General features: G+C 43.9%; 1 protein-coding gene and 2 long non-coding RNA genes across 3 annotated transcripts; all 3 read right to left on the bottom strand.

The window, feature by feature from the left end:
• Positions 1–41080: 41080 nt before the first annotated feature.
• On the bottom strand, positions 41081–50409 carry LOC125961012 (uncharacterized). The gene is made up of 3 exons (XR_007471308.1): positions 50274–50409; positions 50102–50191; positions 41081–41602 (listed from the first exon to the last, which is right to left on the bottom strand). It is a non-coding gene; the product is annotated as an uncharacterized LOC125961012 (long non-coding RNA).
• A 958-nt stretch (positions 50410–51367) lies between these two features.
• Positions 51368–52186, bottom strand: LOC101272418 (acylpyruvase FAHD1, mitochondrial-like). Its single transcript, XM_049697074.1, has one exon. It carries the CDS (start codon positions 51911–51913, stop codon positions 51488–51490), a length of 426 nt encoding a protein of 141 aa, XP_049553031.1. The 5' UTR covers positions 51914–52186; the 3' UTR covers positions 51368–51487.
• A 3184-nt stretch (positions 52187–55370) lies between these two features.
• On the bottom strand, positions 55371–71292 carry LOC125961014 (uncharacterized). Its single transcript, XR_007471310.1, has 3 exons — positions 71156–71292; positions 56238–56352; positions 55371–55675 (listed from the first exon to the last, which is right to left on the bottom strand). It is a non-coding gene; the product is annotated as an uncharacterized LOC125961014 (long non-coding RNA).
• Positions 71293–72089: the final 797 nt, after the last annotated feature.

The raw sequence follows: 72089 nt of genomic DNA, 5'->3' as shown, positions 1-72089 counted from the left end.
ACAGAGAACCTCAGACCCCAGGGAATATCAGTCAGAGTGAGGCCTCCCAGAGGTCCTCATCTCAGCACCAAGACCCAGCTCTATCCAACTGCCTGCAAACTCCAATGCTGGACGTCTCAGGCCAAACAACCAGTAAGACAGGAATACAGCACCACCCATCAAAAAATATATATATATATATATGTTACAGACGAAGGAGCAAGGTAAAACCTACAAGACCAAATAAATGAAGACAAAATAGGCAACCTAACTGAAAAAGAATTAAGAGTAATGATAGGAAAGATGATCCAAAATCTCGGAAACGGAAAGGAGAAAACACAAGAAACATTTAACAAGGATCTGGAAGAACTAAAGAGCAAACAAACAGTGATGAACAATAAAGTTACTGAAATTAAAAATACTCTAGAAGGAATCAATACCAGGATAACTGAGGCAGAAGAACAGATAAGTGAGCTGGAAGATAAAATGGTGGAAATAACTTCCAGGGAGCAGAACAAAGAAAAAAGAATGAAAAGAATTAAGGACAGTCTCAGAGACCTCTAGGACAACATTAAATGCACCAACATTCAAATTATAGGGGTCCCAGAAGAAGAAGAGAAAAAGAAAGGGTCTGAGAAAATATCTGAAGACATTATAGTCAAAAACTTCCCTAACATGGTAAAGGAAATAGTCAATCAAGTCCAGGAAGCACAGAGAGTACCATAAAGGATAAACCCAAAAAGAAACACGCTGAGACACATATTAAACAAACTACCAAAAATAAAAGAAAAAATATTAAAAGCAGCAAGGGAAAAGCAACAGATAACATACAAGGGAATCCCCATAACGTTAAGAGCTGATTTTTTTAGCAGAAACTGCAAGCCAGAAGGGAGTGGCAGGACATATTTAAAGTGATGAAAGGGAAAAACCTACAACCAAGATTACTCTACCCAGGAAGGATCTCATTCAGATTCAATAGAAAAATGAAAACATTTATAGATAAGCAAGTTAAGAGAATTCAGCACCACCAAACCAGCTTTAAAACAAATGCTAAAGGAATGTCTCTAGACAAGAAACACAAGAGAAGGAAAAGACCTACAAAAACCAACCCAAAATAATTAAGAAAATGGTAATAGGAACATATATATCAATAATTACCTTAAATGTAAATGGATTAAATGCTCCAGCCAAAAGACATAGACTGGCTGAATGGACACAAAAACAAGACCCATAGATATACCGTCTACAAGAGACCCATGTCAGACCTAGGGACACATACAGACTGAAAGTGAGGGGATGGAAAAAGATATTCCATGCAAATGGAAATGAAGAGAAAGCTGGAGTAGCAATACTCATATCAGATAAAATAGACTTTAAGATAAGGACTATTACAAGAGACAAAGAAGGACACTACATAATGATCAAGGGATCAATCCAAGAAGATATAAGAAGTGTAAATATATTTATGCAGCCAACATAGGAGCACCTCAATACATAAGGCAAATGCTAACAGCCATAAAAGGGGAAATCGACAGTAACACAACCATGGTAGGGGACTTTAACACCCCACTTTCACCAATGGACAGATCATCCAAAATGAAAATAAATAAGGAAACACAAGCTTTAAATGACACATTAAACAAGATGGACTTAACTGATATTTATAGGACATTCCATCCAAAAACAACAGAATACACATTCTTCTCAAGTGCTCATGGAACATTCTCCAGGATAGATCATATCTTGGGTCACAAATCAAGCCTTGGTAAACTTAAGAAAATTGAAATCATATCAACTATCTTATCCGACCACAATGCTATGAAACTAGATATCAATTACAGGAAAAAAACTGTAAAAAATACAAACACGTAGAAGCTAAACAATACGCTACTAAATAACCGAGAGATCACTGAAGAAATCAAAGAGGAAATTAAAAAATACCTAGAAACAAATGACACTGAAAGCACAACGACCCAAAACCTATGGAATGCAGCAAAAGGAGGTCTAAGAGGGAAGTTTATAGCAATACAATCCTACCTCAAGAAACAAGAAACATCTCAAACAACCTAACCTTACTCCTAAAGCAATTAGAGAAAGAAGGACAACAAAAAAAACCCCAAAGTTAGCAGAAGGAAAAAAATCATAAAGATCAGATCAGAAATAAAAGAAAAAGAAATGAAGGAAATGATAACAAAGATCCATAAAACTAAAAGCTGGTTCCTTGAGAAGATAAACAAAATTGATAAACCATTAGCCAGACTCATCAAGAAAAAAAGGGAGAAGACTTAAATCAATAGAATTAGAAATGAAAAAGGAGAAGTAACAATGGACACTGCAGAAATACAAAGGATCATGAGAGATTACTAGAAGCAACTATATGCCAATAAAATGGACAACCTGGAAGAAATGGACAAATTCTTAGAAAAGCACAACCTTCTGAGACTGAACCAGGAAGAAATAGAAAATATAAACGGACCAATTACAAGCACTGAAATTGAAACTGTGATTAAAAATCTTCCAACAAAAAAAGCCCAGGACCAGATGGCTTCACAGGCGAATTCTATGAAACATATAGAGAAGAGCTAACACCTATCCTTCTCAAACTCTTCCAAAATATAGCAGAGGGAGGAACACTTCCAAACTCATTACACAAGGCCACCATCACCCTGATACCAAAACCAGACAAAGATGTCACAAAGAAAGAAAACTACAGGCCAATATCAATGATGAACATAGATGCAAAAATCCTCAACAAAATACTAGCAAACAGAATCCAACAGCACATTAAAAGGATCATATACCATGATCAAGTGGGGTTTATTCCAGGAATGCAAGGATTCTTCCATATACGCAAATCAATCAATGTGATACACCATATTAACAAACTGAAGGATAAAAACCATATGATCATCTCAATAGATGCAGAAAAGGCTTTGGACAAAATTCAACACCCATTTAGGATAAAAACTCTCCAGAAAGTAGGCATAGAGGGAACCTACCTCAACATAATACAGGCCATATATGACAAACCCACAGCCAACATCATTCTCAATGGTGAAAAACTGAAACCATTTCCTCTAAGATCAGGAACAAGACAAGGTTGTCCACTCTCACCACTATTATTCAACATAGTTTTGGAAGTTTTACCCACAGCAATCAGAGAAGAAAAAGAAATAGAAGCAATCCAAATCAGAAAAGAAGAAGTAAAACTGTCACTGTTTGCAGATGACATGATACTATACATAGAGAATCCTAAAGATGCTAGCAGAAAACTACTAGAGCTAATCAATGAATTTGGTAAAGTAACAGGATACAAAATGAATGCACAGAAATCTCTTGCATTCCTATACACTAATGATGAAAAATCTGACAGTGAGATTAAGGAAACACTCCCATTTACCACTGCAACAAAAAGAATAAAATACCTAGGTTAAACTTACCTAAGGAGACAAAAGATCTGTATGCAGAAAACTATAAGACACTGATGAAAGAAATTAAAGATGATACAAACAGATGGAGAGATATACCATGTTCTTGGATTGGAAAAATCAACATTGGGAAAATGACTCTACTACCCAAAGCAATCTACAGATTAAATGAAATCCCTATCAAACTACCAATGGCATTTTTCACAGAACTAGAACAAAAAATTGCACAATTTGTATGGAAACACAAAAGACCCCGAATAGCCAAAACAATCTAGAGAAAGAAAAACAGAGCTGCAGGAATCAGGCTCCTGGACTTCACACTGTACTACAAAGCTACAGTAATCAAGACAGTATGGTACTGGCACAAAAACAGAAATATAGATCAATGGAACACGATAGAAAGCCCGGAGATAAACCCATGCACATATGGTCACCTTATCTTTGACAAAGGAGGTAAGAATATACAATGCAGAAAAGACAGCCTCTTCAATAAATGGTGCTGGGAAAACTGGACAGCTAAATGTAAAAGAATGAAATTAGAACACTCCCTAACACCATCCACAAAAATAAACTCAAAATGGATTAGAGACCTAAATGTAAGGCCAGACACTATAAAACTCAGAGGGAAACATAGGCAGAACACTCGATGACATAAATCACAGCAAGATCCTTTTTGACCCAGCTCAGAGAAATGGAAATAAAACCCAAAGTAAACAAATGGGACCTAATGAAACTTCAAAGCTTTTGCACAGCAAAGGAAAACATAAACAAGATGAAAAGACAATCCTCAGAATGGGAGAAAATATTTGCAAATGAAGCAACTGACAAAGGATTAATCTCCAAAATTTAAAAGCAGCTCATGCAGCTCAATATCAAAAAAACAAAGAATCCAATCGAAAAATGGGCAAAAGACCTAACTAGACATTTCTCCAAAGAAGATATACATATTGCCAACAAACACATGAAAGGATGCTCAACATCACTAATCATTAGAGAAATGCAAATCAAAACTACAATGAGGTATCACCTCACACCAGTCAGAATGGCCATCATCAAAAAATCTACAAACAATAAATGCTGGAGAGGGTGTGGAGAAAAGGGAACCCTCTTACACTGTTGGTGGGAATCTGAATTGATACAGCCACTATGGAGAACATTATGGAGGTTCCTTAAAAAACTAAAAATAGAACTAGCATACGACCCAGCAATCCCACTACTGGGCATATACCCTAAGACAGCCATAATTCAAAAAGAGTCATGTACCAAAAGGTTCATTGCAGCTCTATTTACAACAGTCAGGACATGGAAGCAACCTAAGGGTCCATCGACAGATGAATGGATAAAGAAGATGTGGCACATATATACAATGGAATATTACTCAGCCATAAAAAGAAATGAAATTGAGTTATTTGTAGTGAGGTGGATGGACCTAGAGTCTGTCATACGAGTGAAGTAAGTCAGAAAGAGAAAAACAAATACTGTATGCCAACACATATATATGGAATCTAAAAAAAAAAAAAATGGTTCTAATGAACCCAGGGCCAGGACAGGAATAAAGACACAGGCGTAGAGAATGGACTTGAGGACACAGGCAGGGGGAAGGGTAAGCTGGGATGAAGTAAGAGAGTGGCATGGACATATATACTCTACCAAATGTAAAACAGATAGCTAGTGGGAAGCAGCTGCATAGCACAGGGAGATCAGCTCAGTGCTTTGTGACCACCTAGATGGGTGAGATAAGGAGGGTGGGAGGGAGATGTAAGAGGGAGGGGATATGGGGATATACTTATGCATATAGCTGATTCACTTTGTTATACAGCAGAAACTAACACAACAATGTAAAGCAATTATACTCCAATAAAGATGTTAAAAAAAATAGAAATATTTGTTAAACAGAAGAGGAATGAAAAGAAAGTAGCTGACAAGCAGTCTCCCTGTGCCAAATGCTAAAAGGTAGAGGCATTCAGAGCTTGTCCACATACTCAACATAAGTTTGACTCCCGCGTCTCAGCTTCTCCACCAGGTTTTACTAACGCTGATGAGGAAAATTAGAAGACCAGCTCCTTTTAAGCCGATTTTTGTTCGCACAGCCCACTTAAGTTGGGAGTATCTAGAAGTTAAACAGGCTTTCTAAAGACCTAATAGAAGAGCTCAGAGCAGAGAGGACAGGAGTTTCCCAAGGATCCCTGAGAAGAACTGCTTGGAGACCATCAACTGTCCTGGCTGCACCCACAAGAATCTGCAGGCAATGATGTTCAGAGGCACGGCACTCCTTACCCCACAATCAGAAAATAAAACATTACTAACATCCAGGGAGAACCTCAACGTAGGAAGCTGGCCTGAAAGAGCATGGAAAGGTAAACAGCCAACGGTCTGTGGTGGCAGATGTTCTGGGCATGACCATATGAAGCAGAGAATCACATTTAATGTGCATCCCTTTCCTTTCGCCACGTTGGGTTCTGGGGTGGATGGACAGCATGTTGCATGTTCCCCATTCCACTTTGCAGCCCAGCCTGCTAGTCAATCATTGCTTATGCAGGATCATGCTTATTGAGTCAACAAGAGCACCACACTGTCCTTGAAATCAGTGTGAATATGCTTGACTTAAAAATAACTGGAGTGTTGCCAGGTCCCCTGGGCATTCCCTCCAGAGCTCCTGCCAAGGAAAGGCTCTGCTCCTCGGGGGTAAAAATTTGTAAGAAAAGACTGTTTTATACAACATAAAAATTATTCCTGCAGAACTGAGCCTTTCTCTCTAGGACACACAAGACCATAACGAATAGCCCAGCTTTGAATAAAGTTCTTCATTGAGACGGTGTGCAGGTGCTGAGCCTCCGAATCTGCAAAACCTGCCTGTCATGGTGGGGCGGGGCTTTGTCAGCAAAAGCCAGTTTCAAGGTTTATCCGAACCCTTCGGTGCACGCCCATGAATCACTGATGCCAACTCTGCAGAGGCTGGCCACTCTAGAACCTGGTGCGTTTCTCATGGAGTCGTCCAGAGGATTCTGTCCCATCACTCACTCCCTCATCCTCCACCAAGGAAACTTTGCTTCCCTGGTCCCTCAGAAAGACAAGCCCCCCTCAGAACAGCAGACAGCTCTGGGGTTCAGGGAACACGGCGCATGTTCACAAGGACTGAACTCACCGCCAAGTACACAAAGGGCCAGGAAGCCTGCCTTGAAATCTGCTGAGGTCTTGTCCTGTCACTGTCCAGCCGCCACCCTGGGCAGATGGCATGACTGTGTAGTTAGGGTGTGCTGGTCGTTCTCTGTCTCCTCAGTTCCATTCTCCGCCCTTCTCTGCCCAGGAACTGCATCACCAGGGCCTGCGGCTGCCTTCCGATAGGCTCAGCCGATGGATGTGCTGCCAGAGCATCCTTCCCCTCCCCCCTCCCTGCCTTGGGCCGCATCGCGGGCAGGGGCTGCTCCCTCCACACCTCAGCCCCTGCCACGGCCACTTCTCCACTCACAGCTCTCAGGGGGTTCCAAGAAGACCATTCTCTCCCCTGGATACTTCAAACCCAGTGATGGTGGAAGCTTCCTGCTCCTGCTTGACTCTGGGTACCTCAACATCCCTTGTGGATTCTCATAACCCTGCTCTTTGCTCTATAAACTCCCCTCATCAAACCATCCAGGAGGAATTGTGTTTCCCGGCAGGGCTCTGGCAGGGAAAGACATGCAGTGGAAAGGGCGTTAATCTTGGATTAAGGGAACCTGGGTTCTAGACACTGCTCTGCTTCTGACTAGCCATGGGACCTCGACCAGACACTTCACCTCTCTGAGCCACAGCTCCCAAACGCATCATCAGAATGAGGGCTGGATCCGTGCAGGGAAGCCTACACACCCTCTGGGCCTCCCTCTTCTTCCCACAAGCACCTCCATCCCCTGGGGCATCCCGCCAGGCCCCTGGGGCTCTGAAGAGCAAGCCAGACATACTGGTCATTCTAGTTTTTGTAGTGACTTTGGTATTTGATACAGAGATTAGATGGTCTTCTCTGGAGAACTAACACAATGATTAGGAGACCAACTCACTTAAAAATGGGCTGTCTGGGGTTCCCAAGGGATTCAGGAGGGGAAGTCAAGGCACCAATTGCACCAGACGCTGGCCTCTCCTGAAGCGAGGCGGCCGGCCTTTCTTTTGTAGCTTTGTGTCGTCCACCAGGCCTGTGGGCTGCAGGAGCCCAGGAGGGTGGTCAGCTCTCTGCGAGGAGGCACCCATTCCTCCGAGGGCACAGGAAGGGCACAAGTGTGCCCCCTCACGGCCAACGCTCACAGTCATTGGTTCCGGGGGGTACCTGCATGGGGCACCAGCAGCATCCCTGCACTGACCCTCCTGTTTCTACCTTACGACATCCCAGGTGCTTTCCCCGGGAAAAATCATTCTCTCACTAGGTCCTCACAGCCTCCCTGTGAGGCCAGCAGGGCAAGAGCTTTTGATAATTACATTTTACAAGTAAGAGGCAAGTGTGTTTGAGGAAACCGAGTCCCAGACGCATTTCCCAAAATCTCACAGCCTAACAAGGGGAGAGCCGTGACCAAAACCCCAGGCCTCAAGTGTCTTTTACAGAACCCGATATTCGACTTATGTGGATGGTTAAACTAAATTACTGGCTTTAAGGACTTTGTATTGGGAACGAGGCCAGCTCTTGCATGTCTCTATTCATGATTAAAAGCACGTCTCCTGGCTGTTCTCCATAATGTCACAGGCTTACCAGGAAATAAAGACAACTTTCCGGGAACTCTGGCTTCTTATCTGTACTTTCCCACATGCTTTTGTAAATGTTGTCTCACACAGGTGAGGCCATCTGGGGCAAGGTCTCACAGCTATTTGGCCCCCTCAAGTCAGCTCTAGAGGCCCCCCACGTCCTTTGATTCTAAGTCTGGTGCTGTTTCCCCTCACAATCCTTCAGTCATTCAACAAACATGGGCTGAGTCAGCACGGGCCAGGCCTGTGCCGGAAGCCGGGTAAAAGAACAGTGGTGAACAAGGCCCAGCCCCTGCCCTTAGGATTGTTTAGAGTCTGGTGGGAAAATTGATGCACAAACCACAGTGGAGGCCCACAGGGATTGCCGTGAGGAAGGTGTGCACCCCGGTGTGCTAGGAGCCCCTCCGCCTTCCTTGGGGACACTGCACACAGGAGCAGGGGAAGAGCCGCGACTTGAAGGGCCTGAAGATGAGCTGGCATTCAGCAGGTGGGCACTGCAGGAGGAAGCAGCATTATCAGCCCAGAAGTGGCTATGTGGGCAAAGGCGTGAGCAGGCATGGCCCGGCCAGACAGCTCAGTGTGGTAGGAGCCTCAGAAGCAAGGATGTGACAGACTGGGGCAGCTCAACAGGAGGAAGGGAGCGCTCTCCCTAGGTCTAGATGGAGAAAGCCATTTCCACAAGAGGGAACCACAGTGACATTTAAGAGTCAAAGGAGGGCTTCCCTGGGGGCGCAGTGGTTGAGAATCCGCCTGCCGATGCAGGGGACACGGGTTCGTGCCCCAGTCCGGGGCGATCCCACATGCCGTGGAGCGGCTGGGCCCGTGAGCCATGGCCGCTGAGCCTGCGCATCCAGAGCCTGCGCTCCACAACAGGAGAGGCCACAACAGTGAGAGGCCCGCGTAGCGCAAAAATGAAAAATAAAAAAGAGTCAAAGGATTTCAAAGGGAGCCACAGCAGCTTATTCCTGGCAAAACCTGTGTGATGGTTACCCCACCTGGGAGCGTGGTGTCTGAGGACTTTCAAGAGCCTCTCACCAAAAAGGATAAAAAGCAGAAACAACAATAACAGTACTCACCATGGCAGCTGCCTAGCTCACCTGGCACCAGAAGGAGCCCTGCTGGTGCTAAGAGAACAGAGTCAGCATTTTATTGCACCATCTGTTGGACTCACCTCACTCTGAGATGAAGATGTGAACGTGCTTTAAAAAACAGAAGCAGGGGCATTCCCTGGTGGCGCAGTAGTTGGGAGTCCGCCTGCCAATGCAGGGGACACGGGTTCGAGCACTGGTCTGGGAAGATCCCACATGCCGCAGAGCAACTACGCCCGTGAGCCACAACTACTGAGCTTGTGCTCTAGAGCCCGTGAGCCACAACTACTGAGCCCACAAGCCACAACTACTGAAGCCCGTGCACCTAGAACCCGTGCTCCACAACAAGAGAAGCCACCGCAATGAGAAGCCCGCGCACAGCAACGAAGACCCAACACAGCCAAAAATAAAATAAAATAAAATAAAATAAATTTATTTTTAAAAAAACAAAAACAAAACAGAAGCAGCCCACCCTCACGGCCAGTCAGGCGCACATCCTGAAGGAAGCTGCTCTGAGCCTAGGGGGAGAACCCCTCCCTCTGGGTGTCCTGCACCCTGGCGGGACAGCCACCCCCATGCAAGTCTGGCGCTGCTGAGTGTTTCCTGAGTCCTGTGCCTGGCCTCCTCAGTAAGCCTGGGGCTTCTGGGGCCAGAGACCACAGCGGCACCCTCACAACACCTAGGGCCACACGGCACATGCTGAGGGTGTGAAAGAGACTAAGGGTTATAAAGGCAGCTCCCTCCTCTCCTGAACACAGCTGTGTGGTACAAGCAGTGCAGGCCCTTCCTGACAGCTTGTCTGTCTGGGTGTCTCCCCAGGAGAGACAGCAAGTGATTCCCTGGCATCTTACCTTCCCTATGATCAATTTCTCCTGGCATTTGTCAGACTCTAACACCTCCTCTGTGGCCCTCCAAGGGTGGGTTCTGTTCATGGAATCGGAACACAGCCCATCTAAAGGGAGGTACCTTATTTCTTTTTTTCCTCCACTTTCCAGTGCAGAAAAATCAAGACAGGGGAAACGAGAGAGAAGAGGAGCTAAACTACAGCAGAGACCCAAGAACACAGATGCAGGGTTCCGAGTGACAGGTGTTTTCAGAAGGTCGCAGAAGCTGGCCCAGGAAGGGGCCACACTTAGCAGCTTCCTATGTGGTGCCTCTCTTTTGATAAAAAAAAAAGCTGTGGCTTTCTCCCCTACCCGACAGAGCACAGAAGTCCATGTCAGGGAGCCAGACCCATGGATGCTGAATGTTTTTTCATCTCCAAGAGTCTCCTGTCCTCTGCCAATAGCCAAGGAAGGGGTTATTAAACCATCAACTCTTAGTAGCTAAGATCTCAGAAACAAATTCATTTAGGAGATACTCCTGATAATTTGGCCCTGGGAAAGTAGAACCAACGTAATAAACCCTCTGGGAAGGGTGAGACTCCAGTTGGGTAGAAAGATCAAAAGAAGGGCGAGATATTCAACTCACCCTGTCGAAGCACCTACCCTATGGCAAATGCATAACACACACACACAATCTGTTTCCATTGCAATCCTCGCCAGAGCAGGTGCTGTTACCCCCACTGACAGAGGAGGTGTCAGAGGCACAACAAGGCTGATGTACTTGGTCAAGGTCACATGGATAGGATAGGGCAGGTCTGGACTTGATCCCTGCTAGTGAGCAAAGAGTCCTACAAGGAGACCGTTTAAAGACAGATCTCCTAGCAGATCTCCACCTTAGAGATCCTGAGGCATCAGTGTGGGAAGAAGTCCAGGAATCTGCATTTTTAACCAGCACCTCAAAGTGACTCCAATGCTTGTGGATGTCAGGTGGTGGTTTATAAGCTGAGCTTTAGAAAGACACTTGAGTTAGAAGCCCAGGTCCATGACCTTGAACAAGTCACTTAAGCTATGTGAGCCCCAGCTTCTCCATCTGCAGATGGTGGAGTGCACACCACACGGACTGGTTTACAGGGAATAACTCAGGAAAGTGCCTGGCACAAGCTCACCCCCAACATTTTGTGCAAAGCACCAGCAGAGGCCCCCTGGCCTGCAGCTCACTGCCCTTCACTTCCCAGCCAGGTTCTATGCTACAGCCCTAGGACCTTGCACTAGGATCAAGTGCAGACAACTCAGCACATATTCGAAGCTTCATCCACACGCACTGAAAACACTGCCCCACACCCCCAGACCCTCTGGGCCTAGGGCTGTGCAAACTAGCAGCATGGTCTGACCTCGGGAATATGGATTCAGGGAAGATGGCCTGCCTAAGCGGGCAGGAAATTCTAGGGTTCCCAGAACTCGAGGAGATGAAGGCTTTCAATGGGCATGTTCTATTGGGTCTGTTCCACAGACACCTCCCCTCTTGGGGAAGGCATGGCGGAAAGACAGCCAGAGCAGGGCCCTCCAAAGTCAGGGCCCAGAGAAGGGGCCCTGGTGGCCAAGGTCCAAAGACAGGGGATCGAGTGCACAGAGTTAACAATACTATGTTATACCCTTGAAAGCTGCTGAGAGAGTAGATCTGGAATGTTCTCACCACAAAAAAGAAATGGTACTTATGTGACGTGATGGAGGTGTTAGCTAAGCTACGGTGTTAATCATATTATAGTATATCTGTATCAAATCAACACAGTGTGCACTTTAAACTTATACAATATTGTATGTCAATTATATCTCAATAAAGCTGGGGCAGGGGGGACAATCCTACTTGGCAAAGGGTTAGCACATTCCAAGTGCCCCAAAGACACATTGCTATTGCCAGCCCTGACAGTGGCTTTGGCCTTGGTGCCACCATTGTCAAGCTCATGCTTCCTTATGCCCCAAGTTGGACACCACAGGCAGAGGCCCATGACATCACTCACAGTCACAGTGTTGGTCATGCGGGTCCAGAGATGTTGAAGCCTTTTCTCCAAAGCAGCTGCAGAAAAAAAAACATATAGAAACCACCTGGCTCCAACGTGGCTCTTAGAATACTTCAAGGCCTTTTCTCATGCGCACTTTTAACATCTCAACAGCCCTGCGGGGAGCACGGCAGGGAGCCGATCCCCAGTTTATGGATGAGAAACTGAGAAATGAGAGCATTCTCACGATTGTGGCACTTATCACTTTTTACCTTTTAAGGTTTGGAGTTGGATGGATCTGAGTTCAAATCCTGACTCTGGCACTAGGACTGGGGCAGCTGTTCACTTCCTCTAGCCTCAGCTTCCTCATCTGTGAGACGGGGAAATGTATGCTCCAAGTGTTATAGAAATTGAAGGCAATAATAGATGAGAGTCAATGTACACAGAGTCTAGCAAATACTGAGAACTCAGTAAGTGTCACTTGTTATTATTTACCCTGTATTATTTACCTTAATGGGGAACATGGCTTATCCGTCTGACTGCAAAGCCCCGGATAGGGGCCAAGAACCATATTCCATTTCAGATCCCCCTTTCCTCTAGGGTTGAGCACAATGTTTGGGACAGAGCAAGCAACTGATAAATGCTGGAAGAATAAGTAAAATAATTTAAAATGAATAAGAAGGGGAGAAGGGAGAATGATCTACAAAAACCACAATATCCTGACCGAAGCAACATCCAAGAAGCCAGGTGAAAGGGCGGCACCAGCAAACCCTTAACCCAGAGCCCTAACTGCTTCCAAGACAGACCTGTTGTACGCCAGGCCCAACTCCGGCTCCAGCGAGGCTGGAGACGTGATGGGAGAAGATTTGAGAAGGATCTGGGAACACAGCTAACATTAAATGACTCATTTTCAAAAGTCACCAAGCTAAACTGGAACCATAGAGTGGACCACATAGATAATATAAAATTTTAACGTGCAAATGTCTATATTTACTTAGTTTCCTTGGACAGTTTGACAATCCCCTTGGGACCGACTTTATGACAGGAAAACTATTTTCAGAGGGACATGTTAAGAAACCGAGTCTCTGCTTAGGACCTTGGCGTGCAGCCCTGGGGCTCAGTGGATAGGGTAGGTCCTCCCCTTGGCTCCCCCAAAGTGATCTGGGTATGGCCTCCCTTTGCCTCCTGCAGGGCAAGGCTAGGATTCTAAGCCAGGAAAAAGTTCCCAGAAAAGAGATGGGTCATGAAGGACGAGGGCCAGAAAACCAGAGGAAAGATCGAGTGTTTGAAGGAATCTGGAGAATGAAGTGCTTTTGTTTTCACAATAAATTCATTTAGGCAGCACACACATTCATTCTCTTTCAAGCATACTTTAGAAGAATGTCCATATTAGCCCTGGAAAAGAATAGTCAGGATAACGCTCAAGTGACTCAAATGCTATCCTCATTTCTGGTGCATTTTCTGGATTTGAAGCAAGGTTGAGCAAAGGTGAGAAGTCAGTCAGAACCGAAGGCTTAGAAAACTAAAAGGAAAAGCCCCACCCAATCAGAAAGGGCCTTGTCCCATCCTAACTCCCCCAAGTGCCCCAGGCGATCACCTTAAATGTGAGCCCGCTGGGTCTCACTATGGACTCCACGCCTCCCCAACCCACCCCTAGAGTCCTCCCTACTCTGAGGTGACTGCAGTCACCAACAGTAAAAAGCATCCGAAGTACCTGACCGTGACTCATGTCAGGTATGTAATATCTTCCAGGAGGCTCCTGTTTCTCTGTTCACAAGAAGTGGGGTACACGGCCAGGCCTTCTGCCTTTGGTAGGCTGCAGGCCTCCAGATCCGGCACTAACTCCTCCTGTCCTGGACACCCCCGTCTGCCAGCCTTTCCCATGCACAGAGCACGCCCGCCCCTGGCCAGCCCCGCCCACGAGCTCTGTCTGTGCTCCTCCACCAATCGAGTTTTTGGATCCTTCCCAAAAAGCATACCCGAGTGCAGTGTGGGAAAGTAGTAGAACCTGAGGCAGGATGGAAGAAGAGAAAGGAGGAAGGAATTCAGAGAGCAAGGAGGGAAGAAGGAAGGAACAAAACGTTTCTTGAGCATCCTCCAAACTGCTCCATGAAGGGGTCCATTTTATGCCCCATTTTACAGACAAGGAAGCTAAAGCCCAGAGAGCTTAAGTAACTTTCAAGATCACAAGCTGATCAGTGCAAGAGCTAAGAGTTTAATTCATAACTTCCTGGCTCCAAAGTTCACATCCTATATATTCTCCTGAAGAGTGAAAATGAATTCATTTCTGGAACTGTTAAAAATTAGTAAATTTCCTGGGAATACAAAAATCATCAAACCAGGCAGAGTGATCCCAAACTCCCCATGCTTACTGTCACATGTGCACCCAGCTGGACCCAAACTGAGGACCAGTGCTGCAGCAACTATGCCTCCACACTCTGAGTGACAAAGAAGTCCCGAGCTGCTTGTCACACCACCCTGAACCTTCCAGTACATCTGGAAAAGACCAAACCTTCCCAGAAGGATTCATTTCCCCCTCCTTATTCAGTAATTCCAGGGAAAAGGAGGCCGCAAGTAGTCTTGGTACATACCCTAGGGTCTGGGTTTCATAAAAGTAGGCAAGGTCCCAACCTCCTCAGGGTCTAATTAAAACTCTGAGGCCCTACATATATCTAGACAAAACTCTAATTCTAAAATATACATGTACCGCTATGTTCATAGCAGCGCTATTCACAATAGACATGAAAACAACCTAAATGTCCATCGACAGATGAATGGATAGAGAAGATGTGGTGCATATATATATATATATATATATACACAATGGAATACTACGCAGTCATAAAAAAGAATAAAATAATGCCGTTTGATGCAACACTGCTGGACTTAGAGATTATCATACTAAGTGAAGTAAGTCAGAAAGAGAAAGACAAATACTATATGATATCACTTACATGTGGAATCTAAAACATGACACAAATGAACCTATCTACAAAACAGAAACAAACTCACAGACATAGAGAACAGACTTGTGGTTGCCAAGGAGAAGGAAGGTGAGGGAGGAGTGGGTTGGGAGTTTGGGGTTATTAGATGCAAACTATTATATACAGAATGGATAAATAACAAGGTTCTACTGTATAGCACAGGGAGCTATATTCAATATGGAATGAATGGAAAAAGAATATAAAAAAAGAATGTATACACATGTATAACCGAATCATTTTGTTGTACAGAAGAAACTAACACAACATGGTAGATCAACTACATGTCAATAAAAAACACCTCTGAAGCCTATATATTACCACCCCTGCATGTCACTCTTATGTAAATGTGTGTGGATGTAAATATTCATGTACATTGTTTTATTTTAAATCTATATCATACATGCACATTTTGTTTTGTTTTAAAATCTATCTGTATCATATATATGTTTGTGGATATGGCTATGAAGCAAAATACACATGCAGTCCTCATTCGGATGCCTCTGTCTGGCTGACACCTCAAGCGTGTATTTATCTGCCTATAGACTAAGTCAACACCACACTACCTAAAACCTTCTTCCCAGGAAAATAATATAACAAGAGGGTCTGGAAGATGGATGAAAGAAAGCTACTTCATTGCACAGAAGAATGCGCCTTCTGGAAAAGCCTCTTTATCCCTCCTTTTCCTTCTGGGTGCTCAGGAAGTTCTATCAATATTTAACTCAAGACAAGGTACTCCTGGGTTCTCTCTCAGAAACCCTTTTATCCTGGCTTGTTTTCTGAGCACAAATTGCCCAGAGCCTGGGAGGGAAAAGGCTGAGAGGTACCATCATGGACAAGAGACATGGGGTCTCGGCTGGTGTCACTGCCCCTCCCACAGGGGAGTCGGAACTCATAAACTAAGGCATAGTGCCTCTGACTGTGACTCCAACTTCTTTTCATAATTGAAAACAAATGCATTTGTGCTGTTCCAGGCCCCTTAGAGGCACACATACAAACGTGGTTTCCCTACAACAAGACTCCTACGTTATGACTTTGCACGAACTGAAGAGCGATCATTAAGACAGGTAGAGCAAGGTAACTTTATAAACCACGAATGAGCTTGGGATTTCTCTCCACAGGATGTTCATTTTTAATTCAGAGTGTATTACTTGAGTATATCACTTTCTCTGTAATAAGAACCTCCCTCCCCATCACTCACTTTTCTAGTGTGGATTCAAAGCCAATAAATTCACCTCCTTGGAGGCTCCCCTCCCCTCATCTCTACATCCCCTTTCACATCCACAACCACCCGGTACCTTAGAGAAATATACATGTGGAAGTAGGATTTTAAGGAGCCAATGTGAAAAAGCAGGTGTGTGACAGGTGTATCTAATACCGAAGGGATGGAACACTTTACATTATCCTGATAAAGAGGAATCTGAGAAGTGACAGAGGCAGGAAGCTGACCCTCACCCAAGACTGCTGATGGGCGGGGATAAAAGACTTGAAATATCAACAGGAGTTGAGGTGAAAAGAGGAGAACTGAAGAAAAGCTGGTTGATCTAAGGCTGGCTGGATTTAAGAGGATGCAGGTTGAAGCCTTTGCCCTAAGCCTCTGTGGCTCTCCAGGTGAGCCCACGGGGCAGCAGAGAGCTGACCTGGGAGACCGAATGAATGGACGTATTGATACATTAAATATTGTGGGACTGAACTCAGTGTCTTCAAATTTAAATATTGCCCACCTGAAACATTCTCAACTTAGAACCAAGTTGAGTTGTACAGCAAATGGACAGTCTCGGTACTGCCACTGTTAGATCAATGCCTGGAGTCCAAGATGCCCTCTGAGGGAGCATAAAGAAAGGCTCTAGGCTCAGAGTATAGCCTGGCTCACCATGACCTCCTGCCAAACATCCGACTTCTGTAAACTTGGCAACTTTCCTGTCCTACCTGGATATAGCTGCAGAATTCTCCCTCAAAACTGGACTTCTTGGCCTAATTTCAAACCACATGTTTTTGTGTGTATGTTTGTTTCCTCTAATCTAGACTCTAGTGAAAGAGTGAGACTGCTCAGAGAGTGAGTTCCTGAGAGGAGAAGGCAGGAAAAAGGAACAGACAGATCTTGCGGTGGGAGCAGCCATGGGCGCTGACACTATGGGAAAAGGAGGGCTCTTCTCCCTATTTTTTATCCTCAAGCAACAGCATCTGCACGAGAAATCAGGTCTCTTAGGCAGGGACACCAGGACCCGTTTCTCTCTCCAGCTTGAAAACTTCTAAGCAGCTCAGGAAGGACCCCTCCCAGAGAATGTACACTTCCAGCTGAGCCGAATAAGGAGAGAGCTGCAAAGGAGACATCCCACCATCAACAGCAGGCTGATTTTCTTCTTGAGAGCCTCCAAGCAGAGACAACCGACATGAAAATGAGCCTTGCAATTTTGCGGAACCACTGAAAGGATGACAGGTGTGAGTAATGAGCCATTAGGATGAGCGGGAAAGGCCAGGACGGTTCACTCAACAGAGGAAGAGACAAAATGAAGGTGCCTCTTTCAAAGGGACATGAGCGAGGAATATCTTCCGGTTCCCGTTAGAATCAGAGTAGGAGGGTGACATCTTTTTCCAGTCCCTACTGTGACTCCCAAAGGCATGCTTGGATATATAGCAAGAACCATGTCAAGGTTCATATCCTTTACCCAGAAATACCATTCCAAGGATTTTTCTAAAGGAAATCGGTAAACTAAAACAAAAAAGGATATTTTATGGAAAAAAGACATTAACTATTGTAGTATTATCTAGAATGGCCCCAAACTGGAAATAACCTGTCAAACCAAATGAAAGTGAGTTAGTCATAGTGGTTTGTATTTGCATCATAGACTATTATCCAGCCATAAGAATGACAGTTATAAAGATTGCATAAAATATGAAGTCATGTTTCTGATGTAATTGAAGGTTGAAAAACGGTTTCTATATATTGAGCACTTACTATGAGCTCCCTCTGTTACACAATTTGCATGCATTATCTCTTTTCATCCTCACGGAACCCTATGGGTAGGGAGGGGGCTATTACTGTCCTCATTTTAGAGATGAAAAACTTAAGACAAAGTTGCTCAGTAGTTCTCCCAAGCTCACAGCAAAGCTAGGATTCAAACATAAGCTAACTGATACCAAAGCTATTTCTCCTCATTCAACATGCCTTAAAAGCCCTAGACCTCAGAGGACAACAAACAAAGGTTATTATATATATGAAACAATTTAAGACTGAAATATATATTTATATAGCCTGTATTTATGAAAATATGAGAAATAACAGATGTAACAAATAGAAAACAAATAGCAAGACAGTAGTTTTAAATCCAATCATATGAATAATAACATTAAATGTAAACAGTAATGTACTATTATAAATTAAATGTAAATAATCTAAACAGTCCAATTATAAGACAGATTGTCAAATCAGATAAAAATAAGTAAGATCTAACTACACACTGAGAAACTCATTTTAAAAGCAAAGGCCTACATAAGCTAAAAGAGTAAGGATGGCCAAAAATATTTATTTCTATATATTAACAACAAACAGCTGTTAACTGAAATGTTTAAATGCCATTACAATAGCATTAAACAAAAAAGAATTTAGGAATAAATATAACAAAATATTTGTAATATCTGTACACTGAGAGCTACAAGCTTTACTAAGATAAAGAAGACTGAAATACATGGATTAGAAGATCGATATTGTTTAGATGTCATTTCTCAACAAATTAACCTGTAGATTAAATGTTATGCCAGCCAAAATCCCAATGGGATTTTGTTTAGGAATTGGCAAGCTGATTCCAAATTTATATGGAAATGCAAGGACTTAGAATAGCCAAAACAGTTTTGAAAAAGAGTAACAAAGGTGGAGCATACACATTAACATATTTCAAGACTCACTGTGAAGCCACAGAAATCAGAAGTGTGCTAATGGTATAAGAATAAACATATAGATGAATAAAGCAAAGAGAGTCCAATTGGTTCTCAACAAAGATTCCATGAGAAAGGAGAGTCTTTTCAACAAATGGTGCTTGAACAGTTGGCTATTAATAGGCAGACAGACAGAAAGAATAAAATATTCCTAACCCTATCTCACTCCATATACACAATTACAAGAGCTAAAACAAGTACATTTCTTGAAGAAAGCAAGACAAAATTTTATGACTTTGGATTACTCAAGACTTCCTCGATAGGACAAAAAAATATATGAACCATAAAAGAAAAATATAATAAACTAGATTTCACCAAAATTAAAAACTTCTGTTCTTCAAAAGACTTATGAAAATTAAAACAATAGCATCATATTGGGTGAAAATGTTTGAAAAACACATATCTGACCCCAAAAATGAATACAGAATATATATTTTTAAAACTCAATAAGAAATAAAGGAGTAAAAGGGGGCAAATAATTTAAACAGTTTACAAAAAAATGTTTACGAATAGTCAATCAGCACATGAAAAGATGCTCACATCACTCACTTGTAGCCAAAATTAGAAGGACTGACCATACCAAGTGTCAATGAGAGTGCGGAACAACTGGAATTCTCATACATTGCTAGTGGAAATGCAGAACGATACAGCCACTTTAGAAAAGAATATGGAAATTTCTTACAATGTTCAACATATACTTACCATACAACCCAGAAATCCCACTACTAGTTATTTACCCGAGAGAAATAAAAATCTATGTTCATTCAGAAACCTGTATGTGAATGCTCATAGCAGTTTATTTATAATAGCTGAAAACTGCAAACCACTGTCCTTCATCTAGAAAATGGATTAACAAGTTTTAGTATATCACTACGGTGGGCTACAACTCAGCAATTAAAAAGAGAACTACTGATGTGTGCAACAACAGGGATGAATCCCAAAAGCATTATGTTAAATGACAGAAGCCAGTCACGAGAATTTCCACACCATATGATCCCACATACATCACAGTCCACAAAAGATAAAACAATAGGGACAGAACCAAATCTGTGGTTACCGGGCTCGGAATGTGCAGAGGGGACTGACTGCAAAGGGCCACAGGAACTTTGTCAAAGTAATAAAAATGTTATGTATCTTTATTGTTTTGGGGGCTGCACGATAATATTCATTTGTCAAAACTCATCAAATTGTAAATTTTACGAGAGTGAATTTTGCTGTATGTAAACATTATGCCTTGATCAACCTACATATAAAAGAAGTGATGGAGTTTGTCAGGCATTTTAAATATAAATATCACTTTACTTAACAGCAAATAAAGATGAGAAGGCTTTTTTTGGGGGGGGGCCTAGCTTGGAACTCCCTTGAACCTCCTGAATTATTAGCCTCTGGGCCAACAGTCACCACTGGGCAAAGTAGTTTGCTGCCTGCAGAAACCTCTCTGCTCTACCTCCCTTAAAGAGGCTCAGAAGGTCCATGTTTTTTAAAATGCACTTCCTAGTTACTGAGCAATGTGTTCACAGCAAATAAATCACAAACATGTAGACTGAAATGGTTCTCGAAACAGAGACTCACATTCAAAAGGAAGAAAAGGAAATGAAAAGTTTAAAGCAGCATATGTGACAACCAACCATGAAATTATGATACCAGAGAACAATTATACTGTTCCACAGACGCCCCTTCACCCTGCCTCTCTCAGCTCACCCTGGATGAGAGGAGACCCATCATCAACAGCTTCTTCTTGGGGATGATGATGGGGGTGATAACAGCGGCAGTAGCACAGTGCCAGGTATACCCTAAGCACTCAGTACATTTTCACTGACTGTTACATATTCTCATTCAGACCACAAGACAAGCCTATGAGCAAACACTTTAATTATCCCACTTTACAGAGCAGGAAAATGAAGCAAAAAGATGCTAGGTAACTTGCTCAAGTTCACACAGCTCTTAAGTAAAAGAGCTGCTGTGGTTTTTAATTTTCTGTATCGACTTGACTGGACCACAGTCAAGCCCTGAGAGCTAGCCAAACATTATCTGGGTGTGTGTGTGCGTGTGTGAGGGAGTTTCTGGATGTGAGAGTAACATCCGAATCAGTAGACTGAGTAAAGCAGGTTGTCCTCCCTAATGTGGGTGGCCTCAGCCTATCAACTGAAGACCTGGATAGAAGAAAAAGCCTAAGAGAAAACTCCTCCTTCTTGACAGATTGACCTGGGACATTTGGTCTTTTCCAGCCTTTAGACTCAGACTGAAAACACTGGCTCTTCTTGGGTCTCAATCCTATTGGCTTTCAGACCAGAACATATCAATACATCATTGGCTCTCCTAGCTCTCTAGCTTGCTGACTACAGATCTTGAGACTTCTCAGCCTCCAAAATTATGGGAGTCAACTCCTTCTGATAAAACTCCATACATACATGAGATGAGATACATGAGATGTCCCAAGCCTGATAGAGATGTGAGAGAGATGTGAGAGAGAGAGCGAGAGCGAGCCTACTGGACTCTTGGATCTGTTTCTCTGGAGAACTCTGACTATTGAAGCTGGGCCTTCAATCCATGTATGTCAGACTCCAAAGCAAGAACTCTTGACAACGTTGCAATTCTTCAGATACAATATGTCAATGAAAAATCGACTTGTTTTCCTAAAAGGTGAATATCTTCTCCAAGTTCTAGGATGTCCAGAGTTGTGTTGTTATTTTACATCTATCCTTTACTTTCCACAGCTTCTAAAACTCAAAAACATAAAACACTTTGATCATACGTGGCTGTCCCGTGTTGGGACCCACAGTTTCTCATCCACTTGTAATAACTTCAAAGTTCTCCCTAAGTCCCAAGTCCTGATAAAATGAGGACCTCCCGTTTAATTTGAACTTTTTGTCCAAAGCGATCACATAACAGGGAATCAAACACTGAAACAGGAGGCAAGGTGGCTAAGGGGTAAGATTAAGATCTAGGACAACATAGAATTATGGGAGAACTAGAAAAACAACTCCCATTCAGTCACCTCTAAGCTCTGTGACGTATAATCATACCCACCAATCTCCATCTTTACCATCAAGATCTACGTGGAGGCATGAGAAGAACATGGATTAGAAAAATGCCCAGGAAATGAACCAGGAAGAAAGCCCATTTTACCACCTGGATCTCTGATACAATGAGAGAAAACAACATGAAACATTTTCATCTCAGCCAGATCCTCCCAGAGCGGCTCCTCCAGCCTTCAGTGGTGGGGATCTATTATCCGTGAATACATCTAATCTTCTAAGATGGCCTATTTCTGGACTCTCCCACTCCTTAGGTCAGATGCTTACGCTCTGCTAGATAAAGTGGTACCTTCCTTAAAATACCTCAAAAGAGTAACTGAACTTGTAGAGTGCCCAACAGTTCTCATTTCTGTATGATCTCATTGTCTCTGTTCTATGGCCCACGTGACCAGCTCTGGCCAAAGAGTTGTGAGCAGAGATGATGCGTCATTTGCAGGCCAGGGCATTTTTTGCTGAGTGGGATGTTCCCTCTGCTGGAAAACTGCAGTGTTGGGGAGAGGTTACTCCATCAGCCTGAGTCTCAAAAAGAAGAGACAAGTTCTAAGTTCCCCAAAGATGTGCAGCGGACATGTGCTGTGAGTTGTTACAGCCACTAAGATTTGGGGGTTATTATTGCAGTGAAACAGAGACTATCTTAAATGGTACAAGTTGTTAAAACTACCTCTTTTATGCCTCAAAAGGTATATTCGTGAATTAGATGAGCTAGTCCTTGCTGACCCTTCTGAACCATTCATGAGGTTTAGGTCTCGATCAAATCCCTCGTCGGGTTTGGTATTTCTAGTCTGAAATACCGTAGCACTTAAAGTCCACCCTGATTCATCTCCTCCACCATTATCATCGCCAAGCCCGCTCACGCATGCACTCTCACACACACACGTACACCGGAGCACTCACACGCACTCATACGTGCTCCCACATTTACACATCCTTCTCCATTCACTGGTGCCGGCTTGTCAAGGACCTGGCAACCTGGTACCTTCCTTGTTACACTGGTTGAAAGTGACTTCACAGAGCTACAGAAAGGATTTAACATAAAAGGAGTGTCCAGAGGGAGTGGCCTCTGGCCTCTTCCGTTTTACAGCTATGTGACTGAAGATGGGAAAACACAGAAGGGGCTTGTACTGCTGAGTCAGATAAAGCAAGACAAATTACAGGAAGAATGAGATGAGCCCTGGAGTCAGGGACAAAGAAGGGAATAAAACTGCGGAGCCTTGAACAAATTCCTAATCAGGAAAATCATCAGATATTCCCAAACCAGGCTGCCCATCAGAATCCCCAGCTAACACTTGGTAAAATGCAGCTGTCTGAGCCTCGTCCTGGATGTCCTGAATCCGAATCTCTAGGGATAGGAACAGGGAGTATCACATTTTTACAATCCTGCGGGGGACTCTGATGATGAACCAGGTTGGTGACCCACTGGATTAGGAGAGGTATAAAGCCCCTTCTAATTGTGAAACCTCATGGTCTCTAAGTAAGGCTAGGGATATAAGAAATCAGTGTCCCCAGATGTGAAAACAGGTGCTAGTCTGTACTCAGGTGAACCTTGGTTCACTGGGTGAACTAATGAAAGGCTTTGATAAATGTGAACGGTAAAATGTTTGCAGAAAGGATAAAAAAATAAAAAATGGCCTTGTTGAGGCCGAGGCTGGACATGAGGGATAACTTCCTGCAGTTCTATCTTCCTGGAATATGAAGATAATTCACCAGAAACTAAGCTAGGCTGCATTCCTTCAATTGGCCACATTCTCTAGTCCAGGAGGGGCAGGCTTCACGTGTATGTGACCTGTGCACTCACAGAGGGACTCGCTCCCAGAAGGGACCCCATACTTGGTTTATGCTCTAGGGTTGCTGTCTTGAAATTCTTAATAATTTTATCGCTGAATGTGCGTTTTGTAAGTGAAGTCTGATGTGACAATGGAGGATACATACGAGCAGAGAGGATGTACACCAGGCAGCAGTACAGGCCAGGGGCATCCAGGATGTCATGGGACCCTGTGGGGGAAGCCAGGGCTGGGACCTGAGCCCAGGTGGGGATGGCAAGGGCAGTTACAGCAGCAAGAGCGGCTGCAACAGCCCAGGAAGCAGGAGGCCTGCTCACCTGTCAGTCCTCAGAGCCCAGCTCTGTGACATCTGCATAAATATGAACTCCCTGTCCTGAGTGCCAGGACAGGAACTGCTGGTGCTCAGGCAATAAACTTTGTCAGTAAATTATCACAAAATAAAAATGTACACATGGACATTGCAATAAAGCATATCCACGAGTTATTAGGATTCTTCAAAGAATCCAGTTTTGAAAACTGCAACATTGCAAAGCAAGTATCCACAGGCTTCGAAAAAGAAATTGAATTTAAAGGTGGTCACATGCCACGGAAAAGAACATTTTCATATGAAACTTTAAAATAACCAATTTTAAAAGAAGGACAGTTTTTAAATTAATTCATCCTTGTATGAAGAAAGACAATAGATGACCTAAACAAGCATTCGGAAATATATATGACTTGTGAGACCACTTTCAGTTGCTTATGGAATCTTTACAAGTGACAGGAAATGTCAGAGAAAACATTAAAATGACACTCTGAAAAGTTACATTTAAAATTAAATCTGAATTTACACAGAACTAATTTGTATGAAGAGTTAAATCTTTTTAGAAAACCTGTTAGGCCAGAATCATCAGCTCTGGATGTACTGGTCTATATTTCAAAATAATTTTTTAGAAATTTATCCTAATGCTATTATAGCCAATAAGATACGCTTAACTCCCAGTAACAGTTACGTCAGCAGAAAGATCCATTTTAAAATTTAAAATGATCAAAACTTATTTGTGATCTTGCACTTGCAAAGAGCAACTCATGCTGCTTTCAATTATATCAACTGAAAATGAAATTGCTAAAAGTATAAATTTTCATAAATCTGACAAATGGATTTCCAGAAAAGAGAGCCAGAAAAATCTTATGGTCAATCAAGATATCACATTGATAAGGTATTATTTTTTATTGTAGTATATAAAATTATGGCAACAAACCTATTTTTTACTATTTATAATTGCTGTTGCTGATATATCACAATTACACCATTACGTTTTATAAGTAATAACGTATTTTTAAAGGAAAAGGTTGATGTTTTAACCCCTTTAACTGTACTTTTTTTTTTTTTTTTAACAAAGGACCCCACATTTTCATTCTGCATTTGGCCAATTATGTCACTACCCTGCTTGAAGGGTAACTATTCTGAGGCTTTGTAGTAAACTTCAGGATGGGCCTGAGATCCCCATCTTGTCAAAGATTTTTATAGTGATTTCATCAAGTACAAGAGAGTACAGTGTATCCTGTAACCCAGAAACCAGGAGCTTTATAGCAACTATGTTCTCAGTGTCTACATTCTTAGGCATTCTAAGGCATCCTTGACCTTGGGTTCCTCCTTTTGCACTAAAGCCCTCATCTTCTGAAACAGAAGGAGCTGTATTTCAAGCTTTCACCCAGTGATTCATGAGTCCAGCATCTTTAAATAAAAACAGGGCAGGGAGGGGAGAAAGCATCAGACTTCTTTGAATTTGGGCCAGTCTTTCCAAACGCAAAATACTCAACAGCCAATTTCCCCTGGCTTTGTAGATAAACAACAAGATGACCTTTTATGTCAGAAAGGAACAGTGAAATTTCCATTTCCTTGTGGAACGTTGGGGTTTGAAACCAAATTTTTCTTTGTTTCTTCAAGATAACAACCCACAAAATGCCCCAACAAATGCAAATTATGGAGTTCCTATAGCCAATCCAGATATTCAAACAAACGATCTTGCCTCTTTTCTAAACAAAATATTACAATTACATCCTCAGGAATGTTTCCCTGCAGGAGTAGAAATCCCCCCTTTCCCTATAATGTTGCATCCTGGGGCTCCTGAGAAATGATCCCCTGTCCAGTGACTGGGTATTGTGAAAGCAAGCCATACCCCGCTCTCCTTCCAGCCATTTTAGAACGAACTGAGGCCATTTCCCTGAATCCTTTCTGGGAAGGGAGGGTCAGGGAGTCAATTTTTCCCACGGGAGAAAAATGAAGCCATTGTCCATTCTCTGAATAACTTTTGATCCATTGTCTCTTTCCTGATTCCCCAAATTCCCTAAGAATAAAATCATGATTCTCATGCCACACACCAGTCTGGGGCTAAACCAAGATGGCTGTAAGAGTCATGTTCCCACCTTCCTTCAAAGAAAACACCTGCTACCTCCACGAGCTCTAAATTTCAGGGGTTCCTGGTTATTCTTTTTACAGGATTTCTTTAAATAACAACTGTTCGGGGTGGACTTAAAATAGAACTTGAGTTACAAAATTTTGGTTTACATGCAATCTTCCAGGACTAGGTCAAATACATACAATGAGGGGCTTCCCTGGTGGCGCAGTGGTTGAGAGTCCGCCTGCCGATGCAGGGGACACGGGTTTGTGCCCCGGTCCGGGAAGATCCCACATGCCGCGGAGCGGCTGGGCCCGTGAGCCATGGCCGCTGAGCCTGCGCGTCCGGAGCCTGTGCTCCGCAATGGGAGAGGCCCCAACAGTGAGAGGCCCGCGTTCCGCAAAAAAAAAAAAAAAAAATACAATGAGGTCCATACATGATTATTTCGCTTTTAATCTCTCACAAAACCTTTAGTTCCATAATAACATGTTGAGAAAAAATACTTTTAAAAACTTTGTTGGGTTCTGTTTAATTTGCTTTTTAAAAAAGCCCTGATATAAAAGCTCTTTGTCAGAGTTCAAAATGCGAGGGAGTTCTCTGCCAAACCATCCAATATGGTTTGAGAGAAAGAGAGGAGCGGGGGGGAGAGAGAGATGTTGACCTTGAGGATATGAGAGGAATGAATAAAAGTGCACTAAGTGACCTTAATGTCTTTCTCTGATCTCTGACAACCATCCCATCTCCACCTGCCTTATCAGTATCAACATTCATTGCAAGCCCACTGGACCTAAAAGCCTCTGTGTTCCCACCAGCACTAGCACATGAGCAATGAATCAGGCACTGCTGGAGGTACAGTGTCCATCTATGAAATTGCCAGAGGTAAGTGGACCCTAGATTGATAAGCAGCACTGCCATGACCATGGGAATCCACACAGCCAGACACGGGAGCAGTGCTTGGCCCAGAGCAGCCATAGATATCTATTTTTGGCTAAATGAGTAAGTGGCCTTTACCATCTAAAGATATCACAAACATGGAAAAATTCCACCCAACATTTGGATTGGAAGAGCAACAGACCAGTGGCCAGACAAGAGCTATGTGTCAACTCGAAAGAAAGAGAGAGCTCAGAAGATGTTTTAGGAGGAGGGCGAGGCTAAGAACTTCACCCAAAGGTAATTCCAGACAGACCTTCTTTTGTTCCCTTGTCACACTGAGAGCGGAGATGAAGATGATACCTATAGGATCGCGGTGAGGCACTTTACAGATACCAAACAAACGGCTCTGCTGGTGGGAGTTACCCTCAGCATTAGACGTCTCTGTTCACTTTCAGGGCCGAGTGTGGAACTGCCTATACCTCTCAAGGTTTAGAAACCACAACAAAATCATGACGAAACTGCTCCCTTTGTAAAGAGGTGGGAAATGTACACAGCATAGGAAACTGTCTTCAGAACCAGCATTCCTACTGACTCACTAATGGTAAAAAGAGGAGGACAAAAGAAAAGAGTCTTCCCTCCCATCCACAGTCAAGTAAAGTAGGCTGCAAATGAAGTCCACGCAGCACCAATGAGCTGGGCGGGTGATGGTGGCTCGGGAAGACCCTTGAATGGCTGGAGGATGAACCTTCTGCACTCGCTTTGTTGAGGACTGGCTACTTGTTCAAGCCAGAAAATTACTCTGTGAATAATACGTAATTGATCTCTTTTCTTTTCCCTTTTTTGCTTTAGTAGCTAATGAATCATTTTAAATGAATAGTTTAAAAAGGATGTGAGGCTGTCACATGACATACGAGTTGGGTACCCAAGCAAACAATCCATTCACCAAAAGCATCTCCAGTATGAGCCACATTGCCAATGTCATCCCTGCCCTCTTAAGTGTAGTCACCATGCCCAACCCGGACCTTTACACGGAAACTCGTAAAAAGTTCACTTGTCAACCCCTCCTTCACACACACACATGCACACACACACACACACTCTGCATGATTCATTTATGCCTCATTTGTTTGTTTACAATAATCAAGATGATACTGGGAAACTGAAGAAAATTCAGAACTGGACCGTCCTTACTTGCTCTTATCATAACACAGACCACACGAACTGAAATTCCAAAGCAGTTACTTCCCGTAAGAGAAGAAATGTGGGCTTTTGCTCTTTTAAATAGAGATTTAGGAAACAGCTACTTTACAGTCTTTTTTCCCAGTCATCTGACTTCTAATCTCTACTTCCTTTATGCCCAAATTTGCCACCTTTGCATAACAGGGGAAGGAACGTAGAGATTGATAAGCCTTACATTTCAGGGAAAAAAACCTTCAGTCTCTTCCAATGAAATTTTACCTGACTAACCGCTGGCTGCCACTTATATTTACTTCGTGCTGTGTTTTCTCCACCTTCATGAAAATATATGAAAGTCCAGCCTCGGTAGAGACATAAAACCATAGGATTTTTTAAAATGAGAAGAACCTAAGTGATCGTCTAAGGATGATTATTCACCCTATTAAAAGAATTAGCCATGGGATCCCTTAAAAGGACAAGGTCCTTGTTTGCCTTTAGAATGGAATTTAATTACAAAACTTCACATAGATAGGCTCACTTTCCCCGGAATATACCCACTGTATATAGTGAAGTGGACCTACGACATTATTTGGTTTATCTTGTGAGAGCTATAATGCAAAAGGATAAAATACAAAATGAAAGTTTGGTGCTCATCTTACCATTGAGAAAAATATGATGATTAACTGCTCTCAAGCCTGGTCCCACCCCAGGGCCTTCTCATTCCTCCTCCTTCTACCTAGAACACTGTTTTCCCCAGAATATGAATGCCTGACTCCTCACTTCATCCAGGTCTCTATTCAAATGTCCTCAAAGAAAGTTTCCCTGGTCATTCCAGCTAAAGTAGCTCCTCCCATCCCCCTCTCCCTAATGAAGCCTTATTCTTCTTCACTGGACTTATTGCCACCTCGCTTATTAGAGCTCTTCTTTCATTATCATTTGCCCCTGACTAAAGCATAAGCTCCATGAAAACAGGAATTTTTTGTTTTGTTCACCAGTGATATTTCCAGCATCTAGAACTGTGCCTGACACACATATACATTAATAAATATTGAATGAGTGGATGAAGGAACAAGCAAGCAAAGGAGTACTTGGACAGGCCTCAAGCAGATTCTGGAGAACCTTCAGAATCTTCTCATGCTGCCACACATCTGTGACCATCTCACATGTGACTTTCCTATAATGTGAAGGAACTCTCTTCTTTGACAATTCCCTCCTAGACGGTGGTGGGTACGAAACAAGTTGTGTCATCCCTCTGACCTCTATTCATTTTATTTATCAGATTAACTGATTAACCATCTTCCCTCCCTATTTCCTCAGCTATTCAAAAACATGCCTGCTAGGTGCCAGAAAATATGTATGAACAAACAGGGAATGACTAAGTAGTACAGTAAGAGCCAGGATGAGAGCAAGTGTCAAGGAGGGAAGTGTGAGCCAATCTGGGGCCATGTTCTGAAGGATGAATCAGGGCAGCCAGACAAGGATGGAGACATGGGCATTCCAGGAGGAAGAAACAAAAGACACACACGTATTAGAGCAGCAGCAATGAAAGGAAAGAAACTAGCTAAAAGACAAGGCAAAGAAGAAGAAGAACAATAGATGAAGTTTGAGTTTCTTGTTTTGGGTGAATGAAAAGTCTTTTGTAAAGGTCTAGCCCCTAATCGCCTATAACCCAAACGCAGACTGTTCTGTAATGATCCCTATTATTCTCATATGTGTAGCAGCCACCACAGCCTGTCCTGGGCATAGCTGCTGGCAGCCACTATGAAAGGCAGGACAACTGGCGTCCCAGGCTGTGTGAGGGACCGAAACTGCTGCCTGGGCAGCCAGTTCTGAAAACTGTCAGATAAAGATAAGCCTCACCTGGCTAGACTCTCACAGCCATGAATTTGATGATAACCTTGGTAGAGATCATCTGCCTGGTTTTATTTTCTGGTCCGTGAACAAAGAGAGGCAAGAAATGATACAGAGAGTCGTTCAGGTCCTCAAGTCCCCTGCAGCTCACCTTAGGCCTGAACACACCCAGCTCACAGCTTTACATCCAATTTTATAAAGAAACCCTATAGGCAGCTAGAGAAAACCTATCCTGTATCAGACATAATACCCAGTGCTCTTGAGGATATTATCTCAATTAGACCTGATAATAGCCCAGTGAGGTCATTATCCTCATTCCCTGTCTTACAGGTGAGCAGAGGCTCTGCAGAGGTACCACGGCTTTCCCAAGAGCACTTTATTATTGAGTAAAGAAGCTGAGAGCCTCAAGGCTAAATATGTCTGCCATCTAAAGGCCATGCTTTTCCAGTTTACATCCAGCTGCCTGGACAGCAAGATACTTATCTAAAACCAGAGGTATTTATTTGGTAAGATGAAAAGTCAGGATATGATTGGAGAGAATGGATAAAAGTGCAGCTATAAGGGAGGACAAGACGTTTGTCCTCATGGAGCCCCAGGGCCCCAGTGTCCTACCTTCCACAGCCCAGTGGCCCCTCTCTCCGTGTGCCAATGCCTCATCAGGACTGAGGCCAAGTCCCTGGCCTTATTCTTCAGTCCAAACATACAGCCTCCTATTAACACAGTATCCTAAGGAGTTTTTAATGATGAGGGAAATGGTTTTGAGACAAAATAACTGAAACAAAGAGATACAACATCTAGACACCATAGGGTTTTTTCTTTAAAAAAAATTTTTTCTGTTTCTTTCATAGGTCTTAAATATGTGGGAATAAACAAATATGCCTTGATAGAGTAACTGGGAATACATATCTCCTTTTACTGTAAGCAACTAGGTAGTTGGAAAAATATACAAACAATGGTTTCCAAATATTGAGCGACAGTCATTGCAGGGCTATGATCTCTGAAAAAAGGAAAACAAGATCAGCCCTGTTTTTGCCCTAGCTCTTGACCAGAGGAACTTTATAGACCACAGAAAGGGAGGAGAGTCCCAAGCAGGTGGACAATCTTGATGGACTGAGGATACAGACATCTGAATTTGAGTGGGCTGGGACAGCTGGACTTTGTAGAGGCAAAAGTCTAGAGAGGAGAGAGCTAGGCAGAGAGAGTTTCAGAAAACTCCTCCGAGCCCCCTTCACTTTGCTGCCCAGTATTAAGGTGTGCATTAATAGGGTGAAACTCCAGAGCCAGGAATATAATAGCCAGGGATTTGTAAGCTGAACACTCTGACAGCTGAAAGGACTGAAAGAAACTTACGTTCTGACCAGCCAGGGTAGTGACTCATCATTGATCACCACTCAGAAGGACCATGCCCTAGCAGTGGGGCTAACCAGATCTAGAGTAAAGGCTTCTATGGAACTGCCCTAACAAAACTGAAAACAAGCCCTGAAAGAATTAGGCTGTTCCCCAAGCAACATAACTCCCTGCCAGAACAAAGCCTCATTAAATGACACTCATTAAGGGAAAACAAAACGAAACAACAATGTTATGGACTGAATTGTATCCCCCCAAAATTCATATGCTGAAGCCTTAAGCCCTCTCAATGTGACTGTATTTAGAGATAGAGCCTTTTAAGAGGTAGTTAAGCTTAAATGAGGTCATAAGCCCTAATCCAATATGACTAGGGTCTTCATAAGAAAAGGAAGAGACATAGGGGAGCATGCACAAAAGGAAAAGCCATGTGACTCAACTGGAGAAAAATCAATCAAATGAAACAGATCCAGAAGTGATGGAAATAGCAGGTAAGATTTTTTAAACATCTATTAGAAACATGCTCAAGAATAAAGAATAACATTAGCATAATAAGTGCAGATATTAAAAACATAAAAAAGAGAACCAGGGCTTCCCTGGTGGTGCCGTGGTTGAGAGTCCGCCTGCCGATGCAGGGGACACGGGTTCGTGCCCCGGTCCGGGAAGATCCCACATGCCGCGGGGCGGCTGGGCCCGTGAGCCATGGCCACTGAGCCTGCGTGTCCGGAGCCTGTGCTCCGCAACGGGAAAGGCCACAACAGTGAGAGGTCCCCGTACCGCAAAAAAAAAAAAAAAAAGAGAGAGAACCAAAGGGAAACTCTAGACATGAAAAATATATCAAAAGGGAAAAATTTACTGAATGTAATTGTATCAGAATTCTACAGAGAAACAGAACCAATTTGAGATAGATAGGGATTGATTTTAAGGAACTGCCTTGCATAATTATGGAGGCTGGAAAGTCCAAGATCTGCAAGATGTGCTGGCAGCCTAGAGACCCAAGGAAGAGTCAATGTTGCAGTTCCAGTTTAAGGCCATCTCCTGTGAGAATTCCTTCTCACAGGAGAGAAGCAGGTCAATTGACTGCTTTCAGTTGATTGGATGAGGTTCACCCACATTATGAAGGGCAATCTGCTTTCCTCAAATTCAAGAATTATGTCTTTAATCAAGAAGACATAATCCTAAATGCCTACGTACTAAATAAGAAACCTTCAAATTACACAAAGCTTCAAATAACTTAACAAACTAAAAGGAAAAACAGACAAATCTAAAATTATAGTTAGAGATATTAATAGTCCTCTCATTAATTAAAGTAGCAAAAAAATCAGTAAAGTATATAAAAGATTTGAACACTTTGCAACAACTTAACCTAATTGACTATAGACACTACACCCAAGAACAATAAAATACACTTTGTTCCCAAGTGCTCATGGAAATTTCACTGAGATAAGTAATCTTCTGGGCCATAAAATAAATATCAGTAAGTTTAAAAGGACTGAAACATGCAGAGTAGGTTTTCTGACCACATTGAAGTTAAGTTAGTAATAAACAAGAGAAAATTTGGAAAATCTTCAATTATTTAGAAATTAAGTAAATGGACTTGTAAATAACCCCTGGGCCAAAGAAGAAATTACCAAGGAAACTAGAAAATATTTTCAACAGGATGAAAAGAAAAACCAATGTATCAAAATCTGTGCAATACAGCAAAGCAGTCCTTAGAGGGAAATTTAAAGATATATCCAAGAAAAGAAAAACAATCTAAAATAAAAGGTCTGAATTTCCATATTAAAAGCTAGAAAAAAAAAAAAAGTTAAGTCCAAAATAAGTAGAAGAAATGAGATCAAGAACAAAAATTAATGAAACAGAGCTGACAAAAAAAGAGAAAAATCTATGAAACCAAAAGCCAGTTCTTTGAAAAAAATAATAAATTAGGAAAAATAAAAACAGAAAATACCCCAAAATGTTAACATTTCTTTTTCTTGGACATTTATAGTTGTTTAATTTTATATTTTCTAAATATTTTTAATGAGCACAAGATATAATCAGAAAATCAAAACCTCATTTTTAAAATTACCACTTCTGTGTTTATTTCAGAAGAATTTCAGTGCCTTGCTCTCCAAGGAAAGACAGAACTATCTTCCCTAAAGTCTGTTGATCAGGTAAAGTAACTCAGAGAGGGAACACCTCCTACCCAGGTTTGCCACTTAAGAGATCCCCACTCTACTCCAGATGACTCCAGTCCTGGAATGAATACACCTGCTTCTGCTCACTACACTACACCCTTTCACCTCCTGGAGAGCCTGACATACAATTAGTCCTTGTAACCCACCAGCACTTCAAAGTAGAACTGACCTCCTTCTCTGCCTGTCCCTCTCCTTCTATTCTCTTACTCTCTAAGCAAAGTCTGAATTCTTCCTCACCTATACAGGCTTCTCCCCACCTTCTACTCATCCTATCCCACTGCAAGTCAGATCCACTGTTTTCTACCTCTGCCTCAGAACAGCTGTGACTTCCCCTTGAGAGGAAGCTGTCCCACTGTATTCTGCAATGCATCTTCATCAGTATTGAATGTGATACTAGACCCAATTCCTATTTGGCAACTTGTGTCTATTTCCAGCTGGTCAGAATCTTGAGAAAAGGAGAGGCCTTGCCTAACCTCCTTTCCAATATATTATTGGATTCATAATCTGCTCCACCAAGATCACAAGTTTTTCCTGATTAAACTTTACACGTGTGACAAATGAAGCTGATTTATGACACAACCTCTAGAAAAACAGGGTTTTATCTAGATACTGTAATGCTAAAGACATAAAGGCAGAGTATTATAGTTGGTAAATTTGTCTCACAGGGGCATAGGTTAACAAGTCTAAAACTACTTATATACTAGGACTGAACAATAAATAAATACATTGAACATAATGAGAACCATGTTTTTCACTATGAGAAAAAGAAGATAAACCACAAGTGGGGGGGTGGGGGGGTGTCTAAAATGAGCCCTGCTGGATTTGAGTCAGAGATATCAGTAGAAACTCTTGATTTATTCAAACACATATACAAATGAACACAGAAGTAAATGTAGATATGAAAGAGTAAGATCCATAGATCTGTGTGTATGTGTATGCTGTATATATCATTTCCTAGCTCTGTCCACTCAGAAAGCCTAGAATCAATGACATCCCAGTGGCAATGAGCACAGATAATACCCAGATCTTGGTTTCTAAATACCATTTCCCAATAAAGGGCCTGAAGCATCTCACAGTTCTATAAAGTAAGAAACTGCTTTAAAAAAGAGAGAGACATAAACCAGTTACAGAAAGACAAATACTGCACAATTCCACTTACATGAGGTATGCAAAATAGTCAAATTTCATAGAATCAAAAAGTGAAATGGTAGCTGCCAGGAGCTGGGGGAGGAGGAAACAGGGAGGGGTTCTAGTCATTGGGCAAAATGTTTCAGTCAAGCAAGATGAATCAGTTCTAGAGAACTGCTGGACAACATTGTACCTATAGTTAACAATCGTGTACTACAGAAAAATTCCAATGTAAAAAAACATAAGGAATGAGAGAAACAGAAAAACACTATTAGAACACTACAGTCATAGTTGCTGCAGACAATATCCTTTAATGAGTGTTAAAATTAATGGGTGAAATTTTAAGGAGAAACAGGATATTTGCATAGCCTCAAAGTATGTCTCCTAAAATCTTTGTTAACTACTGTGGAAATCTTAACACGTCCACAAATTCTTTGACACTTCTCCCTTTAGAAGGTGGAGTTTACTTTCCCTCACCTTGAGTGACAGCTGTTAGTGGCTCACTTCTAATGGACAAAGTATGGAAAGGGAAAAATAGCAATTTTACAGTGTAGAAACCTGGCAGACACTACCTTCACGAAGTGATCAAAGTTAATAACACCAGCGTCTTGTCATACTGACATCATGTAACCCACAAACTGATGTAATGAGTTATCATTTCTGAGGTATCTTTCCCCAAAATCTATAACCTTAGTCTAATTATGAGAAAATAGCAGACAAAACCAAATTGAGAGACACTCTACAAAATACCTCACCAGCATTCATCCAAAGTATCAAGGTCACGAAAGACAAGGAAAACCCAAAAAAACTGTCAAAGGCTGGAGGAGACTAGAAAGACATGAGAAATAAATGTAAGGTGGTATCTTGGATTGGATCCAGGAACAGGGGGGAAAAAAGGATACTTGCAGAAAAACTTGGGGGATATGAAAAAATGTCTACAATATAGTTAACAGTATTGTGCCAACAATAATTTTTTAGTTGTAAAAAACTTACCATGGTTATATAACAAGTTAACATTAGAGGAAACTGAGGGGAAAATATGTGAGATCTCTCTGTACTATCTTCACAATTCTTCTTGTAAATCTAGAATTACTGCAAAAGGAAAAAGGGGGAAAAATATGGCTTCAATCAGCAAATCCAAAAGTTCAACTTTGAAAGATTAATAAAACGGATAAACTCCTAGGACAACTGACCAATAAAAGAGAAAATACAATGAAAAATGAAACAAATTAAAAGATCTCTACATTGAACACTACAACACATTATGAAATAGGTAAAGAAAACTCAAATAAATGGAGGGCTATATCATGTTGGTGAACTGGAAGAGCCAATGTCGAAAAGATGTCAAATTCCAAATTAATCTACCAGTTGTGAGTAATCTCACTCAAAATTCCAGCAGGTTTTCCTTTGGAAATTGACAAGTGATTCTATATCTATATGGAAATGTGCAAAGAAAAAACCTTGAAGAATAACAACAAAGGACTTATATTACCTGAAGTCAAACCTTCGGTAATTAGGACAGTGTGGTGGTATTGGCATAAGAACAGACAAACTGACCAAAGACACAGAAGACAGTCTAGGGACATAAACACACAAAGATGCAGTCATCTGGGCTGTAACAAAAGTGAATACGCAGCACAGTAGGAAAGGCCACTCTTTTAAATTACGGGCGCTAATTCAATTGGATATCCATATGGGGAAACATGACCCCTACCACACACCACTCACAAACATCAGTTTCAGATGAACAGTTGGCCTAAATGCTGAAGGGAAAAACGTAAGATTTTTATAAGGAAACACAGAGAGTATTTTTATTACATTAGACTAGACAAAGATGTCTTAACCAGTATCACAAAAAGCACTAGCCAGGGGACTTCCTGGTGGTCCAGTGGTTAAGAATCTGTCTTGCAATGCAGGGGACGTTGGTTTGATCCCTGGTCAGGGAACTAAGATCCCACATGCTGTGTGGCAACTAGGCCCACGTGCCACAACTAATGAGCCTGCAAGCCACAACTAGACAGAAGCCTGTGCACTGCAGTGAAGAGCCCACATGCCACAACGAAAGATCCCGTGTGCCACAACTAAGCCCAGATGCAGCCAAAAAATAAATAAATAAATATTTTAAAATATATTTTTTTAAAAAGGCACTAGCCATAAAGGAAAAGATTGATAAATTACGCTACATTGCAATTGAGAACTTTTCATCAAAAGACATCGTTAAGAGATTTTTTTTAAAGCCACAGATATATGTATTTGCAATACACTTATCTAACAAAAGACTCATCCAAAATATATAAAGAAATCCTGTAATCATTAAGTAAAAGACAGCCCAATAAAATAGGCCAAAGTCTTGAACAGGTGCTTCACAAAAGAGAATATCTAAATTAGCTAACGTAGATGAAAAGGGGATTGGTTTCAGTTAGTCATCAGGGAAAAGCAAGATTAAAAAGCTACAGATACCGCCATGCCCCCACCAGAATGGTTACAATGAAAAAGGCAAACCATGCCAAGTGTGGGAAAGGATGTAAATCAACTGAGACTCTTACACACTGCTGCTGGTAAAAGTACAAATTAGTACAACTATGTTGAACAACCATTTAGCAGTAGCTGCTAAAATTGAACATATGCATTCCTACAACCCAGCAACTTTACTCCCAAGAACATACCCAGCAGATATGGGTACATATGTTCACCTAAACACATGTACAAGAATGTTCATCGTACCATAGTAATATCCAAAAATTCAAATAACCAGGATGTCCATCAAGAGTAAGGTGAGTATTCATAAAAATACAATTGCATGATGTTGAACCAAATAAATCAGAAACACACAAAAGTATAATTTGAAGTTCAAAAACGGGTAAAACTGATCTGAGGCATTATAAGGCAGGGTTGTGGGTAATCTGTGTCAGTAGGGCGGGTGGCATCCAAGGTGCTGATAATATTCTGTGTTTTGATCTGGAGCTGATTCGACAGGTATGTTCAGTTTGTGAATATTCATCACGTGATGCATTTATGATTTGTGTACCTTTCTAAATGTATGTTATACGCATTAATAAGTTTACTGGGGGACAGAAAGTTATATACATGCCTCTAAAAGGCATGTATATAGGTTACCAAGAGAGATATGAGCACCGTCCAACACACACTTTACTGATCAAATGGCGTCCAAGAGCCTGTGTATGGGGTCAGCCAGTGGAAGCAAAACTGGGAGGAAATAAAGATCCCCAATCAGCCGGGATGTAAGGCTCTGGTGAGAACAGCTCCTTTTGGCGAGCAGTCCTTGACTCAGTCGGCCCACCCTTCCCATTTCTCTCTCTCCTTTTCCATCTCTAGTTCTTCTGCACGAGAATAGGGTTGGAGAGAGACAGCTCACATTGGACTCACTCCATCCCGAACTGTTTCCTAACCACCTCCCAAGTCAGGATGCCAAAGTCTAACAAGCAGCTTTCTGGGGGGAATGCAGTGCCAGGAAGATCAACTCTAAAGACCAGAGAAAACAGAGGCAGGTCACCAACGTGTCCGCCAAAGCTCTTCATGGGATAAACAAATGTGAAGACATTGGGAAAACATGTTCTTTCTGTCAGTAAGAAACTTGAGGCCCTGTCCTTCACCCTGCTATCAATCAAAGTATCTTGGTGACTTCATCTCAGAATAAATATACGCTCTGATGACACTTGGGTCTTACCTGTGGACTATAAAGTCAAGATTTAAGAACAATGTGATGCAGGAAGCTTAGGGATTAATTAGGATTATCGAAATTCATCCTTAGATCACCAACTAAGCTCTGATTTAATGCCAAGTTCTTTCAAACGGGGGAATGCGCAGAACCATGTGACTGGCCTGTAGAAAACTGGAGTTGACCCTCTGTGACTCACTTAGAACATGTGTCTTTAAAGTGTCCCCTCCATCGTCTGGCCTCCTGTGGCATTTCATGAGTCAGAATGTCCCAGGGACGGAGATACCTCCTGAGCTACCAATATGCTGGTGACCATTTTGAATCCTCACTGGGCACTTGTTGATGTAGCTTCCTGGTCATGGTCACTCTGGGTGTTTTTCCAGACCATGCTCAGGATCAACTTCCCTGCAATGCCCTTCCAATCACCCTTTCCCCCACCCTGCCCCTCCCCATGGCACCTGTGCCCCCTAGACACAGTTCTATCACTGCAGGGCTCACATGACGGCATCATTCCTTCAGTGGCTTTCTCCCCTACTGGACTTTGACCTTTACAAGGGTGGGGACAGTAACTTATACATGTTATCCACAGCTCCCTGCACAGTACTTAGTATCTTTATTGCTCCTTCTGATAACACATGTAATACAAGGCAATATAAAATTCACATCTCAGAGAGATACAGAGTGTAGGCAATGAAACTTCCCCCAGAATCTTTCTGTCACAAGATAACCACTGCCAGTTTGGTGCGTATTTTGTCAACAATTTGTGTATCAAAAAATATAAATTATTAATAATTATAGTTTTTCCTGAAGATGAAACCATCACCTACATGCTGTTTTGCAAACTGCTTTTACCACTAAGTAGCATAAGACAGGAGCACACTTCCCTCATGAAGTACGTGGCTCTGCCTTACTCATTTTAACAGTTGCACAGTACTCCATCTTTGGGAGGTCCTATAGTTTACTTACCTACTCTTCTACGGAAGGACTTCTGCATTGTATCCATTTTCCTTGTTACACAAACAATACCACTGTAAACTTTTTTGTGCGTATCTTTTTGTGCCCACAGGGAGTATTTTTCTGGGTTACATTCTAGAACTTGAAAGTCTGGGTCCTTACCGCTCTCCTTTCCCTCTGCAGAGAACTGGTGCAGTGTCCGTAGCAAACAGTGCCCCAGAAATGATTAACTGACCAAACAATGGGAGTCAATAAAAGAGATGGTCCTAAGAATACAATTTCTGTACCACTGCTAAAGCAGCTTTTGGAAACTGGCCCCTTGTGTTGTATGTGGTCCCTTAATATACGAGGATACACATGACAAACTCCTTCCCGCTAGGCTAAAGACAAGGTCTTATTTGAATTTGTTCAATTCAGCAAATATTTTGAGCCTACCCTAAGCTAGAAGCAGGGCATACAATTACCAGCTGTAATTTCTGGTAAAAATTTGATGACTCCTGCTGAAATACCAAGCAGGAGCTTATTTCCCTTTATGCCTCGTTTGCTAGGAAGTTCAACACTCAGTGCTGATAAGAACTCTCTTTGGCCTCAGATTCTGCTATATGCAGTTGCCCTCCTTAGTGTTCATTGCATTGCTTTCTTACGTTTTTTTAACCCATATTTCTATAGTTCTATTGTATATGCAACTGAATTCAAATTCATGTCAAGGGGAATAACAATAACTAATTACTTTATAAAGAATTTACATGTGTCATTTCATTTAATCCTCAATTTTTAAAAGTTGTCATGAAGGTAGGACAGGGATTACCACTGTCATCTCAGATTTTCAGTAAACCGAGAATCAGGAAGACTAAGTGACTCACCCAAGACAACATGGCCAGGAAAACACAGCTTTGAGAATCTAACCGGGGTCTCATAATTTTGTAACTGAAAAAAAGAAAGAAAAATGAATTTATGCACCGAGTCAATATGAACACGCTTTACAGTGAAGTACACTCACCTTCTCTCACCCAGGCACCCACCTTCTCTAAATAAACAAATAAGAAGTTCTTGGGGGAGAGGCAGGGGAAGCAGAAGGCTGCCTCAGTATGTACCGAGACTAACAGTGCCCTCCACCATCACACACGTCACGGTCTTTAACCGTGATTTCTCACTTTGCACCACAACACAGCTATTTCTGTCTCTTATGACTCCACCTAATTATTCCAGAATCTCCCAGAAATGTTAACTCACATGGCAGAAGGAGTGAAGAGGGAGGTTGGGGGAGGGGCTTATGTAGGGAGAAGGATCAGGGGGGTGGGGAGGGGAGAGAGAGAGTAAAAGGATAGAGTCAGCCAGTGAAAGACCCTTTCCAATGTCCAAACAAAACCCTTCCTTTTCTCCTTTGCTTTGCTATTTTGATGGCTGGGAGGAGTATGCTTTTTACACTGTGGCAATACAAATAGAACTAGGCACTACATTTCACAATTTATGTAGCGGTTTCAGATCATTTTGAAAATCTATTAGAGTTGCAACAGTTAAAATTTTTTCCTCCCGGGAGAGTTTTTAGGAGGCATGGACCTGCTACCCTCCCAGCATCATGTATTTATGACCCGTATCCTGGGCATTTCACAGGCTGGTTTCTATTAATTTGCCCTACCAGCCTCTCTGAATACTTGACTCAGGGCTTTTCCCTGCTCATCTCTGGTATCATTCTTCTCTTTCCGTGGAGGTTGCTTACCTGGCTCTCCATTGACTTTTGAAACCTGTGGATCATTCTCTAGATGAGACTTCAGATGGGCTGTCTTCATCCTCTCCCTAGCTCATGACAAGCCCTGGTACCACGGTGCCTCGTGACCACTGCCTGCTGCCCCAGCTCTGTAGACTCTAGTGTCCGATGGTGATGGTTAATTGTATGTGTCAGGGTCTCTTTCACCCTCTCTCTCTCTCTCTCTCTCGTCCACTTTGAAGGGGTTTCAGACACCTATTATTCAAAGTCCAAGCTGGTGGAACAAGTGTTTGGCACTTTTGTGAATCCTGCATTGCAGCTGAAGTGGTAATGTTCTTTAGGTAAGGGACATTCAGAGTCAAGAAAAACTTGTTCTAGCAAATGGTGAAATTTCCAAAATGTATCTTTCTGGGACAGATCTGTGTTCCAAGCACAGTCTCACACAACACCTGCCTTCTCGACAGCTCCACCGGGGTGACAAAGCAGCTTCAGCTCCACAAGCGCAGAACCAAACTGGCCTTCTTCCCCACCTCCAACCGTCTCCAGGTTCCCCATCATAGAAAATGGCATTTCTGTACGTTCAAAGAAGAAATGCTGGAGTCATTCTGACACCTCCTTCTCCCTCAGTCATGAATTTTACCTGCTGGACATTTCTCCAATATATTCTTTACTCTCCCACCTCACTACCCTTTCAAACCACCATGATTTCATGACTCAGCTATAATGGCCTCCTGGCCAGTCTTCCCACTCCTCACTCTTGACTCTCTTCAATTAGCTTCAACATTAGAACGCGCTTTTAAAAACACAAACCATTGCATAAACGTTCCCATGGCTTCCTACTGCTTTTAGAATTAAGTACACAGATTTGGCTTTGGCTTACAGAGGCCTGCATAGGTCTGACCCCTGCAAATGTCTCCCTTAACATACTGGCCTTCTTTTGTTTGCTCAAATGCTCTGTGCTTCCTGCCCCAGAGCCTTTGCACATGCTGCTTGTTGATATCTGCATGGAATGCTGGGCCCCTATTCAGGGTCACTCAGCCAACCCCTCATCGTCCCTCAGGTCTCAGCTTAAATGGCACCTTCTCAAGGAAGCTTTCCTGACCCTCTGTAAAGAGCTCTCACAGCATCTTGTATTTTTTCATAGTATTTATGAAAACGTAATCATTTCTTAAATAATTTATTAAATGCCTATCTCCCCCTCCCTCACCCCAATTCCCAAACTGTAAACTCAGTGAGGGCAGAGACTATACCAGATGATATCCTACTTTCTATGTATGCAACTGTGAACAAGATAGACGCAAAGAAAAACACTCAGTAAAGGTCCTTGGGAGGACAGATGGGAAATAAAGAGGGAGAATCAGTGAGAAGGACAGTTGGTTCTTTTTTGAACAAATTTCTCCTTTATGTTTGGAATACAGGAAAAATAGTTTGACTTGAAGATGTTTTGAAGGAAATAGATGGAATAGGAATAGATGACTTGAAGGAAAGTTGTTTTTGAAGAAGTATGTGCATTTGTTGTTTTTGAAGAAGTATGTGCATTTGTGTACATATAAATATCAATATATTTTATTTCTTCCTCATTACTTTAATAAGGAAATCCAAAAAAATCCAAGCTTAGGCTTACACATAAAACTTGACAAAAATGGAACCCTTTGAAGGAAAGGCATCAATTAAAAATCAAGACCATGTTCAGAAAACTCAACTCACTATGGCAAACCACCATCTCCCTGGATTCCAAATAACAGGAATAAACAAAGAACTGAAGAAATCCCTGGTGTCTACTGCACTTTTTGTGTGATAATCTTCTTTTAATAACCTTTTATTTCCCCTCTTCCAAAAACTGCACAGGTCCTTTGGGGACACTAAAAATTTTCCAGATCTTTGGTGGCATCAGTGTAGTTCTAGAATTCATTGCTGTGGGACAGCATCGAATCTGTCAACTGAAAATGAGAAATGTCCAAACAGCTGCCAGATTGGAAAGTCTGTGCAGCAGGGTTCACACCAGTCCAATGTTACCTGGGCTCAGGGCTGCCGAGGGTAATGAGACCACATGACAAACATCCAAACACATCCATTCCACAACCAGCAACCCCGCCACAGCTGTCACCCTGAGAGATCAAACACTCCTAATATACAGCTGCTATCCAAACCACCTTTGCAACTATCTTTACGTACATAACCTAAAAGTAGTACATGGCTACTTTTACCTGTTGAGGTTCAAAGAATGAGGCCTTGGGGAAGTGTCTAAAAAACATTTGGGGTCAAGCCTGGTGCCTAACTGGAAGGTCAAGCATAGTAACATAATGTTTTGGTTTTCATAATACTTCCTACATATTATCAAGGACACAGAAAGTCTCTTATCTCACTTGGCTTTTCTACAGGCACTGCCCAAAGAGGACTCCTTTTCTGCTTGCATTTCTCAAAAAATTGTCTTGAGCTGTAGCAGCATGTAAGAAAACTGCCCTTACGTTTTCCATGGAAGTAATGGACCACCTGCATTAGAATCATAGGGTCGAGGGAGCTAGTCAAAATGGAGATTTCACAGCCCCATTCTGAACGTGAGGAAATTAAAATGAATCCACTGATGGAGAATAACAAGGGAGCCCAAGGAGGCTTCTGACAGGACCTAAAGAAGAAGAGGCACTGACCTGGGAGAAGGAGGACGCAGAGTGCTTGAGGCAGGGGAAACCAACGCAGGAAGACTACATGGGGGCATGCTTCAGAGTGGAAGGGGGGTGTAATGGGAGGTGGGTGAGAAGGAAACCAGATAGGATGGGGCAGAAGGGGCGGGCTGGGAATGGCGAGTCCTTGAAGAATCTTAAGCAGTCGAGTACCGTGGGTGGTTTGTGTTTTGTAAAGACTGCTCTGATGCTGAGTGGAGAAGACATTTGGAGGGGCAAGAGACAAACTCAGAAGACCATGCAGATGTGGATGAGGCTAGTAAAAGTGGAAACAGAGAAATGTACAAGTCCCAGGGATGAGGTGGAATTGACACACACTCACAGACTGAAGGTCAGGGTAAGGGGGAGGAAATTTGGGACAACAGCCAATTTTGCAACTTCTACAAGGGGAGAGCAGTGCCTTTTGCTCAGATGGGCAAGGCTGGGCATCAAGACGTCCCCTTGGACCTGTTCAATGTGTTGGGTCTTACCTGTAAGGTGGAGATAATTCCACCAGCCTGAATGGCTTTTGTAATGATTGGAGATAATACATGCAAAGTTCTTTAAGAAACAGTAGGAGCTCAATTAATAAAAAGTATTTTTTTAAATTAAGCATCAGAATATTTGTTGGTACACTGGACACGTTTAGGCTATAGTTCTTCCTTTTTCTTCCTAAAAACACCATTGTCTTGAAGCTAAACTGAATAATGCCCGCCACACAAATCCAACCTCAGAGATCTCGCACAGATTTTCTCTGCCTTCACCTAACTCCAATGTCCAATACCTGACACCACACACTTGATTCACTTTGTCCTACTTTGTTGTCAGGAAACAGCAGAACCATAAGAATTATGTTCCCAAGGACATGTGTGTGGACGCAGCTCATCAACTGTCAATCTCACATGCCAATGGCTTCTACCCCCTCTTTGGTCTTACCTCTATACTTCAAGCCCACGAGTCTTCTCAAGGTTTCCCAGTACAGAGCCAACCATCACAATTTCACCACCCCTGAGACTTAAAGACGTTGCAGAGAAAATTAATCTCACCCTTCAATGGAGAGCCAAGGAGACCCTTGCCCCTGGCAATGAGACAAAGTAGGTGCTCACGGGGAAATCCCTGAAGTCCATTTTAAATGTCTTAATGTGATCAAGAATACAGCCCTGTTCACACCAGGAGAATTCAGATGGGCTCTGAGCAATTAAGCAGTTCCAAAATTGTTTGCTGGAAGAACAGGAAGAGTCACTGGGGGAGCAAGCAACACCTGATCCCCGACACTGGGTGACAGTTCAGCTTCTGTGCCTTTCATCAGATTTCGGGAAAGTAGGCTTGACATCAAAAGCCTTTGGCTGCCAGAAGAGGAGGAAAGTGAAGATCATAGCTGAAGGGACAAGTAAAGCCAGAAAAAGAAACCATTCAATAACTCCAAAGCACCTAGAAAATGACATGATTGGGGACAGAGGCTGAGAGTTCATCACATCAGCCTCAGCAAGGACCAATCAAGCCTGTCTGCTCCAGGACCACAAGCACAGGGGAGTGAGTGGCAGAGTAAAGCCTTTGGAACTCTCAAGAGCCGGAGAGCTCAACCCAAAGGAGGGAGCAGTCCTCGCCAAGGGACCAAGCCATTACCATCCAGCCATAACAACCGGATGCAGGTGGAGGGGTGGCAGAGGGCAAGAGCAGGCTGGCAGAGGTGCTGCTAAAGAGGCTGCCAGCCCCTCCCCATCCATCCTGATGGAATGGACTTCCCAGCTCTCCAGGTAGATTGCCTGCATGCTGGCCTCTCTAATCAGGGAGAAGGCAAGGGTCAGGCTCAACCAACATGCAGCGTCACTGGGACTGGTACAAATGTCATTCTACGACTGTAGTCACTTGTCAAAGGAATGTGAGACAATCCCATTGTCTTCTCTCCAAAACATCTGCCACAGGGCATTTAACCCAGGCCCTGGTCACAGTGTCGTATCACCAGCATCATGCTAAACAGAAGGGTGTCAATCCCATTTATAAATTATCTTCCAGCCCAAAGCCATTAAAACATTCGATAACCTTGATGATCCCCTGTCAGGACTGCAACTGTGGAAGGAAGTCAAAACCCAGCAGAGTAACAGTAGAAATAAGCCTTTCCAGCCTTTCTTTTGGTACGGCTATTACCAAAGGAGCGTGACTCGTGTCTTGTCAAATGAAGTGTGAAGAGGCAGGGGTTGAGGAGTTTTTATTTTTCATTTGATTTTTTGAGACACAGCAGGATGTAATCAGCTTATGAGTTAAACAGAGACATCTGTCTGGTTCTACTTGCGACCTCCCAGCTTGCTGTACTTAGCCCAGAGCCCTTTTTAATAATAGGATAAAGATTCAGAAATATGCATAAACACCAAAAGATGGAGAGTGGAGCCACCCCCTTTCCATTGCCCTCCCCCCACTTCCCCTCAATCACTGATTCCCCTGCTCTCTCTCCAACAGGTGAGAACTGACAGCCTGTCTACAGCCAAACTACATCTAAAGGTCATGGCACTTGGAGGGGCAAGAGGGGGAGCTTCCAGAAAAAGGAGGGGAAAAGTCCTTCAAGATTGGGGTCTTCCCTGTACTGCCCTGGTTATGGATTCCAAATACTGCTGCCACTATTGGACACCAAGGGCCTGGAAAAAGTATTCAATTGGTCATTCAATGGGTATTTATTGAGGACCTACTTTGTGCCAGGCCCTTTGCTAGATGCTCAGGAGATAAAACACGATAGATATGCAAGTGACATGCAAGTGACATGCAAGTGCCGATAGAGAACAAAAACAAACCAGCTCTATTTTTAGTTTTTTAAGGAACCTCCATACTGTTCTCCATAGTGGTTGTATCAATTTACATTCCCACCAACAGTGCAGGAGGGTTCCTTTTTCAAAGAGAAAAACAAATACTGTATGCTAACACATATATATTGAATTTTAAAAAAAAAAGGTACTGATGGACCTAGTGGCAGGGCAAGAATAAAGACATAGAGAATGGACTTGAGGACAAGGCGAGGGAGGGGGAAACTAGGGCAAAGTGATAGTAGCATCGACATATATACACTACCGAATATAAAATAGTTAGCTAGTGGGAAGCAGCAGCATAGCACAGGGAGATCGGCTCGGGGCTTTGCAATGACCTAGATGTGTAAGATAGGGAGGGTGGGAGGGAGGCTCGAGAGGGAGGGGATATAGGGACATATGTATGCATATGGCTGATGCACTTTGTTGTACAACAGAAACTAACACAGTCTTGTGAAGCAATTATACTCCAATGAAGATCTATTAAAAAAAGCACACAAATGAGAAAGGTTAGATGCAGAAAAGGTTAAGGACTATGGGGGAGACAGAGTGATGGAAGAGAGGGTCACTGGGGGCTGGGGGCTTGCTACAATAGCCAGGGAGGGCCACTCTGAGCACATGACACCTGGGGCAAAACCTGGAGGCTATGAAGAAGGCAGGTTTCAGCAAAGGGAGCAGAAAATGTATCACTGGCGTCAGTAGGCATAGCGATGGAGCCGTTCCCAGCCATGCAAGGTGAAAAGAGACAACAGACAGATGTAAGGAATTACTCACAGGGCAGTTCTGACTCATCCACATGCATGGCACTTTGCGCACTTGTACATGCATATTTGCATATAAGACGTCCCATGTTCCTTCCACGGCTAGAGCGCCCATCTGGCTTTATTTAGCAAGCCCAAGGCAGATCCAGAGCATGTAAATAAATGGCCAGATGAATCTATCAACCCAGTTCACAGGCCACGGAAAACCATCCTGCACTAACAACAGGGCTTCCTGCTCTTCTACACTCTGAGGGTAGCATCACCTGATGCTCCTGTTGTATTAGGGAAACCTACTGGGCATGCACGGAGAGCAAGGCACCTTTCCTCCAAACGCTCTGGAGCAGAGACAGAGCTCCCTCACATTTTACAGTGAGCTTGGGGCTGGATTTATGCTGGGTCATTGTGCCCCATTAAGGTTGCCATGGTTACACCAAGCCCGTGTTACCTGGACTTTTGATGTGCTGGTTGCAGGGGCAACAGCTGCTTTGCTTCTTCTGTAATTTGCCAGGAAAGTGGCAGAGAGGCTCGAGGTAGAAATGCTGGATAGGACCCCAGGGTTTAGAGAGACTGCAGGTGGACAGGGCACACCCCCTTCCAATGAAAAAGCAAGGCTCGTCCCTAAATCCACTAGCCTGTGAACGCCAGCAGGGCAGGGACCCAGACTGATAAATCTTAGTCTCCCCCAGCACTTAAAACAAGACCTGCTGCATAACAAACTCTCAATAAGCGTGACTGATTCATTTTGTGGCAAGGGAAATATTCCTAAAAGAATTCAAACGAAGAATCCACCTCGGGCACTACCTTCTTTAGAAGTCAAGGGGTAATGAAGAGGTTACAGGAAAACTATGTGGCTCTCACTGCAAACTGGAGATCCCAGCGAGTGAAATTTCTCCACATAAGGGAAAGGCTCTGAAGACGTGGGAAGGGAGGCAAGTCAGTGTCAGCCTTCCGAGAAGCAGAAAACAAGACAGCGTTAGATGAGCAGAGGTTTATTTAGGGGAAATGCCTGTAAAGGATAAAAGGGGAGGAAGCAGGAGGGGAGAGAAGAGCCTTCAGACCATGATGCGGGCCTAACCCCCAGGAGAGGAGGCGGTGGGGGGGGGAGGGAAAATTAGACTTCAGGGCAGCTCCCGGAAAGCCTTGGCCAGGCTGATGGAAAGGCTCTGAGAAAAGGCTGTCTGTTAGAAGAGTCCCACGCTGAGGAGGAATGGCCAACTCTAGTGACCCTGCTGCACTCAGTCAGGGGCCGGGTGGACACAGGGGAAATGTGGTCTCACCATGAACATGGCGGGGAATCGAAAGGCAGGCAGCTGAGGCTGTGCAGCAGCTGTGCCCCAGCAAGGAGATCCGAGCAGGGCACCTCCATGACCCCCCAGAGTGGGGGGATATTTGGGGTGGGAAGGGGAGTCTGGAATCAACATGGCTGGAGGCGTGGGGAATGTCTTCAGGCCACAGAGGCAAGATGAGGAGGTGGCTGGGAGGCTGTGCCTATCCTGGCTGGTTGCCTGCCAGTGTGTGCTCTGCCCTTCCTGCTGAAACCCAGAAACACCCTAGACTCCCGTGCAGCTGGAAGCGGCCATGTGACCCAATTCTGCCTGGAGAGATGGAAGTATGGAAGCAGAAACCTGCTGGATGTTGATAAAAAGGGACCAGCTAACTGGCAACGTGACATGCTCTCCTCTCTTCCCCTCCTTCCTCCAGAATATGGACCTGAGGCCCGCAGGGGAAGCAGTCCTCTCGCTACCATGACATGATAAGCCTGAGCATGAAAGCCATGTGCTAGAGATGGCAGAGCACGAAGACAGAGGAAGCCAGGAAAACCTCCACCAAGGTGGAGCTGCTGCCCGTGGGAAGCCCACCTCCAGAATCCTTGTTATAAGAGAAAAATAAACTCCCATGGGATTAAGCCCTGTGAGTCAAGCTAGCACTCCCCGCAGCCAAGCCCAAGTCCCAAAATAATCCGGAGGAGATGCAGACGGAGAGTGAGCAATGGGACTCCTTGTCCTTGGACGAGACGTTCAGTGAAATCCCCTCCCCGATGCCTTTGGAGAGCCTTGGCAGGGTCAGAGAGGGGCTTCTGGAGGGAGGTGGGCATGAGAGAGTTGCTCCGTGTTTAAAGCATGCATAGGGCAAGAGAAGAGGCTGTCCAAAAGAAGCAGTCACCTGCACTATAAATGAACGACTCCCAAACCCTGCCCTCAAGTAGTTTACAATCTAAGTGAGGGGAAAAAAGCACAGAAATTCTACCTTAATCTAAACATTAATCTTTACATTCTGTGGCTTCGTCCCCAGGCCACTCTTACCCCCATGCCCACCACCCATGATAGACATCAGCGACAGACATCAGCAACAGTCTCAGGACTTTCCCCTTTGGGCCTAGGGAAGGCCTGGCATCCTCCCTGCCCTCAGGCAGCCCCTACCACTCAGGTGAGGTTGGCCCTTGAAATGAGACCTATTTACCTGGCTGGATATCATCTGCAAGCTTGAAGATTTTAGGCCACGGAAAAGAAAGTTGCAACATGCTTTTTCCTCTTATCTCAACAGACTTAAGTAAGACGATTTCCCCCTAGGGATCCCCAGAATATGATTTGCCTTTCAGATACCAGTGAACATGAAACAGGCACCCAAACCCACCCATCTCTTTGTGGCTCATATTAGAAAGTGATCCAAGTGATCCAGTCCTTCCTCTGGTCACCAGAGGGGGAACTCCTGCTTCTGAAGCTCTGGGAGGAGGGCTAGACCAGGGCAATCACCGTGACAAACACTGTACATTCTCAGTGATGGAAAAGATTTCCAGGCCACACTTCACTTGTCACAATATCAATCTCAGAATGTTAGCAAAGACGTTCACTTACCATCACTGCTCCGTGGGTCAAGCACTGGAAATCTGATCAGTTCTGTGTTCTATGAAGGCATGGCTCATGGTCCAGAAAGTTAATTAAGGCCTCCAAAGGAAACAGAAAATTCCAGTCTTTAAAAAATGAAACCAACTGCCCTCCCCTCCCCTCACATCCCCAGGAAACTCACCTGGAATCAATCTTCTCATCTAAGTGCAAGTTCCACAGCCTTTTCCAATTGTCACAACAAGAAGAAGTTCCCCATGGACTTTTTCAGTTTTTCTTCAATCTGGAGGGAAAAAAAATGATTAATAATCATGTAATTACATTTCCAATTCAATGACCATTATCACTGGATGGGACCACCTCGGGGCTTCAAAGATGAAGTCCATCTGACAGTGAAGAGTTTAGTAAAGGGGTGTCCCTGGTGATGAGGGGAGGCTTCATGAGTATCACAGTCACCACCTGGTTATATGATTGGAGTCCTACCCTTTTGCACTTTTTTCTTTTTTGTTGGGGGGGGGATGCAGAGCAAACAAAAGACAGAGTATTTATTTGGGAAACAATAGTTTCAAAATTATCCTGAAACCAGAATCTATGGGCCAGAATACACCCCCTAAGCAAATGAGTGAGGTCCCCATTAATTGCTCACTTATTAAATAAAACTTTTAATTAACTGACTGTGTAGTGTTTTCCCACATTTCCATGATAAGAATCACTTGGAGTGCTAGAGATTAATTCCATTAACTAATACATGGGGCCTGGGATGGGCCAGTAATTTGGAAATTTTAATTTTACAAATACTTCCAGGTGATTTTAATGATCAAGGAAATTTGGGAAACACTGATGAAACGTGCTTTTCTGCTTTCTTTGCAGATTTTAAGTCTTGAACACCTGGTCCCAGAATGACTCAGTGAAAAGTCTTATCCAGTCCAGCTCTAGGAAAGGAAAGTAAGTCTTCTGAACATTTGGTTCGTTGATTCCTAGAAGACAGTGTTTCTCATTTCCATTTCCGGCCCAGCTCTTCTAGATCAGGTTTTTCCTTGAGTTGAGGCATGGCAGTCCAGTCATTTTTAAAGAGTGGTTTCTTATTAAAGGATTATCACATTTAATTAAATAACCTTTTCTTGCTTTTGTCTTGGTCCCTTTTCCCCTGAAACTTCTGTTAAGAAGTTAGGGTGCTTTGTATAGACTCAATATTCTGGCCTTTCCACCTTAAATCTCATACTGACGACCCCCTGTATACCAGCCTGGATCTCATTGTTCTCTTTAACAGGTCCCACTCCCTTTGGCATCCCGGTCAAGATAATATCTCCTTCTTCAAGTTCATTATCTTCGAAACGTAGCTGATGGTATAGGAGGATGGAAAAAAATCATGAAGGATATTTCACCCGCCTGCCTGAGTTAGCCATTGACTTTGAGCCAGAGCTTCAGGCTTTGAGGGTCAGCAATCTTCTCTTTGGGCACCAACACTCTGACAGGGCAGGAGGCCGTGGAGCTCTTGGCCTGAGTCGCAAGCAGCCCCTTCTTCTTGCACTCTTCCTGCATGTCCCTGGCGGTCTCGTCCAAGCACAGAGCGTAGCCGGCCACACAGTCCACGACCGCGGCCTCCTGGCCGGCGCAGAAGCGCTTGCGCATCACCACCCCCAGCTGGAGCTCGTGGTGCAGGCTATACGCGTAGGTGGGCACGAGGACCCGCGAGCGCAGGCAGTGGAGGCTCCGGGGAAGAGCTCCGGCTGGCTTTCTCTGCAGGGCTGGCTTTCTCTGCAGGGCGCTCTGCATCTCCCCGACAGGGGCCGCGCGGCTCCTGCCCGAGCACACGATGCTCATCCCCCACCCTCAGGAGCGGGACGGCGGCCTGGCGGCTGCCGCGCTCCTACCCGTGGCCCCCGGAGTCACGTGGACTCTGCCTGGCCGGCCATCGGACGCCTACAGCTGCCCAGAGAGGACCGACTACCTCGGAGCGCTGTCCCCGACTCTGACCTCGGTGCCTGGGAGCCGCTGTCTGGTGGCTCCCTGTGCGCTGCCCGGCCTGGGGACGCAGCCTGGTCCCCGGAGAGAGGCGGAGGCTCCGGCGCAGCTCTCCAGCCGACGCTGCCTCTCAGGGGGCCCTCAGCAGCCCCACACCGGGCCTGCAGACTTTTTCTGAGAAGAAACCCACGTGAGAGAGAGGCATGGACATATATACACTACCAAGTGTCAAATAGAGAGCTAGTGGGAAGCAGCCGCATAGCTCAGGGAGATCGGCTCGGTGCTGTGTGACCACCTAGAGGGGTGGGATAGGGAGGGTGGGATAGGGAGGGTGGGAGGGAGACGGAAGAGGCAGGACATGTATGCATATGGCTGATTCACTTTGTTATAAAGCAGAAACTAACACACCATTATAAAGCAATTATACTCCAGAAAAGATGTTAAAAAAAATAAAAGACCAAACTTACCTCTCTTAAGCTGAACAGACGAAATTAGGAAAAGAGAGGCAGACAGGAGCTGGTCCCATAGAAAATGTGCCTAAGAGAAGGTGGTCCAAAAGGCAGGCTGCTGTGCTCTGCTCTCCCTGCGCCACTTCCCGAGGCTCCTGCCAGCACCCACACGGCTAAAATACCATCTCCAAGCCCAGAAAGCCTCACTTCCGGCTTGAACGCCCAGCTCCCTCATCAGGACTTAAATATCCTAGCCATTTGCCCCACCTGCTTAGTTCAGGTAGTAACTGCCCATCACTGACTTACCTCCTTCACAACCTCCGCTAAGCTGTGTCACCTGTGCCGCTATCTAGTGGGAACTCCTGTGTGTTAACCTGGCAAAGCAACAGCCCCAGTTACTCAATCAAACACTAGTCTAGGTGAAAGCATCTGTAGATAGGATTAAAGTCCGTAATCAGTTGACTTTAAGTAAGGGAGATGATCCCAGATGATCTGGATGGATCGATTCAATTAGTTCAGACACCTTGAGAGCTGAGGTTTCCCAGAAGCAGAAGGAATTCCCCCTGTGGAAGCAGGTTCAGCCCAGCCTGCCCTCCCTGACCACCCACCTATGGATTTCAAGCTCACCTAGCCAGACCCACACCTATGTGAGCCCCTTGCAATAAATCCCCATACATATCTCCTCCTGCCTCTGTTTATTTGGTTGAACCCTGACTGATGCATATGACACATCTAATTAAGAAGGTTTTCTTTCAACCCACTCACCTTATTTTACTAAAAGAAATGTATTTTGTGCACAAAATGTATGTGCCTATCGTAAGTAGAAAACCAGTGCCACCTGCCATAATGGAAGGAAACCATAAATACAATAAAAACAAAAGCAGTGTCATGGAATTCCATCTGGATGCTACCGCCTGCCAAAGGCTCTGAGCGTGAGGCCCATCCTGCTAGTGTTAGGAGGAAAATGAGAGAGTGGTGATTTGGTGCTGGGATGTGCTTCCATCATGGACAAAGTCTTGGGGAGATGCTGACCAGAAGGACTGATAGAGAACAGGGGACGGAATACACTTCTCACCATGTGCTCTCTGGAATTTAATGCTACCGCTGTGTATATCCCATCTGAATCCTCTCCTGTGCAACCAGAAGTTCCCATCCAACACTTGCAGATACAACACTGCAGGTTGTGGAAGGGTGGTCTGGGAGCCCACAGATCTCCTTCCCGGTGATCGCTCAGTGTCCGGAGCAAGTGGTCCTGGTTCAACTGCAGGGAGTTGCCAACCCCAACCGCGAGGACAGCAGAATCAGCCCACCTGCCTCATGTTTCCTATGCACCCGAGAACAGAGCCCAGCAGAAGGCTCCCTAGTGACATATTAGGGTGGCAAGTTCATGCACCTTCCCTGCTTCCCAAGGAACTCGCTCTGTGCCTGTCCGCTCTGCCAAGGTTCTTTGGGGGCAGATTCGTCATGTACAGGAATCAGATTCACAGCACACAGCAGAGCTTTTTTCTAATCTTCCACCTACGTAACTGGATTACTTCTTGTTTGACAACTGGCTCTAATTGCTCATCACTAACCTGTAGGAAGCCAAGCCCGCGGAAAGACGCAAGAGGTGCTCCTGAGTCAGGGACTGTAATATATTTGGTCAGGCCCAAAATAGGCCAAATAATGGAAGGAAGACGGACTGAGGGTTCAAATTCCAGTTCCGGCACTTCCCAGTGGAGAGATCTTAAATTACTCAAATTCTCTGACCCTCAGTCTCTTCGTCTATGAAATGGGCCCAATAATAGAACTGTGGTGGATGCCTGAAAGTTTGTCTTCTTTGGATTAAAGGGCCCCAGTTTTCTTTGGGAATACCATCCCTTCCCAGTCTCACTTCATATGCTATGGATGGGGTGGACCTTACTCCTCCCCTCAAAGGACCCAGTATAAGCACATGACCCAGCTCTGGCCACTCAATCTAGTCTACGTCCCTGGTTCAGGTTTGAAGACTACCTTTGGAGCATGCAACCAAATCTAGTACACTCAGAGTGACTGCTGGAGCCACTAAGCTAAAGCACTTTCTTTCTATTTGGGCCTCTATGCTGGGAGGATATAAGCCAGAGCCACTCTCATAGAGAGTTTCTTCTGAGAACAAAGTCAATATAAAGGAAGGCAAAGCAGTATGAGGAGAGAGAGGTCTGATCATATCATTTGAGCACCTGGATACAGCCAGGCCTAAAGCTATCCAGATTTATCCCAAAGACTTTTTTTTTTCTTTCAGTTTCATCATCCAATAAAACTAGCTTGGAAATTGAAGAGAGCTGAGTCAAGTTACTCTGACTTGCATCCTCACTAGGTAATTACACTTCCTAGGAAGATATGAAGGTCAAATGAGATGCTATAAAATCACTGAGCACAACTTGATGCACAGTGAGCACTCGATAAATACTAGCTGTGGTTTTGGAGGGTCTCAGTGGAAATAAGGCACCTAAAGTACTTCTCCAGTTGCTCGCACAGGGTGAGCTTATTCAAAAATGGCGGTAGTTACTTCTCCATAGTAACCCCCTTAAGCACCATTTCATTCATCCAGCAGCCCAACCAGCCAGTAGGCTCACGTGAGCATATTGCTGAAGCTCCATATTTCAGGCTCCAGACATAAAAGGTTAATAAAACAAAAAACTGTTTTTTGTAAGTGGCAAAGTTCATTGTAGCCACCACCCAGCTCTGTGTGGTTTGGTGGACCTCGGCAGAGCTGTTCAAAATGGGAAAGTCATTTTGCTACCGATCAAATCAAGACAAGCTCTGAAAGGTAACCATCAGGCTCCTGCAGAAGCTGAACTTTTTTAAAAGGAAAAAAAGGGCCAAGGAAAAAATTCATCTTGTTTCTAAAATCCAGATTTAGACACTGCCAAGAGTTATGCATGACACACAACCCCACTACATCTTGATGACAAGAAAGATTTAATAATTACTTTTTTTTTTTGAAGGTTGATGTACTTAACCATTCTTCCAAAAATACCAACGAAGGTGGGGAGAGGAAGGAGCAGATGGAAAGTGACAAAATGTGTCAATTGCCAACATCATTTCACAACACCAGCGGTCAGAAGAAGTCAGTTTCCAAGTGAGGGAACTGCCATCTTTGGATCCAGCTACCATTGGCAGATTTCACCTGTACCTGCTTCAGACGAGCCCCCTGCTTTAAAAGACAAAAAAAAAAAAAAAAAAAAAATCTGTTAAGGGAAATCATTACGGAATGAGTGTTGCTAGATAAACTCTTTTAAAATAATCTTTTGAAGGCTTCTGAATTCTTCCAAGGTCTATGTCATGGGCAGGCAACTTATGACCCTGGCTTTATCTTGTTAGGGTAAGGACAGGAGGGAGGTAAGAAATTAATATTTATTGAGTAGCTACCATATAATTTCTCTCCTTTAATCCTCACCCCCACCCCATAAGATAGGTAGAGAGTAACCCCCTTGTAAAGATCTTGGGTTCTAAATAGCTAAGCAATTAAGGTCACACTAGAGATGACAAGGACAGTATGTATGCCCAACACCACTGCCCACCCTATGAATCTCTTTTCTCTCCCATTCTCCCAATTATTTTCTCTCCTTTTATTCCTTCTCTATAAGAACTGGAGCTCAGTGAGAACAGGAAACAAGTCTGTTCTGTCCAAAAAATATTTAAGGAAGGACACAGGAAAGCAAGAAGGAAAGTTGGTCTAGCCAAGCCACTGGTCCTCAAAAGTAGCCCCGAACCTGGGTAGATGTGATGACCAGCACTGTTTGAGTGGCTTCCCTCTGTTTTCATCTTTCAACCCTTTGAAGTCCACGAGGAGTCCATGTCGATTAGAACTTTCCAATCAAGCAAAATCTAAAAAACAGGAGAATGAGCCTGAAGTTAAAATAACAGTTGTTGTTTTTTGACCTAGGTACTTAGCATCTATCTAGCACTTTTTTTAACCATTTCATTTATATTAACTCAGAGAATCTCTATAGCAATACTATGATGTAGGTACTATTATCTCCACTTTACAGATGAGTAACAAGGCCCAAAGAGGTGAAGCCATGTGACTGGGATCACCCAGCTAATAAATGATACGAACCAAAGCAGCTGGCTTTGGAGCCCGTTTGGAAACCCATCATGTGAGTCCTCAGTGGGTCAGCGTGTCCGATAAACTGTGTTCATCCTAGACTTCAGTCACATCAGGGCAAGAAGACTTTGCCTGAAGGAACAAGGAGTCCAGGAAAGGAGAAGAGGTGCAGAGTTGCCCACATCCTCTCCAAACAGAATAAACCAGTGTCAGGATGGCAAGGGGCTTCCCATACAGCCGCCCATCAAATCATCCCCCTGCCCAATCCCCAAAGATTCACGTGAATCTTGGTCACGGAAGGTAAAATTACAGAGCCATTAAAATGAAAACTGCTGGAACCCTGGGCAGACTCAGGGGCTACCGAAGGCAGCCCCTGGATGCAGACATCATCCTCTGCCTCTTGGTGTTGGTCAGCCGGGCACAGACGGCTCAGCAGGGGCAGCCAGAAGACAGGAGGCAGAGCCGCCACTCTTGGCATCCCTGAGATGGGAAAACCAGAGTGGCAGAGACGGCAGGTGCCTTGGGTTACCAGGAGGCGGGCAGACGTGTTCATGAGTCCTTTAAGGGATGCTGGCGTCTCCACAGAACACATGAGGTAGAGACAGAAATTCTTATTTGTCACTATCATCAAGACCCTACTTTTACCCTGGGCTGGTATAATCTAGAATGTACAGTATCTTTATTGAGAAAAAATATAACAATAAATCAAGCATCAGACAGGTATACACGCACATGTACACACACACGGGTTTTGTATGCAGGTGCGTGTATAGACATTATGTGTAGTCATGCTTCACTTATCATTTTAAAAAGCATGTACATTTTCTTCTCCCCTGAGTCACAGAGTCGTTTGAAAAAGTAGAAAAGAAACTCTTACCTCTTGTGATTTCTTCAGTTTTCTGAACAGAGAGCTTCTTAGAAGAGTCATTCAGGAGAGAACCACTTGGAGCAACCTCTGGACACAACTCATAAAATGCATCTTGGCTGTTTTCAAGACCCTGCAGCAGCACCCCGCCCACCCCTTCTTTCCTACAGCCCTCTTCCTTGACGGTACACGTGCTTTTCCTTCCGTCCTCACAGGTACCTGCTTCACCTGCTCAATCTGCTTGTAAATCCCTTTGACTAAGGACTGGCTCGCCTACTTATTTCACTCCCATCTTAGTGACCAACAAACAGAGATGAACCCTCAAATCTTTACTCAACATGTGGAGGTGGAAATTTGAAAAGGAGACGCCCTGGAATTAGCTCTCTCCGTGTCATCCTGTCCTCTTGTCTGCTTCACCCCTGAGAGGCACAATCTCCAATTCTGGAAGGATCTGTGGAGATGGCGTGAGCTGGAAACCAAACCATGTCAGAGAAGCAGCGTTGAAAGGCGCCACGAAGCTCTCTCGTACCATCGTTCTTTCAGCAAATGTTAATTGAGCACTTAGAGAATGCCGGGCAATTCTTAAAACCCGGTAGAAGTGTACATATATACACTACCAAACGTAAGGTAGATAGCTAGTGGGAAGCAGCCGCATAGCACAGGGATACCAGCTCGGTGCTTTGTGACCGCCTGGAGGGGTGGGATAGGGAGGGTGGGAGGGAGGGAGACGCAAGAGGGAAGAGATATGGGAACATATGTATATGTATAACTGATTCATTTTGTTATAAAGCAGAAACTAACACACCATTGTAAAGCAATTATACCCCAATAAAGATGTTAAAAAAAAAAAAACCCGGTAGAAGGTCAAGCTATGAGATTAGCTTATTTCCGCAGTTGTCAATCTCTTCTCTTTTTGTCCGCTTTTAAATCATTAGAAATTTCACTCACATAGTGAATCAAAATCTTCCTCCTGATAACTTAAATCCTTTGATTTGGATATTAGTTTAAACTGCATTGTAATTAAATTATGAGGATTTAAGTGTAAAAACAAAACCTAAAAGGCATTGGGAAAAATATACAGGTGAACATATAATCTTAGGTTAGGAGAGATTTTTCTAGATATGACACAAAAGGAAAAATTGAATAAAATCTTTGATGGATTAAAAAATAAAATTTTTATGGATTGGACAATATAAAAATTTGAAATATGCATACACTAACTCAAAGGCAAGAAGCAAACTGAAAATAAATATTTGCAACCTGGATGGCAGATAAAGAGCTAATAGACTTAACATTAAAAACGTTTAAAGTCAGTAAACAAAAGATAATACCGACAGAAAAAAAATGGGCAAAAACACAAATAGGCATTTGTAAAAAGAGATTAAAAATGCCAAATATGAAAGAAAAAATATTTAACCTCACTAATAATCCAAAACAAACAAATTAAAATAAGATACCACATTTCACTTATCAATCTGGCAAGTTATTTTAAACTCATAATACCCAGTACTAGGGAGAATGTGGGGAAACACAGGTACATTAGTGGCACAGCTAGGGAACAGTTTGGTCATATGCATCAAAAACAACAAAATAAGACCCTTTAAAATGTTCATAATCCTTTAAATCCTAGAACTTCCACTTCTAGGACTTTATATTAAAGAAATACTCAAGAGTGTGCACAAAAATTTATGTCCAAGGCTGTTCATTCCAGCATTTAATGTATTAGAGAAAAATTGAGAGGAAAAATGTACAAAATAAAATTTTGTAAATAAATTTTGGTAAATCCTTAGAATGCTTGCAATACCTGAAAATGGTGTTGCAACTATTATAGATAGGATGGATAAACAACAAGGTCCTACTGTATACCACAGGGAACTATATTCAATATCCTGTGATAAACCATAATGGAAAAGAATATGAAAAAGAATGTATATATATGTATAACTGAATCACTTTGCTGTACAGCAGAAATGAACACAACATTGTAAATCAACTATACTTTAAAATAAATTTTTTTTAAAAAGAAAATGAAAATGGTGTTGCAGAAAAATATATAACTGAAAGTTGTTTATAATAGTGAGCTATTAAGCCAGTTTTCTAAACTATATTCTTTCAAAAACTATTTATTTATATATACACGTGTGTGTGTGTGTATTTGTCTAGGGGAAAAAAATAGGTTATAACTCAATGGGTTAACAGATAATTGTGAGAATTAAGGGTAATTATGCACCACTACCATCTCTCTCTCTGCCCTCTGTAATTTTCTAATTCTGGGGGGGAACGAATACTAGTTTCTTTTCTAATCGTAAAATTTTGTATTTAACCTAAGATTACATTCAGTGTTTTAAGAAGCTCTATCACACAATTAGTCCATGTTAAGTCTTTCACAAAAAATAAAGTCCAGGGAATTTCCCCCTGATCTTATGTAGTTGACTTCTGGGAACTAAATGCCATCTTTTGCATCTATCCCAGCAGAATTTCATTCATTTCTGACTTCCAGCCTGTTAGGGGCCTTTCGACCCCATGCTGCCATGGACACTTTAGCTTTCTGGCTCTGAACCTTTGGGAAATTTGATAAGCACGCTTTCTCTTCCCTCCTCCCCTCCCCACGGACACAGAATTGCGGACGGCCCACTGTGGGGTCATTTCCCCTCTCTAATCCTGCCTGGGCAGTGGGTCTGGAAGGACGAGAGACACAGCAATTTACCATGTCAACCCTCAAGACCAATAGGGAGCAGAATGGCAGAGGAGGGGAGATGGAATCAAAACAGAGAGATTATATGGAGGAAGCACAGAAAAACATTCTGCCTCAAATCTGATTACAAAGCCGAAGAAATAAAACCTCTGAGGCCAGCTCTCCGGGCTGCCTGCTTCCTCCACAGACCCAGGCACTGTGGGCGACCCATTCTGCATCACTCACTTAAATGGCAACGACATCTGACAGACAGAACACTGAGCCGTGGCCGCGTGTGTCCCTAACGTGGTTAGAGTTGGAGAAATTATTCATCAGAGAATATACTAAAGCACTTAGGATCCCCTGGATGCATTAGGGGAAGGTTCTGTCAGCCTCCGTGAAGCACCTCTGTGTGTTTATCCTGAAAACCCCTGAGCTGGCTCCACACTGATGCCCTCATTACTCATCTCCATGACTCACAGCCATGTGGCCTCATCACAGCCCCTTGTCTCTCTTCATTGCCCTCCAGGACTCTTCGGGGCCACTTGCTTCCCTCTCCCTAGGTGCCACAGTCTCCAGTGAAGATGCAAAGGGCGCCCACTTGCTGTCCTCCCCCGATCCTCCCACGCCCCCTGCCTGCCCAACGGGTCTCTGCTCCCCAGCATCTCCACCTGTCCTTCCTGTCCTTCCGGGTCTGGCTAAAGCCCCTCCTCTTGATGTCTCCCCAGCTTTCGTTAGTGGAAAATATGCCCACTCTCAAGTGCTTACCCAGCACTTTCTTTTTCTTTTATTGAATTATAGTTGATGTACAATATTATACAAGTTACAGTTGTACAATAGAGTGATTCACAATTTTTTAAGGTTATAGTTATTATAAAATATTGACAATATTTCCTGTGTTGTACAATATATCCTTGCAGCTTATTTTATTCTTACTAGTTTGTACGTCTCACTCCCCCACCTCTATGTTGTCCCTCCCCCCTCCCTCCCTCCCCACCAGTAACCACTGATCTGTTCTCTATATCTGTTAGTCTGTATCTTTTTTATTATATTTACTAGTTTGTTGTATTTTTTAGATCCCACATATAAGAGATAATGTACAGTATCTATCTTTCTCTGTGTGACTTATTTCACCTAGCATAAGACCCTCCAAGTCCATCCATGTTGCTGCAGATGGCAAGATATCATTCTTTGTCATGGCTGATTAGTAATCCATTGTATACATATATCGCATCTTCTTTAGCCATTCATCTGTTGATGGACACTTAGGTTGCTTCCATATCTTGGCAATTGTAAATAATGCTGCTATGAATTTTGGGGTGCATGTATCTTTTCAAATTAGGGTTTTGGTGTTTTTCAGTTATATACCCAGGACTGGAATTGCTGGGTCACATGGTAGTTCTATTTTTAGTTTTCTGAGAAATGTCCATACTGTTTTGCACTGTGGCTGAACCAATCCACACTCTCACCACAGAGCACTTTCTTTTCCTTCTCTCCCACATTTCTGAAACAAGCATGTAAGGGTAGTAGAGGGGTGGGTGGGGGGACAGCTGTTGTGAGGGAGATTATCATCTCATACAGAGAGGAAAGGCCACCACCTCCTGCTCCTTTATGCTTTGCATACAGCATAAAACCAAGTACATGGCCGTGGTGTGCCTTGGCTTGGGTTTCCTGTGCTCTGATTCCCTGTGAAATAGAATGGTTTTACCATCATTTCCAACAACCATTATTAAACACTTACCTACCTAATATTCTGTAGTCTGAGGTTAGGAAAAGATCTCTATGAAAGAAACTCATTATAATTGCATTACTGTCATCATTAGTAGTAGTAATCGCCTTCATGTACTATGCATCTTCTATGAACCAGGTCCATTCTGCGTGTTCTATGTATACTGTCTCTAATTACAATAATACCTCAAGGTAAGTCCTAACTTCATGTTAGAAATGGAAAAATTAAGGCAAAGAGAGGTATAGTGACTTGCCTAAGGTCTAATTACTCAAAATTTGTGACGTCAGGATTTAAACCTGTGATCTAACTCCATATTCCTTTTCTCTCCACTATTCAGTGTTTTCTGGTAAACTTTAAGACTCTTCCTGCAGATTGTGAATTACTAAGCCGTACTTAGGGATTTTTACTGGGGGGAGAATGGTGTCATGGTTAAGAACAGGATCCTGCAGTCTGGCATATGGGGTTTAAATCCTGGCTCCAGATGACAAGCTGTGAGACGTTGTTCAGGGCATTCATCATCCTCATGGCTGAGTTTCCTCATCTGTGAAATTGCAAGTTAGCTCAATGAAATCCCAGCTATTGCAGTTCTGTGTGCCAAGCACATTATGGCAATGAGCTCATTAATCCCTAAAAACAGCCTGACGAGAAAGGCATAATCTACTTGACAGCGAGACTTTTGAGGTGAAGGGCTGGAAAGAGTTTTGAAACCACCAAACTTGAAAGATCCCTCAGAAATTTTTTTAAAAAATCCAAAAGTAGCTTGTAGGTAATTTGGAAATCATTTTGTGGTTTATAGAATGCTTACGATGCGCACATGTTCAGAGACATTGGGTTTACCAGTTGTCCTGGCAACCTGGGAAAGATTTGTTAGAGCACAAGAGGCAGAAGGGAGCCCTGTGCCTTTAGTAGCTCATTTAAAATCCTTCCTTCAATAAGTCCTTAATGCCAATAGGTAAAAGTCCAACGCCTGAGCATGCCCTACACGAATCCTATCAAGCTGCCTCAGGCCAAATTACCAGTCTTATCACCTCACACACTAACCTTCCATTCCTGCGTATTGCAAGCTTCTACTCATACCCAACTCTAATGTCCCCTGCTTAGTAGAGCCTTCAATGATTTCTGTGGCGAGAGGTCATTGTTACTGCAGCCCTGTAACCACGGTCCTTTTGAATACCTCTCTACTGCAGCACTTCTTACGTCGTGTGTTAATTAAAGGTTTATGTGTCTGTCTCCACTGTTAGTCGTGGATAGTGAACTGCTCAAGGTTGGAGTCATGTCCTGGTCATCTTCCATCTTTGTATCCCTAGTACCTGCCCATGTCAAGTACCGAGTAAATAAATCAATAAATAACTTTCAATGTTAGTGAAAAAAATCACTCCAGCAAACCAGAATTTTGTCTGGTCTCAATAAATAGTAGCTCCCTCATCCTCGTCATCCTCCTCCTCAAGCTCATTAAGATCCCAGCAACGCAGCCCGTGTAACTGAGAAAACTTAGGACCCGCGAAGGAGGATTTTCTTGCATTGTTCTCATAAATAACCAGTGTCAATCGAAAGGCTTTCTTAGAGGTCTCAGATATAACTACCTTCCTCATACAGCCAATCTGCTATGAGATGGCAAAAGCACAAGGACTGTTCAAAGGTTGATTTATTGCTCTTGCAGAGGCACATGGAAGCCTGTGTTCACAGGGGCAGCATATGCAGTAGGCACCCTGGTAAATACTTGCATTATGATGAGTAATCATGGTGTAAAGCAGCTCTCCCACAGTGCCAGCTTGGAAGTCAACTGTCCACACACCTCTGGTTCAACCACCTCAGTTATGAAGGAAGAGGTGGTGTTGCAAGGAAGAAAAGCATTCGGTCAGAAGACCCAGGTTTAAGTTTTAGCCCTGCCGCTTAGCAGTTGGGTGACTTTGGACAAATCACTTGCCTCTCTGGGAAACAGTGTCCTTATCTGTAAAACAGGGATGATTTCCCTTGCCTTGTTGCGGGGATGCCACAAAATCAATACATCAGAAGGTATCTAGCATAGGCCCGATGGGGTGGACCATGGACATCTGTAGGGTATGAAGTTGGCTCTGTGGCTTTGCTCAACTTCTTTCATGACCCTCAACTTCAGGACCCAGAATTGTATTCCTATCCATCTACCAGCATCCAATACAAGAGGATGAAGGAAGAGTAGAAAACAGAACGGAAAGACTGAGTCCTTGGAAGAAAAGGTACTTTATCCAATTGGACTAGAGGTGGGACTAAGAGAAAGCATCAGGGAAAACCATCACATACACACACACCCCAGACACTGAGTGTGATACTGGGGACAAATTCAGAGAAACATCCAGTTTATTTTGGCTCTATAAAATCTGACAAAGTACTCCCCTTACGGAAAGCACTTACCATTTGTGCCCAGTTTTATGCTGTGCACATTATTAAATTATATGTTGGCTTCACTTGCTATATGTCAGTATGCATGCTGCATCTCTTAGTGTGTTGCTTATTTGTTGGAGTCAAACAGTCACTATTTTTAAAAATCAAAGGGTATGTTGGCTCTTGTTCATATTTGTGACTAAAGAAAGAGCAACTTAAAAAATATTTGGATACACCCATTCATATGGCAATTAACCAACAAAAAATTGTAAAATAACAAGTGTTGGTGAGCATGTGGAAAAATTGGAATCCTTGTACATTGCTAGTAGGACTTTAGAATGGTACAGCCACTGTGGAAAACACCATGACAGTTCCTCAGAAAGTTAAACATAGAAGTACCATATAATCCAGCAACTCCACTTCTGGATATAATATACCCGAAAGGATTAAAACCAGGAACTTAGATACTTATACACCAATGTTCATAGCAGCATCATTCACGGTAGCCAAAAGGTGGATACAACCCAAATGTCCATCAAAAGATGAATGGTTAAACAATATGTGGTATATGCATACAATGGAATATTACTCAGCCTTAAAAAGGAAGGAAATTCTGATACAGTGCTACAACATGGATGAACCTTGAAGACGTTATGCTAAGTGAAATAAGGCAGACATAAAAGGACAAATTTTGTATGGTTCTACTTATATGAGGCAACTAGAATAGCCAAATTCATACAGACAGAAAGTAGAATGGTGGCTACGAGGGCTAAGGAGGAAGAGGCAATGGGGGATTTTTGTTTAATGGGTACAGAATTTCTGACTGGGATGATGAAAAGTTCTGGAGCTAGACAGAGATGATGGCTGTACAACCTGTGAATGTACTTGGTACCACTAAATTCTACACTTAAATGTGGTTAAAACAGTAAATTTTATGCTGTGTCTATTTTATCACACTTTTTAAACACTTTAAAATATATATGGAATACATTTCTGTGACGCAGTGATTGGGATGCTTCTCAGTTTCTCCTTAATCGTTTCAGTACAATAGCTGGCAAACTGGCAACGGGGGAAACGTCCCAACGTCAGTGCCTTTCTGGAGACCTGCATTTGGAAGGATCCTGAAGGGATAGTCTTTCCAATTCCTCCTTGTGAATGTCCAAAACCCTGCCAACAGGGTTGGCAAAAGGTTGAAGGAGCCCATTCCTTCTGGAGCCTGACACTCCCTGGCAGGTCCTTAACCGAAAACGAACCCACCCTATCATCCTATTCTGAGCTTCTATATCCGGTCACCAAATGGTCATCTGGGGCCCCTCAGAATCCAGTTATGTAGCCAGAACTAATTCAACAAACTGGTGATATAGACTTAATAGCTTAACAGGCTACCTTTCCCAGAAATCATATTTACATTTTCATTGGGTTTTCTGGAGACAATAGTTTAAATTGAAAGAGCAAATAAAAATCTGCTCTCTCAACAGATATTTGTTGCTATGGGACACACAGTAACACAGCAACAGAACACTTTTCCTATCAAGGCTGCGCAGGTCACATGCTACAGGTAGCTGCAGTTAAGGCATGAGTTCACTGGCCCCAAGGGAAAGAACAGAACGCTGGACATTGCAGAGAACCAAGGGCACCTTTCTGTTTTGTGCCAGTCTCAGCCTATGATAGTGATGCTAGAGACGCCAGGGGGCAGTCTCCTGGGCCCGGGTTCCCCTTTCAGAACCCATGTTGTGGCTGGACCACCCCTGTGGTGCTTATTATGACTGCAAGACGCCCTCAGCAATAACCATCAGGAAACTTTGAAAGAGAAGGTTCATTACTCACAAGTCCTAGAAGGTACGCAGCACACCGGGGGCCACACAGCCAGGTCTCGTGGATGGTGAGGTCAGGGAGCCTGGGACTCTGCTTTTACTGGGGTTAAGGGTGGGGTTCACTCTTTATTGGTGAATTTAAAACATAAGAGTGGGGGGCTTCGCTGGTGGCGCAGTGGTTTGAGAGTCCACCTGCCGATGCAGGGGACACGGGTTCGTGCCCTGGTCCGGGAAGATCCCATGTGCCGTGAAGCAGCTGGGCCTGTGAGCCACGGCCGCTGAGCCTGCGCGTCCGGAGCCTGTGCTCCGCAACAGGAAAGGCCGCAACAGTGAGAGGCCCGCGTACCCCCCCCCCAAAAAAAAAGAAACATAAGAGTGAGAATTAAAGTTCAGAAAGAAAAGAAAAAAAGAAGTGGGCAACCGGTCAGTTATCTAAACCATCCAAAGATTGCTGAAACAAAGGAACTTGTCAGGGGTGGGGGAATGTGGCCTGGGTCTAGTCCTGTGGCTGGCAGTGTGTTTATTCAACATGTTTATTCAAGAAGTGAATCTTTGCCATCTTTGGAGTGGATGCCTGAACAATCCAAGCTTAAATCGGGCACTCAACTTACAGAAAGAAAAACCAACTGGGAAGGCTTAACACTACCCTCTCTAAGCCTCTAAGCATGGGTCCCCTCACTTGTAAAGGAGACTCTTGGACTGCATTCTCTCTGGGGCCTTTTCAGACCTAAACTGCACTGATTATGCTCTGCTATGATATTCGACAGCTCAGCTCCAGCCACACAAGCCTCTCAAGTTTCTCACCTGAGCCACATGCCAAACAGAGGGCTTGGTGGGTAAATAACACTGTCTTCCCGCCCAGTTAATTCCATAGGTTTCCTGAACAAGCACAAGGCCAGTGCAGCTTTCATCCTCCGTGTTTGTGGTTATTGGATTACCCCCCCAGGTTCCAGCTAAATTCCATTAACTGAAAGCTGGACTTTTGAAACAGACTGAAATTTATTCCCAAATGAGCTGGGGCAGAGCCCTAGAGGCACCTTGTTTTTGCTGGACAAAGGCAGGCAGGATGAGCATCCCAGAATGGCTTTGGTCCAAGAGGGTAAGGGGTTGATCCTAGAAGGAGGCAGGAAAGAAGGGGGGAGGGGGGGAGACAGGGGTGCATGGATTCCACAAGGAGGAGGAGCTATGGGGAGCTGTCCGCCCTCTCCCAGCCCTCCTGGGCAGCTCAGGCCACGCCCTCCCAGACAAGCAATTCTAGTACAAACGTGTAAAGATTGTCAGGCAGAAGAACGGAAGAAAGGACTGAAGGGAAATCTTGGGCTCAGGGCAAGTTGCCCACCACCCACTCAGCTGACTGAATAACCCTGTCTAAGAGCATCAGAGCAGCTGCCTGTCCTCAAGCTCTTGCAGCAGGTCCAGCATGTGCTGTACACTGGGCAGACATTATCTCATTTAATTTTCAAGCGAAACAGGAACTATTATCTCTTCTTTGTAAGTGATGGGACTGAGACACAAAGATGTAGGCTGACGGTGCAAGAAAGCAAATCTGTAGCTCCTCTCAGCTACCCTCATAAATGACATTTTTTAAAGGCTCAATTCATGGCGTGCCTTTCACCCACCATCCACGACGCCTTCCTCATTTTCCTAATTAGAGGTGGGTGCCTCTCTAAAGTCCCCCAACATAGGACAGCGCTTTCCCCTGCCTCTGTCCTTAGAAGAGATGGGCATACATTTGAGGCCCCTCTGGACTGCACTTGGGTGCCAGGCTCATGTGTCTTGTCCATCTTGGATCCCAAGTGAGCTGAGCCCAGGGCTGGAGCCCACAAGGCCACGTGGGTAACACAAGAGGAAACCATCAGAATACAGGATGTTTTGCGGGGGGTGCAGACACTGAAAGGGCCACCAGACACCCTGTCCCCATCCTCCAGGCCTGGGGGAGAGCAGGGCTGACTCTTGCCTACTGTCTGTAACTAACATCAAGGCCAGACCTTGCAGTGTATGAGCCCTGGGTATTTTCTCGGTCTTATGGAGCCAGTTGCCTTGAAAACATCCAACAGCTGCGCATCCCACAGTCAATTGTACGTTAATCATGCATCACAGGATCTGCTTGATTCTCTCATCACACTTTCTTTTCTTTCTTCCCACAATCCTGTCAGGTCCTCCTGCTATTGTTATTACCTGGTCAGGATCCCAAAGCCCGGAAATAAAAATGACTCACCAGAGAGGCCAGGCCAGCTCAGGGCAGAGCGGGGTGGGGGGGGGGGGGGGTTGGAGGGGGTAGGACGGGGCAGGGGCGGGGCTAGGGCTGTCAGAGTGGGAGGAGCCTGTGAGGAAGCTTATGCAGAAGGAAACTATTGTGAAACGTTTAATTGTCGCACTTGGGGGTAATTTATTATCAGGAAAATTAAGTGATTCCATTAGCCTCCTGTCGCTTTCCAAAATAAATTTGTCAGAGTGGGATGAGCGGGGAAAAGGAGATGAGAGCTGCTCTGTTTTAATTTGTTTTTCTGCTGATTGCCATATGGAGGTCCAGGCTCCATTTATCTATGGGAAGGGAGCTGGCGATGGTCCTGCGTGCGCCTCTCTGCTACATTCATCCCCCTGCAGCCACATTTCCATACCAGAACAAAAACTGAGCCCAGCTTGGGAAAATGGGACAAGTGCCCAGTCAATGCGGAAAGAGACCAGAGGCCTGGGAGGTGGAGGCAACTCTGCCACCAACTGGCTCTGGGGCCCTGGGCGACTCATTCCCGGCTCATACGTGAGATTCTCAAATGGTCATGCCCTCCCCGCCAACATCCCCTAAGCACCGACTGATTCAAACTTCCAATAATCCTTGTGCCTAAGTCCAACACTTGGCTTATAAGAAGAGCTCAATCAATGGCAATGGTCTCCTTCCCTCCCCACCGCCAGGTATATTGCTCTCTGTGTCTAACAGATGTGGTCCTGAGGGAGCCCATGGTGGATCCAGAACAGGGACCCACATCTAGGTCCTCAGCCAGCACTCTAAGCCCCTGCCCTGCACTGTCATCTCCTCCCATGTGGGCCCAGGGAATGCTCTACAGGCTCCTCAGTCATCTACATCACAGCAAAGCGAAGTCCTGTCTCCGCCCTATTGCTTTCTTCTTTATATCTGAACTAGTCCAGAGCCTAACCAAAGGCAAAAGTGCTTTTTTGTATTCCCAGCGCTTGACACTCAACGGGTAACCCAATGTATATTTGTTGAATTAATTGATCTCTCTGTAATATGAAATTTCTCACTTAGCTGAATGGATAACCAGATCACAACCAAGGGACAGGGAACTGTCCCTTTTTCACGGAAACTCTAAATATCTAGAGGAGAGCTGATGACGATCTCATAATTCCAGTAAAGAGAAGCCAAAGTATGCTCCTCTACCAAGAGCTCCGATTTCCTCAGCAACTCCATCGTGGCTCCAAAGAGATGAATGCCACCAACTGATAAGGGTGCCAGAGGCCATGGGCCACAGAAATCTGCCTTTCCCAGATGCCCAGCCCTGGCCATGGACCCAGGGAGCAGCAATCTTTCTCCTGGCACAGTTCGCTGGTCGCTTCCTCATCTATAACGTGATAACAGAGCAGCAAGGCTCAGCCCCTGTAGGCAGAGCCCGGACCCAGGCACTGTGTGAGATCTTCTGGAGGGTTCAGTGCCAGGGAGTCAGGGCACTTCATGGTCCAGGCAGACACCAAGCTCAAAGCCAAGGGGGCCCAACTCGGCCACATGCAGAGGCCCAAGACATGTGGCTGCCATTATCAAGGAGTTATCCTGGGTCTCCAGTCACATTCCATGTGCTGGGAGTGAGACTTCCCCACCATGGACAATATGTCTGACCCCACTCCCAGCCCACCATCCGCGTTCACTCAGTAATCCACATCTGGAAGGAACATACGCCCTGGACACAGTCTGGGTGGTTTTGTAAATCAATAAATAGCTCTGTTTAGCATAAGCCACTCAAACTATTTGAAGATGTGCCTGCCAGGGAGCCAATGAACACCATCTGGGAGCGAGATCCAGGTGCCTGACCCAAGTTTTGCACATCCTGGTCCCCACCCTCCTAACGTGGGTGTGGAGGGTAGAGCCATCCCCATCTCTTGAACGATGGCTGCCTGGACCCCTTATCTATATCTGCCATGAGCTAGCTAGACAACGTCAAGCAAATCCCCCAAATCAGTGCGTCTCAAATTTTAATGTGCACACAAATCACCTAGCGAGCTATTGTTAAAACATAGATTTGGATATTTTGATATGGGACTGGGGAGGGACCTGAAATTCTGCATTTCTAACAAGCTCTACTACTGGTTAGAAATGTAGATGCTACTGGTCTGCAGACCATTTGAGTAGCAATGCCCTAAACTCTCTGAGCCTCAGTTTTGTCTATAAAATGGGGTTCACACTAGCTACCTCACAAGGCTGTTGGAGATTAAACACCATGACACATGCGGAGCACTCAGCAAAGTGTCTGGCACATAATGGGGCATGTAATTAATATGAGCTTCTCTGCCCTTCCACACCTTTCTAGCTGACCCCCGAGCCAGTGATTCTTGACCTTGTTTGGCTAAGAGACCCCTCAGAGAACCCAATGAAAACTCAAGGCTCTTTAGCAGTCAGGATGGGCAAGGCTGTGCTGTGGTAACAACCAAGTCCAGAATCTTCGTGGCTTAACACAACAAAAGTTTACTTCCTGTTCCTGCTACACGTCCAGCATGGGTCAGCAGGACTTCTCCCATTATGGTCATTCAGAGACTCAGCCTGATGGAGGCCCCATCTCAACATATAAGTAAAAGTCCATGACCATATCCTGGTGGAGGAAAGGCACACAGTGACTCACACGTTGTCACTTACAGCATCTGCTCAGAAGTGACCTATGTCACTTCCATTCACATTTCAAAGGCCAAAACAAGTCCCAGGGCGATGCCTCATTTCAAAGAAGCCAAAGAAGTACAGTCCTACCCTGTACCCAGAAGAGAGAGAGTCAGAAGTATTTGGTAAAGAACACTAAGGATTACCACCAACCTACTTCCCAGGGAAAAGAATGCAATATAGAAGCTTGCCCATAATTCCAGGAGGTCCATAGCTCCCCACCCCGTTCCAAAGCCTGGTCCACCCTTTACACTTTCTTACCATGGTCAAAGCAGATTGGGGAGAAGTAGTGCTCATTCATCAATTCGATAAATGTCAATTGAGTATCTACTATGTCAGGCATATTCTGACATAGTAGTGGGAGGTCTGGGTGGGAGGTCTATGCCCTCACAGATCTTATAGAGGGGATAAACAGATAATAAATGAGGAAGTTACAGCAGGTAGTAAGTACTGTCAAGGTAACGAACAACAATGTGATGTCACAGAGTAACTGGGAGGTGGAGAGAGACCTACTTTAGACGGAGCGCTCAGGGAAGGCCACTCTGAGAGGAGCCACCTGAAATCAGAAGTGAAGGGTCAGAAGGAGCCAGACCTGTGCCAAACTAAAAGAAGAACATTCCAGGCAGAGGGAACAGCAAGTGCAAAGGCCACGTGGCAGGAAGAGATCAGTGTGCTGGATGGATGGACAGAAGGCCAGTGTGGTGAAGGCTTACTGAGTCAAGTGGGCAGTGGCAGGTGGTGTGATGGGAGGTGGATTCAGAGAGGTCAGCATGGGCCTGATTGTGCAGGCTCTGGGTGTGTGTTCATGCTACCTGACCCAGATCCTGGGTGTCCTTCCCCACTGCAAGGGGAGTCAGAGCTATCCTGAAGACCGTGGTAAGGAATCAACTGTAATCTTAGGACAACACAGCCCGTAGCAGAAGCCAAGACTGTGAGGGCAGATGGCACTAGTGCTAAGCCCAGTAACCTTGAGATGAAGATCCTCCATTAACATCTGCTTTCCCAATCTCCTCTCTCCCCTCTACAGGACCCACTTGAGGGCTTCCTTCTATAACTCAACACATCTCTCCTTTCTCTTGTGCCTTCCTCTTCTCCCCTTGGCTGCACTAGACTGGCCTCTGTGTCTCCAGCACAAGTTTTCTGCTTTCTTACCACCAAGGTTATGAGGTTCCTCCTTAAAATTCTGTTCCACGTC

The sequence above is a fragment of the Orcinus orca genome, chromosome 14 (genome assembly GCF_937001465.1).
Source record: "Orcinus orca chromosome 14, mOrcOrc1.1, whole genome shotgun sequence".
NCBI classification, from domain to species: domain Eukaryota; kingdom Metazoa; phylum Chordata; class Mammalia; order Artiodactyla; family Delphinidae; genus Orcinus; species Orcinus orca.
Note: the sequence above shows the minus strand (reverse complement) of the source record. Positions and strands in the feature narration are given on the sequence as shown.

What these genes read in the sequence shown, in the direction of transcription:
- LOC101272418 (XM_049697074.1), bottom strand. Translation starts at nt 51,913, where the DNA reads ATGAGCATCGTGTGCTCGGGCAGGAGCCGCGCGGCCCCTGTCGGGGAG.